The sequence below is a fragment of the Cebidichthys violaceus genome, unplaced genomic scaffold (assembly GCF_023349555.1).
Source record: "Cebidichthys violaceus isolate CVI_PGR_0920_01 unplaced genomic scaffold, fCebVio1.0.p SCAF_21, whole genome shotgun sequence".
Classification (NCBI taxonomy): Eukaryota; Metazoa; Chordata; class Actinopteri; order Perciformes; family Stichaeidae; genus Cebidichthys; species Cebidichthys violaceus.
In genome coordinates, this window is record NW_027176384.1 from 5,357,775 (window position 1) to 5,429,863 (window position 72,089).

The window sequence follows — 72,089 nt, forward strand, 5'->3', positions numbered from 1 at the left end:
TGCATGTAGAGTGAAAATTGAGGAGTCAGTCGCAAAAGACAAATATTTTTTTCACAGAAATCTCAGGCTCCTCTTCACTCTAGCGATGACATCACGCACTCTAGGCTGCGCAATACACACCCATTATAAAAGCAGAAAAGGACTGAAAAACACATGAAAGCAAAAATGCTACTATTCAAAAAGTGTAAAAGATATCAAAATGATTATAACATACAATCATTGATCAGGGTTTTCTCAACATTTCAAAGTTTAAATGGTGTCTGTAGCTGAAAGTATGAGGAAGTAGAAGGATCTGAAAGTTGAAGAAGTTTAAGAGGATTTAAAAATATTCTCCATAGACATCCCATTCAAAAAATAAGTTGCAAAAAGCTTAATAATTCAAAAAGTTGAAAGATTAGAAAAATGATGAGAAATAGCACCCCTCTCCTGAAAAAGCTGAACATTTATATAGTTGAATGGTTTCTGTAGCTTAAGAAATGTGGAAGTTTTTAAGTGCCAAAATACGTACGGAAGAAATAGTTGAATAAAGATTCGAAGAACAATACTTGGAATGCTGAATCAGCATTCCAACAATAACTAGAAAATTTCGCAAGAAATTTTGACAGTGTGGCTTCTACTGCCCGAAGACGTCGCAATATATACATAAACGCTGATGTTACCGGCAGTATCGTTGAGGTTCGATTGAGATAATTCTTCTCTCTTTTCTGCATTTTAGATTCATACTCTTGAAAAAGTTAAACCAAGTTAAAGCTGACGCTTTTATTTTGAAAACTTACCGGATGCTCTATCCCTTATCGGTGTCTGACTTCCTGCCTGGGTCGATCTGCTCTGTGTTAATTGACGCAATAAACCCGAGCCTTGGGCTCTCGCGCACCCTTCATTGAGGCAGAGTAGTGTTTGCCTCCCCTTAATGTCAGATCAGCAACACTAAATATGTTCGACACAGACGTGAAATACAGTACCTATTATATGGAAAGAAAGGACATATAATAAAAGTGTCTCCAAATATTACAGTGTGTGCAGGAATGAGACAGCAAAAGGCACGCGCTCAACCCAGTTAGTGAGGGATTCACAGTCTGAGGTGAGGATCAGCTGGTCACTGCCTCACCTCACTGTCTCCTCTCTGTTTGAACAGGACATGCACTAATTCAGAGATTTAGATTATAAAAATGTTTTGAATAATACAGAAATTACATTTATAGCACAGATCAGTAGAGAAATATTAATATTTATTTTATTTTAGCATTATTTGTTTTTTACATTTCATCATCACACCCTGACCGCACGTCCCTGCGTAGAGCTCTGGGTGAACACAGATGGCTACAGTTTGTACTTCCTGATTCTACAACAACAGGACGTCAGTGATGACAGGAGAAACATCGCCTCAAACGCGTCGCTCCAAACGCCTCAAACGCGTCGCCCCAAACGCGTCGCTCCAAACGCTTCAAACGCGTCGCCTCAAACGCGTCGCTTCAAACACCCCAAACGCGTCGCTCCAAACGCCCCAAACGCGTCGCCTCAAACGCGTCGTCCCAAACGCGCCGCCCCAAACGCGCCGCCCCAAACGCTTCGCGCAAAATTTGCATCACTGCAGTCTCATCGTGTCTGTGCAAAGACTTTGTATGTAATCTCATCACGCGAATAATTCGCCCTGCGTTCGGTGTGAACACAGCTGGCAGCATCGTGGGGAGGGGAGGGGGGAGCTGCGCTCATGTGATTGCTTGAAAATGAGGCTGACATCTGATTGGCTACAGATAGGTCCATGTTAAAAAAAACTTATTTGTGAATCCAGCCAGGCAGGGGAGTCTCAAAAAACCCACCAACAAATGTGAAGAGATCCACAAACAAATACACACAAATCCACAAACAAATAGAAAACATCCACACACAAATACATACAAATGCAGAAATATATTTGTTCTGCGTGCATTTGTGAGTCACATTTATTTGTTAATCCTTCTGTGTAGAGACAGACAGACAGACAGAGAGAGAGAGAGAGCGCGTGCGTGCGTGTCACTGGTTGCCATGGTGACGACGCAGGGCCTGGAGAGTCTGTGAGTCTGTTTGTTTATAAACATCAGTAATTAGCTGAATAAAGAACACCTGTGAGCTTGGCAGACTTTTCATGAGAAAACACTGGAAAACACCTGTCAAACAAATGCACTTTATACCAAAACCATGACTCCAATCAATAAAATAAGTGTACCGTGAGAGAGATAAGAGTCTGCCGAACGCCCTGGTATGTTTTTTATGTTCATAGTGTTATAAATGTGAGCGCCAGCGCAAGTTACAAAACTGGTACCGTCTGCTTTCTTTGACAAATTTCTTTTCTGATTTAACATGGGGTCTAATGGGGCAGTCGGTTGGAATTCATGTCGCTCCACGGCTGTTTGAGCCAAATGTGTAAGTCCGTTGGATTCCATAGACACTTTGTTGCGACCAGCACAACATTTCCAAGCTTTTTGGCCAAAAATGGTGTATAAAGAGTAAAAATTGTGGGAATGGGAGCAATTTGTTTGGAAAAATCACAGAACATTTTCCTTCTCTGCTTCACTCTGACCGTGATGTCATCACTCTAGCACTTAACGAGCTGCGCAATACACACCCATTATAAAATCTGAAACAGACCCAAAGTTTTGCTGAAACTAAATCGGTGACTTCATGAAAACTATGCTAGCTAGCAAAATGTCCATTTGGCTCAATAACGTCCATCAATTTGTCTACGTTTTAAACTTTGAATCATGTTTCTACGTTAAAGTATGGCTGGTCAACATGGGTCCAAATTTAAGTGTTTTTTTTGCTTTCTTCACGCCGAAATCCCATTCAAGTCAATGGGCCGATTTTTCATCGTAGATCGCGATTTTCGGGGAAACCGCTGGACGAATTTCTTATAAAAGTCATAGCTCACGATTCCCGATCAAGCCGCACGTGTTGAATTACTTTTTGAGCAGGTGTTGGCAACGCTGTGGGACTAGTTTCGCGGCAAACTCTGATGTGGAAGATGGAGAATAAGAATAATAATAATAACTAGAAAATGCATTTCCTGCTGAAAATGCGTTGGAATGCTGAAAGCTGAAATGAATTGCAAAAACATTGCTGAAAATACAGAAATGAGAGACTACCTGTCTGAAAAATGTTGAAGCCCGAAAGCATTTAAACTGCACTGCTGAAAACCCTTCTAGTTGAAACGTCTAACTATGGTGTCTGTAGCTGAAAGTATGAGAAAGAAGAAGGCTTTGAAAATTGAAGAAGTTTAACAGGATTTGAAGATTTTCTCCATAGATATCTTATTCAAAACAAATTGCAAAAAGCTTAATAATTCAAAAATGTAAAGATTATAAATATGAAAAGTCATATCACTCTCTCCTGAAAGAGCTGAACATTTTGATATTCGAATGGTTTCTGTGGCTTAAAAAATGTCAGCAGTAGTGATATTTGTAGAAGTTGTAGTAGAAGTATTGTTTGAAGTAGAAGTATTAGTAGCATTAGAGATATTTATAGTAGTAGTAGAAGTTGTAGTTGTAATAGAAGTATTATTAGTAGTAGAAGTATTAGTAATTCAAAGAAGTAGTAGAAGTAGTCGTAGTAATAGCTGTAGCAGTGGTTGTTGTATTTAATATAACAGTAGTAGTAGTAGAAGAAGTTCCAACAATTAAGAACATTCATTGAAACATTAAAAACAGTCATTAAAACACTAAAAAGCTAAAAACAGAATAATAGTTGCAGTGCAGTTTAAGAAATAAAATACAGTAGTAAAATGCAGAAATTGATTAATATCCTTGAATGTGGTTCAATCAAAGGCAGCAGCAAACAGAAAAGTCTTCAGTCTGGATTTAAAGAAGCTGAGGGTCTCTGCAGACCTGCAGCTTTCTGGAACTTTGTTCCAGATACAGTGCTGTGAAAAAGTATTTGCCCCCTTCCTGGTTTCTTATTGTTTTGCATATTTGTCACACTTAAATGTGTCAGATCATCAAACTAATTTTGATATTAGACAAAGATAACCTGAGTAAATACAAAATGCAGTTTTTAGATGATGATTTAATTTATTAAGGGAGAAAAGCTATCCAAACCTACTTGGCCCTGTGTGAAAAAGTAATTGCCCCCTAAACCTAATAACTGGTTTTGCCACCCCTGGCAGCAACAATTGCAATCAAGCGTTTGCGATAACTGACAATGAGTCTTTCACGTTGCTGTGGAAGAATTTTGGCCCACTGTTATTTGCAGAATTGTTTTAATTCAGCCACATTGGATGGTTTTTGAGCATAAATAGCTTGTTTAAGCTCACGCCACCGCATCTCAATCAGATTTAAGTCCAGACTTTGACTAGGCCACTCCAAAACATTAATTTTGCTTTTTTTGAGCCATTCAGAGGTGGACTTGCTGGTTGTTTTGGATCATTGTCCTGCTGCATAACCCAAGTGTGCTTGAGCTTGAGGTCACGAACTGATGGCCGGATATTCTCCTTCAGGATCTTCTGGTAGAGAGCAGAATTCAGGTTTCCATCAATTATAGCAAGTCGTCCAGGTCCTGAAGCTGCAAAGCAGCCCCAGACCATCACAATACCACCACCATGTTTAACTGTTGGTATGATGTTGTTTTTATGAAATGCTGTGTCAGCTTTACGCCAGATGTAACAGGACGCCAAAAGTTAAACTTTTGTCTCGTCAGTCCACAGAATATTTGCCCAAAAGTCTCGGGGATCATCAAGATGTTTTTTGGCAAATGTGACAAGCCACTGCTGACATTTGTTCAGCAGTGGCTTTCGCCTTGGAACTCTCCCATGATGCTATTTCTGCCCAATCTCTTTCTTATTGTTGAATCATGAACACTGACCTTAACTGAGGCGAGTGAGGCCTGCAGTTCTTTAGATGTTGTTCTGGGGTCTTTCCAGACTGATTCATGTCAGTTACTTTGTTTCTCATCTGTTCTTGAATTTCTTTACATCGCGGCATGATGTGTTGCTTTTTGAGATCTTTCAGCCTACTTCACTTTGTCAGACAGGTTCTATTTAAGTGATTTCTTGATTCAACAGGTCTGGCAGTAATCAGGCCTGTGTGTGGCTCGTGAAATTGAACTCAGTTTTCCAAAAAAAATCACAGTTGATTCATGATTTATCAAGGGGGGGCAATTACTTTTTCACACAGGGCCAAGTAGGTTTGGATAGCTTTTCTCCCATAATAAATGAAATCATCATTTAAAAACTGCATTTTGTATTTACTAGGGTTATCTTTGTCTAATATTAAAAAGCATTTGATGATCTCAAACATTTAAGTGTGACAAATATGCAAAACAATAAGAAACCAGGAAGGGGTCAAATACTTTTTCACAGCACTGTATGTGGAGCAGAAAAACTGAACGCTGCTTCTTCATGTTTAGTTCTGACTCTGGGAACAGAAAGTAGACCGGTCCCAGACCACCTAAGGGGTCGGGATGGTTCATAAGGTAGCAGCAGATCAGAGATGTATTTTGGCCCTAAACCATTCAGTGCTTTATAAACCAACAGCAGGATTTTAAAGTAAATTCTTTGTTGGACAGGAAGCCAGTGCAAAGACCTCAGAACTGGAGTGATGTGATCCACTTTCTTGGTCTTAGTGAGGACTCGCGCTGCAGCATTCTGAATCAGCTGCAGCTTTCTGGTTGACTTTTTACAGAGACCTGTGAACACACCGTTACAGTAGTCCAGTCTACTGAAGATAAATGCATGGACACGTTTTTCCAAATCCTGTTGAGACATAAGTCCTCTAATCCTTGATATGTTCTTCAGGTGATAGTAGGCTGATTTTGTGATTGTCTTGATGTGGCTGTTCAGGTTGAGATCTGAATCCATAACTACACCTAGGTTTCTGGTGTAGGCAATAAACACTAAAATGGAGCTGATGGTCTGTGTGAAGCCACGGTTATAATTTGCATTATTACAAGAAATGATTCACTCCTCAAATGTCAGTGCGAAAACGCAGAAAGGTGGTTAAATTTAAAATTTACCATGCAGTAAAACCGCGTCGGTTCGCCGAGGTTAAGTTATTTATAATAAATAAAAATTCCGTTGGGGTGAAACATATTCAACACATCAATTGTGATCTGTGGGTCAGATCAGGCTGATTGAGTCAAACTTAGAAACACACACACACCATCTGTGCGAGGACATAAACATCTAATCTAAGCTTTTCTATCAGCACTTAAAGTGAGCGGAGGGAGCTGCCAATAGATGTGTTTGGCCCCTGCCAGGCATTTATGACACTAAACCTCAGCAGATGGCACAATTAACTTTATATAGACGGATAGTTTAGCCAAGTATCTGCTGTGGCCAGAACCACTACAATAAAGACACACTGTTTATGTTCACTTTCAAATATACACTAGCAGCTAGTGGTAGTCTTAGTGGTAGTTACTACTGCATAATGCTAACTTACAACCTTTCACTCCTGCAGTCTGTTCTACTAGTGCTAAAACTACTACCACAACGAATGCTAGTTCAACAAATGTTACTGCTAGTACACCACTGACTATCGCTAGTTCTACTACTACCACTACTACACCACTAACGATAGCTAGTTCTACTACCATCACCACTCCGCCACCAACTACATCTAGTTCTACTACACCACTGACTATTGCTAGTTCTACCACTACCATTACTACGCCACTTACTACGGCTAGTTCTACCACTACTACACCAGTATCTACTGCTAGTTCTACTAATAAGCCACTAACTTATGCTAGTTCTACTACTACGCTACTAATTACTGCTAGTTCTACGAATATAGCAAACTACTAACTTGCTTGATCTACAATTACCACTACTAAGCCAACTATTGCTAGTTAAAATTATACTAATACACCATTAACTATTGCTAGTTATTCTACGGTTACTTCTACACCATTACTAGTTCTACTACTACTGCGGTTACCATTGAAACAACTGCAACTGGATACCACTGTTGTTTTAGTCAATTGACATTTGTAAATAAATATATTACTGTTGAGTTATTGCTCCTTGAAATTCTTTCTGACTTACAGTATTTGGCCCAAGGTGAGTTGCCATATTTGTAAAAAGGTTGTCTTTAAACAAAACTCAAAGTTCTTTTGGTTGAATTCCTTAATATTTCCAGCAGCAAACAACACGTAAAATTAACGACAACCTATATATTATAAGGGATTATATAATTGAGAATTGGCTAAAATTAAATGAAAACATATCCTCAAATTTAAAGCCTGACACTACCTTATTCTTAATTATTCAGAGAACGAATTTATTATAACCAATTACAGTCTGTGCAAGACCTAATCTAACTCATTTATTTTTAAATCATAAGAAAATTGATAAATAGCTTTTATTCTTAGGTTTACAAAAAAAAGTGAAATATTTGTACTTTTATCATGCACTTAAGTCAAAACTTTACTTTTAGCAATTTGTTAAATATGTGCCCAGGTCCTGTTTGCCTGGATATACCTGGATCCTGTTATTGTAAAAAAGTTTGTCAAGTTGATCCATTGACCACATTCCTAAAATCCTATGGGAACATTCAGGTCCTAAATCCCATTTTTGCCCTGTCTCTATCTTTATTGTGGAGTCATGAACACTGACCTTAGCTGAAGCTTGAGAGGCCTGTTCTTTTCTTTAAAGTTTCTTCTTGGCTCTGCTGAGACTTCCTCGAGTTGTCCCTGCATATCTGCTGGTTGGAGAACTCCTGGGAAGATATCTTTTTGTCCACAGATTACTCCTTTTGCTCATAACTTCTCTCACAGTGATTCTGTGCGTTCTCCGGCTTCGTGAACCCTTTCTATACCAATATACAACATATTCTTTTTTACATTGCAATTCCTTTGGATAGAGGCATACTTTGACTGTAGGAAGGGACTTTGTGGTGACTGCTTCATTGTGGGGGAAAGGTTCAACACTAGTGAGGTTCACATTCAGCAGGGCTGGCTGCTCAATCAGCTGCGTGTAATTAGCAATCACATTAGGTAAATGTGCTGACCGAGAAAACCGTTTTCACATGAGTGATGTGGGTCTTGCATAACTTTATTGCTTAAATAAATGAGATAGAAAAATTCCCTTTGTCAATATATCCAATTCTATTCATTGTGAAAATGCTTTTCACAGCCCTGCGGTGTCTAGTAGCTGCACATATGGCTTAATTTAATGGCCAACAATTACCATCTCATATGTATTTTCCAGCTATTGTCTATAGTCACAACAATTGTCCTCGTCATCATCCATTTTACATAGAATAATGGTGAAATGAACAGTCGTCAGTCTGAGGATGAACACAGAGCTGATTGAGTGTTCCTCCATCAAGCGCTCTATTGTTCTGGACCTTTCTAAACTAACAGCATCATGGCAAAATGATGAAGTCGAGGTTTGTTGGGCGACAGCGCAGGGTGCTGTCTGTTCTCCCTCTGCAAACCACTCAGTGCAGATGATATTCTTACTGCAGGAGACTTGGATCAGCTACACATGTTGGTTTAACTAAGGATCAGATTTACTGTGTCTCTGTTTACATTAAAGTCTTTAATTGAGCACAACCCATAGCCCTGCCCTCTTTAAAAGGAGTTCATTTTATGATTTAACCTTATAATTAAAGTGAATTCTGCTGGTCTGCTCCCATGTAGCTCCACTGTGATGGGACTTATAGATGAGACTCATGAGACTAAAGGTCATAACCGGGAGAGTTGATGCTTTCTCTCACATTGCATTGCCCCGTAACAGTGTTGACTTAAAGCTTTAAAAAGTAAAACATGGCTTCTTTTTTTCACCTGTAGTGAACATTTACTTTTTTGTTTTTAACTATCGAAGTGTTTTGTAATCTCTAATTGTACTCAGTCATCTGTGTCCAATTTGGCATAAAAAGCAGGAGAGAATCGCAAAAATGTGAATGCCCAAAGGAATGGTGTTGTGCATGATATAGTAGCAATGTCAAACCTAACCAATCTTTTTGGCTTTTCTTTGTGCTGCAAGCATTTCCCCTGCTTGCAAGGGAAACACATAAACACTCCATCATTTAAACTGTGTGTCCAGCAGGAAGCAGGATAACGGCAAGCTTGGACAGACTTATGCAGCATTTTAAGCATTTACAGTATTTCCTATATTCATAGATACACAATGCAGCCCAAGAAAAGCAAAGTCTACTGTCTTCACCTCACTTCCTGTAATCCGGACAAGTTCTTTTTTGGAGCTTTTGGGTTTTAAGGACATTTCCTTTTTGGTACAGGAGTAACACACCATATCTTCATCATAGTTTTTTTTATACTTCTTCAATCCCCCCACACAGTAGATGGGAGAATAATTCTACACTCCTCACATGTTCTGCCCATATGGATCCTTGGGGGGAATCATATCAAATTGGCTTGTCTGTGTTTAATGATCTGTCAAATAGAACTGTTTTTATAACCCCTTTGTGGCTGCCATTGTACAAAAATAAGTACTTTTTTTTGGCGGGGCATATTTAAATAGAACTTAGTGCATCGTATTCTCTGATTTGAAAGTCTCGCTATACAGAAAAATGCTTCCATGTAAGCTGGCCATGAGCCTATTACATACGCATCATTATTTGGTCCTCCGTTTACCATGAATCAAAATTTCTGACGGCACCTGAAGGTAGCAGTGTTGAGTTCACGCCCCTTGAAGCCCCTCCTTGTGCTGAAACAGTAAAAATGTGGAGTATGTGGCAACGCAGCGTCAGTGCGGTGGTGTCTGCTGCAGTCTGAGGATCCGGAAGATCGTCTTGATACACAAAGAGCGCATCCAGCTGGAACCTAACTTCACACCTACCTACACCATACCTGCTTTTTAAAAGTCCACATAAGGTAACTTTGATTTTGTTTTTGTTGTTGTAATTTTTCAATTAAAACGTTGAAACTCAATTCTGTGGATTTCTGACCGGTTTACTGACAAACTTGTACTTTTATTGAATGTTACTGAATATATTACATGTGTTGGTTGAAGAGCAAATACAGTTAGTGTACTTCTTATACGTTGTATAACAAACTTTTGGACAACTTTTGCGCAATTACCATGGCCGCAGGTTCCAAGTGAATCTCTTTAGTTATGCATTGCCCAATGTATCAATACTTTGGATACATTATTGCTTTTGCCATTTAAAGCCGACACAAATAAGGTGAAAGGGCAGAAGTTAGCTAGCAATACAATAAAAATACCGAAAGACAAATTATCAGGCCAAACAATACCCGCAAAACTATGTGGGTAACATTAGCATAAAAACATGCTAGACTAAATTAATATGTAGTGTTTTAAATGCTGTATAACGTTAATAATAACATGCTAACGCTGCCAAGTTATTTTTTTTTCATTTTACATATTACGTCGAAGAGAAATGTAATTTACTTTAGCTAATAACGTCACCTAATACACTTTTATGAGAACAACATCTCACTGTACCCACCGGAATGTTGTACAGCTAGCAGGATCAGATTGCTAAACCATTAAAGACATTGACGAAATTTGACACAGACACCTGGTCCAGGTGATAATATTGGTTCAGTATGTTTTCAAGGGTCAGAGGTCACACCTTATATTGCTGTTGGAGAAAAATAACTTTTAGAATGATCAGTTCTTATTGTTTAACATACAAGGCTCCGTGAAGTCTGTGACTACTGTGTGAAATCTCTTCACACTCGTTATCCTCAGATGTTCCTTGTTTAGCAGTCACTGTGACCTTCTGTAAGGGACGATTGTATATCTTACTAAACGTCAAGATGACGTTTGCTTGTGCGGAAGGGGCGAGTTCAAGACATGCTATGTAGCTTTATGCAAATGATTCTGTGCAAACGCACTTGTGTGTTATCCGAAGTATAAATATCAGAGACTCAGAGACAGACCTCTGAGCAGCCTTGATACATGACTTGTATGTGTTTCAACTCTGTCTCCTTCTTGCAAGAATAAATGTCCTGTGATAATTACTTTTACATCGGCTTCGAGTCAATTTCTCTAACAATTGACTATACTACTCTGAAAAGTGCCAGGAGTAAAACAAAAAATAAAGTTCAATTAAAAATCAGATGCAATTTCATGTAATGGCAGTAATGTCCCAGAGTTTCCAAAGGGTTCAGTGAATCACCCTTTTGTAAAGAGTTCAACAATAATAAAATGTAATTAATCTTGGTAGAGTGGAACATTTAAGTGACCAGCAATGATCTCAGAGCTGTTTAGGATTCTTTTTTGGGAACAAGCACTGAATACTGAATGAAATGTGCCGTGTTTGAAATCACTGAATATCAGCCCAGATGTTGGTCTTTGGCCTCTTAAGTCTAAAAATAGCATTAATGAATCAAAGGCACATGTGTGAATCCTTAATTGTAGACTAGATATTGCCACTGAACCCTGTGAGGCTTTCAATTGACTGCGGTTTCTGTGATGCGGTTTTTCTCATCACACCCAACCCCCTGAGGGTAATGTCAGTGTTCTTTTGATCCCCCCTGTCATGCCTGGGCCTGTTCTACACTCTCTAATCCAGCTAGGAGGAGGACCGACCACATTAATGGTTTCTGCTGCTTTGTGATTTCTCTTCAAATTAATCAAAAATAACAGAGCTTTTTCATTTCAGTCTTCCCGAATATGATATCGCAGCAGGCTTGCTTTTGCAGTGATGAAATGTTAAATCTGTCTTGCCCCATTTTGACACAATTTTTAAAGGGGAGTGAGTCTGTAATTACAGACAGATCCACTTGCACGTCATGTCATGGAGGCTCTGTGAGGTAACAACAGTGGTTACTTTACGCTGCTGTTTGTGTTTGTATCCTGCATTCATGGCATTCAACAAAACCTGAAGGCATGGTGCCCTGAAACATTCCTTTGGGTATTAGTCTGCCCTGTTGTTCAGGCCGACCTCTTTTTGCATTGTTATTATTATTTTTTCAGTATAGCAGCGGTGGCCTGGAGCAGCGGATTCAGTTCAACCATGTGCAACATTAGAAATCCCCCCCACACCCAATAGAGCTTATTGGTGGGACGGTCAAAGTAACCCTGCCCCAGACGCTTCAGCCTCTCATATCATCTCCATCTCTCCCTTCTCAGAAACACTAACGATGCCAAACTGGGGAGGAGGCAACAAGTGCGCAGCATGCTGCGGGACGGTTTACCACGCCGAGGAAGTGCAGTGTGACGGGAAGAGTTTCCACAAATGCTGTTTTCTCTGCAGTAAGTACGGCTGGAACACCTCAACGCGTGTACTAAGAGCATAGCAGTGTTTGTGCAGGTTTTAGCTCATGAAGTAGAGATCTGATTTGTCACTGGTAACCATTTTTCAAGCATACCACATAATCTCACATTAATGTCTTCCTTTTTATAAAGATAGTCTGTATCCGTTTACTCAACGTCGGGAGTATTACTCTGCGGCTGTGCAGGAGCTCTCTAACATTTTAACATGAAGCCTGTATTACTAACATGGGGACATGGACTTTGAAGACATGGGCATTTACCAGGGATGGTTGGTTCAAAAGAGGCTGTGGAGTGACATCATGGGAAGTGTAGGATAGTGCGCTTGCTCCATGCTACAGACTAAACGTCAGGACACCTGAGCCTCCGCTGCTGCTTTGATTTTGAATATTATTTTTCTGTTGTCTCTTGTGAGTTCCACGACTTAATATAGTTCCCCTTTTTAATAATATGTTCTTGCCACATATAAAGTATGAGTGAAAGACCATTTTGTAATGTTGAGAACTTATGACTCTAAAGCGTCTCATTCTCAAGGCCCCCCCCCAAAAAAAAAGAAAAACGTTGAGAAGCGTTGTGAAAAGGATCCTACGAACTTCTTCGATTTAAAAAGGTCACTGAAAGTTAATACACGAGAGGCAGCTCTTATGTCTCAGATGTCTGAGCTTCTCCATTAGAAGGCAGACAAACACATTCGTTCGGACAGCTCAGACGTTGTTTTTCAAGCTGTTGCCTGACCTTGCCAAAAGTCTTAAAAGTAATTGTTAACCTGCCAAGAGCAGATATTGCATCAACCTGCACAAATTATTTCATCATACCCTTTTCTGTTCTGTCCTTGGTCCAAGCTGCAGACAGCCATGGAAGATCAGGAGAAAGACTGGTAAACTCAGCTTCACCTCTCCACAGCTGGTCAAAGGAAGCTCATACTGACATTTGTCTCACTGTTTGCTGATTTCACGCTGTATTCTTATCCGATTGTTGGACGGGTGGGCCTCTTGTTTTAGAAAATAGAGACCAGAATTATACAAACTCTTTCATTCAGCTGCTATCAAGAGAGGACCAAAGCAATATGAGCCACAAAAAGATGAGTTTATTTTCTCCCACACAGTGGCAGCTTTGTCTGACATTCCTACTGAGGAGATTACGGGCAAGAGGACTTGGTGTCCTTGGCTCTGCTTTGCCCTTTTCTCCAGTTTCTCAGTTTTGACATTCTGTGACATTCACCACTTTTCATTTCTGTGTATGAAAGGCATCTATATACTGACAGAGCTCTCACACAGAGCCTCATGCGACCCTTTGTGCACTTACTGAAACTTTGTTTTCATTTTTATTTGCTTATACTCTCTGCTAGCGGTTATGCATAAAGATGGATGATCCAACTGTAGTGAAGGGATACTTGAAATGATCAGAGAAACCCTCACAGTATATGAAAATTTAGGAGCGATTGGATTGGACAAACCGAAATCTTCAAACAAGCCCGCAAAGCTTTCATTTTGAAAGTCTTTCGAGATCAGTGGAGACAATTTTTCCCAGCCAGTTGTGTGAAATATTAAACCGGTATCGGGCGGTCACACAGTGCAGGCCAGTGTGTGAAGAATTCCACTAATCCCAGCACCAGCCAGTGTGCAGTCTTAAACCACTGTAATGCTTTTGTTTTTCAAAACAATGCATTCTTTACCGTGTAGAAACCTGCTCAAAAAAACAAATCGCCCCAACTGCTGCTGTAGAGTTTAGATCTAATGAATCCTGCACTGACATCAGAAAAACTACCTATGATGAAAATCTAGATTAAAAAGGCATATATAAGAAATGCCTTTTCCTGCTTTGTATATGAATACTTTTACTTTATTGGTTGAGTTTGTGTTTTTCCGGTTTTGCTAACTTAACGTGTTTTTTCACATCACAAAGTTTTCCCAGTGAGCACACGTATATATCTAGCCTTTCCTAGTGTAAAAGTAATTTCTTTCTCCGAGAACATGTCAGCGACATCCTGATCACAGGAAGATGCTGTGTTCCACTTGCGTAACTCCTTCTCTCTGTGCGTCCTCAGTGGTCTGCAGGAAGGGCTTGGACAGCACCACGCTGGCTATTCATGACCAGGAGATCTACTGCAAGTCGTGCTACGGGAAGAAGTACGGCCCCAAAGGCTACGGCTACGGTCAGGGGGCGGGGACGCTCAACATGGACCGGGGGGAGCGGCTGGGAATCAAACACGAAGAGTGAGCTGGGCTGTCGATTGGGACGGTCGAGATGATTATTTCAGCCAACACGGAACCAGAGTTATCTGCTTTAGCGTGCTGTGTGGGCAATCGATTGTAGTGTTATCAACATTGTCATGCGATCCATCATCACTGTGTATGCTGCTACTCAGGGTTGTATTCCTGTTTGTTACTTGCTATACTTGGTCAGAGCTGTGTTGTTGTTGTTGTTGTTATTGTTTTTTTTTATTTGACTGTTTTGCAAATATTATAGATTGAATGCAACACAAAAGACATCTTGAAATGTCTGCATAGAGGCTCATTTATCACACTCGACTGCACAAGTGGTTGCTGTGCGGTTGACAAGGTCAGTAATGATGTTTACCTGTCGTGGCTGCTGACTCTGTGACTGTGTTATTGCCCACAAACAGCATGCATTCACTGTGCTGAACTTGTAATGGTTCTTAAATACATACTTCACATAGAATTCATGTAAGCTAATGTCAAATACAGACACTAGTATAGCAGCAGAAACCCCTTTGCTCTTCCCTGTAGCCTTTTCTGTTTCTTACCGCCTGAACCTGAACCTTAACTGAATGTATTTATTTGAAGAATTTGTAGATCCAGGAAGAGAAAAGTGAAATTCTCCTCATTATACACATGATGTGACGGCACCACAAACAAACACCCCCCCCCCCCCCCCTACCCTGAATGTTTACGCCTGCCTCAGGCGTCAGGTGACGGCCGTTATGAAAGAGTTTGATTATGTAACTCTCTGTCCTCCGCCACAAAGGGCTTTCATTCAGGGGCCGCTGGGGCTGGCAGTCACCCTTCGATAAGCACCGCTCCGGGGGCCCAGTGGGCCCTCTCACTCTCCCACCACTGGCTGAGGACAGAGAGAGAGACAGTAGTGAAGTAGGGTCTGCCAGGTTTATTTATGGTGTTTTTGTCTTTTAAAAAAGTTTTTTCAATCATTTATAAAGTTGTCTCAACATATGAAGAATCAATGTTTAACTCATACTTAACTATCAATGAGAATTACTGCATATGTCAATGTTTTGGGTCATACTTGGTTCACTATTAGTACATGAGTATATGTTTTCTCCAAAAAAGAAGAGGTTCTGGTACAGAATGAGTTTCATTTCAAAATCGGATATCCACTACTTAAAAAGATTTTCTATGACATAAATTACTTTTTAAAGGATCAACTTCTGCCTCTAACAATTTGTCATGTTCTTCATATGCCCCCCCCCCCCCCCCCAGGACACAGACTCACAGACCGACCACCAACCCCAACCCGTCCAAATTTGCACAGAAATTTGGAGGTTTGGACAAATGTGCCCGGTGTGGAGACTCGGTCTATGCAGCGGAGAAGATCATGGGGGCAGGCAAGGTGAGAGCTTTGTCTGTCGAATGGATTGCCATGATAGTTGGTACATATATTCATGCGCCCCTCAAGATGAATTGTAATCACTTTGATGATCCTCTGACTTCATCTAGAGCCACCACCGGGTCAAAATCTTTGTCCAGTGCTTTGGTTACGGTTAGCCCTCGACCTTGTACGGTTGTGATCACAATAGAGTCTTGCAGGAGTATTCACACTTTTTCAAAACTCCTGGGTAACCATCTAGGTGGGACCATGTTTACCATGCCTACAGACTGCTAGACAGAGCCAGAGAGTTGTGTTTGCAGAATAAGAAACGCACTCTGGACACAATATGTACTGTCAGACATCTGCCAAGTTATTAGCCAAGTTGATTATTAAGCTGTCACTAGTGACTAGTGAGGTTTCATTTATTGTCATGACAACACTGACCGAGAGCATACATGTAGGCAGCGCCTGGGAATATGATCTTTCACCCCAGAATTTAAGGATGTGCTCCTGCAACTCTACTCTGGTGTTTCTTGTTCACTCGAATGACATAAAAAACCCAGAATGAGTTTCACTTATTCAAGCTGCAGTGTGAACTTAACAGCGTAATGACTGCATTATTATCTCTGTGTGGTGTATAGTCCACTTCACCATGGTGCATCATAAAGTTTGATCATAAGCAGAAATCAATCCTCCCCAGCGGTGTTGGTTCCTTGAACTCCACAGGATGGAAATCCACATCTCAAACCGCTGGAGTACAACTCTGTTTTAACAGTGCTGAACCACTTGCAGGAGGTTTGGTGTGGTCTCCTCTAATGAGAGAACACAAAATCCTGTTTTTCTGATTGAAGCCGTTCCATGACGTTGGGATGGGAGCTTCCTAACAGCTGGCGTTAATCGAGCGCGGGCTGTCTGGACAGCGGGGCTCTGGCACAGTTGCAGCAGATGAAGTCACGAGGCTCGCACTCATGAAATGTTTCGACAGGATGTTTTGGTTCTGAGGAAGAAAAATCAATGAGTCTCGGACACGTCCACAGAAGAAAAAAGACTTGTGTTCTGAGAAGCTCTGTTTTTCCCTCCAAAAATGGGAGCGGAGTGTTTCCTGTCGCTGATCGCATGTGGATTCACACGAGCTGTTTCATGGCAGGTGATGTCATCGGGTTTATGTGTTTCATAATGGAAGGAAATCTACGAGGCTCCACTCATTGGTTCAAAGCACAACTAGTAATTTTCGCTGTTCTGATGGGACTTGATGAAGGAAAGACGTATGCCGCGAGAAACATCTGCTATTATCAGCTCTTGAATAACTTTTTTGTCTGTCAATTTAAAAGGTAGATTTAGCGTTAAAGCATGAAGACAGACTTGAACAGCAATACAATTCTCGATACAATTAAAACGTGTCCCTTTCTCCTCATAGCCGTGGCACAAGAACTGCTTCCGCTGCGCAAAATGTGGCAAGAGCCTGGAGTCGACCACTCAGACTGAGAAAGACGGAGAGATCTACTGCAAAGGTGAGACAAAAACATCTGAGGTGACACCAAGTATGTGTAACGTTTCACTCACAGCATTACAACAGCATCACACTCTGATCAGCAGCAACACATTTTTTCACTGAAACATCATGAATGAGTCGTGGGTTTAGTTTACCATGTGATCACTGGCACTATGGACCTACATTCACTCCAAATGTATCATTTGACATGAAAGATTTAGACCTGATAAACTTCAGCATGTTATCATCATGCTGGTGTTAGCATTAGCATTGAGGCATCTGTCGAGACACTAGCGAAGCGGTCTATTTGGCTTATACTAGTTCAGCCAAGTTGCAGAAACGATGACTCATGGCGTGGTTGAGAATTTGTGGATCGTCATGACAACACTGATCGACAGTGTGCAACTAGGCTGTGTGCATTGGACTGTGAAAAGCCTACACATTGTGCCTTTAAATTACTTTATGCTTGTTTTTGCCTCCAAAACTATTGACAATCTCATCAGCCTCAACTGTGCTTAGCGCTAATTAGCAAATGCTAACATGCTAAACCGAGACGCTCAACATGGCAGACACATCCAGTCCGGGTAGACACTACATCTGTCAACATGGTCGTTGTGAGCATGTTAGCACGCTAATGTTAGCATGTAGCTTACGTACAGCCTCACAGAGCCTCAGTAGCCGTATTATAGGTAAATACGAGCAATAACCAGACCAAGAGAACCTTTAACACCTGCTCATAAGATGAATTAAGGATTCACAAGTTTGTGCAGAGATCAGCTCTTGCAGACCTCCACCGTGAGTTCTCCCTCCTCATCAGCACAATGAGATGGGGCGGTTTGGTTAAACAGAAGACATAAAAAACAGATGGATGTTTTGCTGAGTATCATAATGAAACTTTGTACTGATGAGGAGGAATGTTGCATCTCTGCTCTAAACCCAAACAGGCCAGACTCTGCTGCTGCTATCAGTCTGTGGTTCAGAGACTTTCCATCTGTCTGAGCAGCAGCTGGATATTGTTACTCTAATCAGGAACATTTTAAAGTCGCATGTGGACAGCAGGACGGAGATGTTCCCCCTTTGTTAACATTTTGTTTAAAACAAACCAGAAGTGGTTTTCAGAGAGTATAAAAAAAAAAGTCAGAAATTCTGCACCTCATTGTTCTAACCACAACCTGAATGATGAGCTCGTTCTAAAAGTCGCATGTTGATGTGAGGTAAACAGCTCTGAGTGTTCGAGCTGGGAAACCGCACGCACGCACGCACGCACCATTTCCATTCTGTGAGATCAGATCTCCACTCAGGCTGAAGGTGGTAAAAACATTTGAGGGAAATGTCTTATTTAGATGCAGTAAAACTTAATGTTCTTCTTACCTGGAGAACTTTTTGTCCATCAAGGTTTGATTTATTAGAAGCTGTATAAAAACACCAGCTGTGGCTCATCTCAATACACTAGAACTCAGTGGTGATTGGTTGTCAGCAGCAATAATTAGTCTGAATCATGGAAAATGTGTAGCTCAGTGATAGTTCAGCTCCCTGATATGGGGGAAAAATCATTGATTTTGATAAAAAATCTGTTGCATTTTTTTAACAGCTATTTTTTAAACGTCATAAGTTAGTAACATTAATTAACTGTGTACATCTAGGATGCTAAAATAATGTGTCTGGAATTTATCTAAGGACCAAAGATATCTGGTATTTTACTAGATATGTTTAAACTAGAAAAATATGCACGTCTGGAAGAATAGAAGCAGGTTTTTTCAAAGTGTCTCAGTGATGCAGGAAATACGCTTTTATTTTCCTTTTGATTGAAATCCTACAATACTAATTAGTGGATTATTTGTAAAAAAAAAAAGTTGCGTGGATGATCTCCAAAAATTGTCTCTTCACGTATGAAACATGTACCGTACCTAGATACAAAGAAAAAAAGCCCTTTAACAAGATTAAAGGGAAAATTCACCTTTAAATGTGGATGTCCAATCAGTGTTGATGGTCCTCAGAGCGTGCTACACTGACCCAGAAAGCTGCGCAAAATGTTTTGTTCTTCCTGCATCCTGACTCGACAGTGAAGAAGTTGGAGGTGAGGAATAACTACAGGCTGCAGGCATATTTAATCGAGCCCGAGTATGCGGCTAAAGAAATGCAGTGGAGAGAGCTCTCGTGGATCTGGCCCAGCAGGGAGCCTCTGGACGCCAGAAGCTCGCGCGCAATGCATTCTGGTACATGGCGGCACTGCCGGCACGGGTCAGCTCAGTCAATATATAGCACTGAGGAATTTATTGCTTCGGTCATCTCAGTTTACCATCAACACTGATTGGACATCCAAATAAAAAAGTGGTGCATTTTCCCTTTAACTTTAGGCCAGAAGATGTTTTGTCACGTTTGATACATACTGTGTATATATAGCTTTGTTTTTTTTTTTAATCCCATGAGGGACGGGCCACAGGTTTGGCATGACATGGAAATGTAAAGTAACCATGATTCTCACACTGGTGAGGATTCTTCCCTCTTTGTGAAAGCTTGTCTGGGCAACATGAAATCACCTACAATTTTTAAATGCCTGTTTTTAGTCAGCCTTGTGAGGATGCAGTCACCTGCAGCTCGTTAATGTTTATTATTTCCGCTCTCTCCCTCCACAGCGTGTTACGCCAAGAACTTTGGGCCCAAAGGCTTCGGTTACGGCCAAGGAGCCGGCGCTCTGGTTCACGCTCAGTGATCACACGCCTGCTCTACATTCCTCTATCCAACATGATCATCCACCGCCCCACCCCCCCGTTGTTTCCTCCCTCGATGATACAAATAAAAAAACATTAAACCAAAACCCACTTGTTCACATTTGACTGTATTTTATTATTAAAGCCATTAAAACTGAACCATGCCCATATGTTTACATCTGAAGCGGAGTTACAGTGATGTCTGAAGGTGGGCAGAGAGGCACTGGAGATGATTATGTGCTTTCACTTTTTTTTTTTTTTGTATTTTATTATCCCACATGGCGAGAGGAGAGGGGAGACAGAACAGAGACTTTTCAGGCTGCTGGAAGAACTAGTGAGGACTGATACGACTTTGAATTCATGTCCTGGATGAGCTCTGCCCTAGAAAAACAAAACAAAAAATACACGAGCCCTCCTTTACCTCCGGTCACTTAAAAGGCAATATTAGAACACAAGTGGTTAGTTACTGGTTACTGATATATCAAGTCACGACCTTTGACCTTTTAAAGCACGCGAACGCTAGGGGCTGTGTGTTGTCTTTGCAGGGCAGAAATGACATCAGTGGTTGTTTAGCAAGATGAGGGGGGGAGGGGGGCGAAATATGGACCGATGACATAACCGTCCCCTTCTGATGATGAAGATGCAAACACGAGGCCCAAAAGTTCCCGTGGCCTTAATGTAATAGAACCTCCCCTCTACCCTTTAAACTATTGCATGATCACATTTCAGCTTTTAGAAAACAAAAAAAAAAGTTGGTGTCTGCCTTAGTTCTCTAGTGTTTTTGCTTTACAATTTGTACATCCAGTGGTATAACAAACCCAGCGATATATGACATAGAAATGATAAAACAAAACCAAAAATAAAAAAATCAACCTTTAGGATGACAACAGAGTTCACAAGTATGGAACATTCAAATATATTACACACTTGCACAGGAGGGCCCGACTGCAAATCTGGCAACCTGAAAAAGAACTTCCACTAAACACACTGGATTTGAGAGAAATAAAACTAATACAAAAACAAAAGTACAGACAAATGAAATGCAGAAAAGTACTTCCAAATACTTAACATTCACTATATACAGACACATGGCTTGCCGGGCTGTCAGCATGGTGATGACTACGGGTCGGGTCGATGGGGGGGACGGGGACGTGAGAGCCCAGCTGTCCCGAGCACGAGCATCGTACATGCAGTGGATAGTCCTCGGCAGGGTAGCGTCAGGGTATTTAGGGGTTAAAATGCCTACAGACAGCAGTGTCAGACATCACTAGAAGCTACGGTCATACACTTGGAGTATAGTCACTTGATCTTCTTCTTTCCGTTTGGTTGGAAGAAATCCCCTCGCCCCCCCGCCCCCCCCCCCCCCCAACTCAGAAAAAAAAAAAATTAAATCCAGGGGCACCTTCAACTGACAAAAAAGAAAATAGTTACAGAGAAAATATATTGTTTATGTACAGGTGCACATTCTTTACACTTCAGTTCATCCTGCTGCTGACTGCGGGGGGGTGTGGGGGGCAGACAGGAAGTGATGGGAGTTGGCCATGTCTGATGGGCCCCTCCTCTTCCTCTCTGTAAACAATGGAAGTGTCGCTGATGGGCCCATGTGTTTAGTAACAGCCAAAAACAAAACAAAACTACAACTAAATGATCAGTGCAATGTCGTAGGCAGACAAAAGACAAACAAAACAATAAGACTTTACAGCTTTTTTTGAGAGAAACACACATGGAATGAACCTTCCTTGTAAACTCGTCCGTCCTTCCGCCGCATTCCCCTTCCTCTTCTACTGCTGCTAATAAATACACTCGCTATATAGAGGTTTACTGTGACGCTCCATGTCGAACCGCTGCAGGTACTTGTTTAACCTTTTGTTGTCATAAAAACCTACTTCAGCTAAAATTATGTGAAATGTAAAAATGGTGGCGCTAGCACATAATTACTTTATCTATAAATAGTTTTAAAATAAATATACCTGTATCACATTGTCTGTAGGATATTTTCTGTTGCCTCTATGGTGATCGCCGCTGGAGGAGTCATGCACTTCGTCCTGTGTGGACGCCGCACAACGACTGCTGTCAGGGTGCAAAAAAATAACATAGAAACCGCTCAGGTATCTCCTAAAATTCCGTCTCACAGCTTTTGTCTCGACAGGTGAGAAGTTGGACTCCTGCAGCGGCTCCACCTCTTACCCAACTCTGATGAGTTCAACTGTGTTAGCAAATCCTCATCAGCTCGACTCATCACGGTGCAAAATCAAGACTTTTAGAAAAAGACATTCCCTTATCTCTATCATACTTAGAAACAAATTCATGATTTAAAAAACAAACAAGAACGTTTTTTTTCCTTCAGCCTCCCTGGCCAGCACAGTCTTCACAGGAACGACAGACTTCCTGAACCAATCAAAAACAAACAAAATACGTACAGGGCATATCAACAGGGACACCATAAATAGGGATATAAAGTGGGAGGGGCAAATAGAGATGCTGCCATGGTATGGGGCTGCAGAACAGAAATGCTTTTATTTTGGAACTCCTCTGGTCCGTCGGCCTCTCTCCTCTCCGTTTGTGCCTGGCAGCAACTCACCGTCCAAAAGAGCTGAGGAGAGGAGACGAGGTGGAGGGGTGGGACGGCTGATGCTGTAGAATAGTAGTAGTAGTAGTAGTAGTAGTAATAGTAGTAAAGGTGGTGGTGAGGGCGGGGGGCGGGGGGTGGGTGTGGTGTTGCCCCATAACAGCATGCTAGTCCTGGCTGATTATTTTTTTCCAAGTCTTTTGATCGGTGTGGGAGAGATGGTCCAAAAAAAGCAAGCGCTCTTGAGAACAGCATCGCTCCGATATGAACGCCAGCGTGTGTGGGTGGGGGGAGACGGGGAGGGTAATCCTTCTAAGCGACACTGCCCCCCCCACCACCTTCCCCTTTTCTTTCTCCTCTACACCAGCTGGTAGCCCGAGCCTGACGTCTGGTCGTACTCTATTGTGTACTGCGTGGTCCAGTCCACCGCCACGGGCCGGATCAGACCGCAGCAGCGGATCTCGAAGAAATCTATGAGGTTTCTGATGCAGCCGTGGCTGCAGAGAGAGAGAGAGAGATTACCATGTTATTATCATTTACCATGGTAATAACTAAAAAGTACTAATCACATAATTTCTAAGAACTGCTGGTGTTTTATTTAAAGAATAATTTTAATTTTAATTAATTAATTTAATTAATAATTTTAATTTTAATAATTTTTTTTCATTTAAAGACTACTCCACCAGTTTAGCATTACACTCTTGTCAAAACCGGGCACCTACATTAACCTCAGTGTAACTGGACCGCCGACAGTTCAGTCATAGGTTCCTCTGACTCAAGTGACATCACTTGAGGATATTAATCAGACATCACACAGCTCCCACTAGAGAGAACATATCTTTTTTTCCCCCTGATTTGGGCGAACCAAGCCCCGACGGACCCAAATTTGGGTCCGCTGTAGCATTTACCATCCAAAAAGGTCCATTTATGCATAAAGAATTTCAATTTGTGCAGTGTTCCATCTTAATGTTCTCTTAACCAGTAACATATATACTGATATTTACAAATCTGAACAAATTTCACAAGGGTCAGCTTTCTACAATATAAAAACTACTAAAATACACCTTATATTTAGACGAAAATCACTCTCTTTACTATGGGTTGAAAAAATCGAGGAAAGGCCTATAAATAGGCTTAGGGCTTAACGGGTTGATGCTTTTTACCGAAACTGCCTGAAAGGATGGGATTCAGCTCTCTGTAGTAAACAAATAAGAGTAGATCACTCACTTGAAGGGGCTTTCTATGGACGTGGCTGTGACTTTAAAGTGCTTGTATCTCCGAGCGTTCATCCTCTCGTTGGTGGTGATTCCCAGAGCTGCGATCTAAGAGAGGTAGAGAGTAAAGAGGTCAGCCAACATTTCACAGAGTAACACAGACTCGACAATTTAAGCGTGCGTATTACAGGCTCAATTGTAAATCCTAGTTGTCCCAGACCTGGTAGAGCTGACACATGATGAGCACCGCCACCCACATGAAGTGGAAGATGCTGTTGAGGAACATCCAGAACATCCAGGGAGAGCAGGAGGCGATCTGGGTCAGGTAGAGCCAGAAACCATCCTTGGCATAGCTGGTGGCACAGTGGATCCTCCAGTCTGAGGGAGGAGAGACCGAGGGGAGAGAGTCAGCAGAGAAACAGAGCGAAAACGAGGGAAAAGGGAGTAGGGGCTTCCTACTCACAGCAAATGCAGCCGTATATCATCCAGCAGATCATGCAGAGCAGGAAGAACAGGTAACCCATGAAGTAGCGGTGATTGCCGCTTCCTGTTGAGGAGAAACAAACATGTCAAGTCCCATTCTCATCACCTCAGCTCGTTGCTTTTGTCGTCTCTGGCGACTGAAGGGAGGTCAAGTAAACGGAAAGTCCAGAAGTGACACAAGTTTGCACACACATGCACAGAGAGACATTCAACCTCCACAGAGACTGTGTCTGTGTCTTCTGTTGTGTTAAGCCTAATTAAGGTATTTCGGGTGACCGTGGCTAAGTGGAGAGCAGGGCCCTAACCCTTTCAATCAGAGGGTCGGCGGTTCAATCACCGGCTCCTGCTTTGCTAGTCTCATGTCAATGTGTCCTCGAGCAAGACACTTAACCCCAAAACTTGCTCCCGTAGCTGTGTCTACGGTGTGTAGATAGATACTGAATTGTAAGTCGCTTTGGATAAAAGCGTCAGCTAAATGACTGTAATGTATTGTAATGTAATGGAAGCTACGGGCCGCAATGAAGGGAATATTTCTATTAGAATTGATATTTAATGTGCAATAAAGGCTGCACTTACAGGCAGTGGTGCTTTGAGCTAAATACTAACGTTTTCATCCATCTCAGTTTAGCAATGTTAGTTTTGCATGTATTGTATTTGAGAAATGAAAACTTAAATTAAAAGGGAACATGATTATCTGTACCACGTGGTATGGCACGTGTGTGCAGACAGAGTTTTTAGGGAATGTGTAAGTGTTGGAATTCTATTATAATAATAATGAATACAAAATTCAAAAAAATCAAATTATTCACAGTAATTAGTTTTTTTCGCATTCTGTGAAGACTCGCCCTACTCTGCCTTTGATTGGCTAGTACTCGCTTCCTACTTTGATGTTTTTGTCAAGTTTACTGCTGATGAAGCAGATTGATGGAAGGCTGGGAGGGTTAATAATTTTAACTCCAAGTGGATGTTGTCAAAGATGGCAGCCTTATATTAAAGGGCTCTAATACATAATTACGAGAGAAAATATATATATTTTTAAATAATGTTGCTATATAGATGGAATAATACAACAGAACCTCGATGTTGGTATGGCACAAAGCAACGACATCGCCAACCCTGCTCTAAAAGATGACAGACAATACAAAAAGAACCCATAACTGAAGGAGCTTTTTCAATCTTTCTTCCAGGCCCCTAATCTCAACAGTCAGTTCAGCGAGGCTTATTGTTCCCAGCGTCTTCCTGACCACCTGGTTTGACAGCGAAAGAGCAAAGCCCCGTCCACTCCTTCCTTCCCCAACTGTCTCCAGTCAGACGCCACCTCACATAATCCTGGACACACACTCTGGCTTCCCTTTACAACTTCATTCTGCCCTCTTCATTTCCTGTATCTTGTCATTATAGCCTTCTCCACTGTGTTGTGTAGACTGATGAACAAGTAAATGAAAAATAACCTAAACAAGTCTATATTTCATGATGTACTCTGTAAAAGGAGTTGAAATGCAATAAGTAAATCTTTTTCTCAAACTAAATCTGGTGTAATTTGGAACAGTGCTCATTAAAGGGATCCCAGCTTACTTCCAAGAACAAATTGAGAGCAGGAGTCCGGACACATGTTGCTTGTTAGAGTGGAATATGGAGCCGATAAAACACCACAATAAAAACCCACAACGGGAAGGAAAATGGCGAGTGTTTGAGAGTGAAAGTGACGTCGTAATGAATCTGCAGCGGCATTGACGTACCAACACAGTTCCCCACCCAGGGACAGTGGTGGTCGAACTTGGCGATGCAGCGGTTGCACACAGCGCAGTGTTTGGACCTGATGGGCTTCCGTATCTGTAAGGACGCAGAAATAAAGGAGCAAAAAGGTTGCATTGCTATTTCTGTTTTGCTCTGCATGTATTGTCTTGTAAAAGAGAGGAGTCAGATGTTACCAAGCAGGTGCTGCAGAATATGCTCAGATCCAGGCTGCCTGTCTCTGCCAGCTCCACAATTGTCTAGAGGAAGGAAAAGAGAAACAAAAGCAGGATTTTTTTATTTAATTTTTTTTGACAAAGGCATGGCAGAAAAATGAACTACCAACTGAGAAATTAATTCGAATCTGCACCGCAACAGAAGACCTACTGACAGCCTACAAGCTGAGGGTGAGGCTTCCAGCTGAACGATCCCACTAAACTAAAGCTACAATGGGACTGACAGTTTCATAGTCATTAGTTTGGTTTCTGTTTTGAAGGCAAAAATATTTAACATAAGGGGTTTGGATTTAATCTAACCTGCAAAAATAGAATTTTTTTCAGTTTGCTTTTACAGCATTACAGACATTACATCACTGTGCAAATAAACGAAAGCTGCAGAAATCAGAGGAAAACAAGAGGTGGAAGGGCTCCTCTGCAGTGAATGGAAAGCTTTGAAGCCTTTGATGCCGAGGCGAGTCCTGCGCTGTGTTGAACAATGCAGGATAAATATAGCGCTTCATCAATCACGGGGGCCTGGTGGGATGAAGAGGCCTCTGTTGTCCCCCATTAGAGTGCGATAATGAGGGACGGAGACACCGAGAGGCCAGAGGAATCAGCCACAATGTCTCGTTCACGTTAAAACAAATGATCGAACACCTGTATTCACTGCACATAAAGGGACAGTGTGTAGATCAGCCCTCTGCTCACACCCCCCTTTCCAAGACTGCTGAAACGTTAGCCGTAGTGCTATGCACTGGCCCTTTAACACTTTGTGTAGTAAGATACGACAAAAATAACAAAATCAAAAACATTCACAGGAGAAACAAATGGCGGAAACAAGAAAGCATCATCACTAAGTAGGGTTTTAAACATTGTTCTGAAGCGGTGTTCCTGCTGCCGGTGTCTTTACCTTTTTCTTCTGCTCCTCTGACGCTTTGATGATTCCTGGGTCGGACTTCCAGGACTTGCCAAAGTTGTAGAACAGAGCGATGGTGTTTAACAGGAAGGGCACGTGGACGGTGGCAAAGGGGAGATGTGGAGCGAAGGTTAAGGAAGACGAACGAACAACTTCTTCTGCACCTCTTTTTGCCACGATCAAATCCTATTTATTCTTGCCTGAGAATCCTCCTGTTTATAAGCCAATATGTCAACAAAACTGTGTCCTGTATTGTGTTGCAACCATGAACTATTCCTGCTCTCACAGAGGAAAGCGACCAGCACTAGCAGACTGTTTATGTGACACTGTTATGCAGTGAGTGTATACATGTACATGGGCTGACACCTGTTCCCATAGAGCACTGGTGTGCAGGTTCTACGGTCCTCTGTGTAACCAAGTGAAGCCTGTAACTGATTACGAGCAGAGTCACTCATGCAGGTGTGCATGACTCAGCTAAAATCCCACAGGAAAACCAGCCAAGTGACACAGAGAGGCCCAGACAGCTAATGTGTGGCTGAAAATGGGAAACTGGGAATAGTATGACACAATTTTTAAAAAATAAATAAAAAATTATAGAATCATCACTGTTGAGAAACAGTTTCACATGTGTCTTTTGCATCTTGCAAATTTCCTTTTCCCCCCACACTCTTATAACAAAAGATTCAAGAATGAAAGCTGGCAGACCACTACGCTTCCACTGGATGTTTTCCATAAATGCGTTGGAATCATAATGTAGGCTTAAAATGAAACACCTGCACTGTTGCTATTACAAGTGCCAAAAGTATATATGGGGGCTCGTTAAACCTCACAAGTTTCTAGTGTGAGAAACCGTTTGTCTACCAAATGCATAAGTCAGAGGGATTCATCCATGAATGTATAAAGAGAACTGGATACAGTGTTGGAGGCAGCACCCCTGTTCATCCCTATGAAAGTTTGACTTCTGAGTATAAAATGACCTGATCGTCAGCATCATTTGGCCCATAGAGCAAGCACACTAGTGTTTCCTTTAACCCGGCCTCCCAACCCTCCGTCTGCTGAGTAACGGACATCTCTATCCCGATGCAAGTCAATGGGAAAAAGTCTTCTTGGACCCAAAAGCATCACATGACAAACCCGGAAATTGTAATTCCACCGTTTGGCCACCAGAAGTATCTCCACAAAGAACTGGGTGTTGGCTTAATGAGTCAAACCCTCTCAGAGCTCGCCACTGGTCTGCTCAGTCAGGGACCGGTGGAGATGCAGAGCGATCAATGCAACTCCTCAGACAAATGGGTTTGAAGGCTTTCTCAGGGAGAGACGGGGGTCACCTCCCGTTAGCACCCAGTTATCTTTTGAAAGGCCGAGTGGTGAGGTGTTTTTGACAAGGTCTCCCTACCCAACAGCAAGAGGGTCACAGACAGATCCATCAGTTTGCTGCTGAGACTTACAATGACGTTCAGACATACTATAGTGACATTAATGCTACATCAGTACAATACAAAACTCCAGGGTCACCTGCTGGAAATGCATTCAAGACTCTATTGAGGAAAATATGATCAGAGTCTGGGAAAGACTCTGATCATACACTGCATTTTGCTCATCGGGAGAAAAGGTCACCTAAAACAGTAAAAAGTGAAACGTCTCCACCCACATCTGACCAGATAATCGTCAGGCCAGGACGCTTCAAACCAGATGTTGAAGTCCTTCAGCCTACAGCTCAAATACAAGGTTTATATTCTCATCCTTAAATCCAAGATCAATAAACCAAGAGCTCGTTGGAACGGCTTCGGAAAACCACCGCTTTCAGGTCAGAATTTAAGTGCAAATTCTAAAATTAATTTCCAGAAAATGCAAATTAACATGCATTTCCATCCGCTACTTATGCTTTGTTAAATATGAGAAGTCGGGTGCATCGAGATTAACAGCTGGTGGTCAGGTGCCATAAAAACCATTGCAGAGGAGGAGGAGATCGCGTAATTAAAAAAGCCCCAGTCAAACCTCAAACAAGTGAAAAACGATGTAAAAAACTTGATGGTGCATTATTTAAGAGGAGTTAGTCTCCTCACCTCTCCACACAGATCTGATGTTTTCGTCTGCTGCGTCTTTCTGCTTCAGTGGACGATCAAATCACAAGCACATGTACGTTGCGATTCATTCGCTACATCTGTTTTCATTGCACTTTTGTCGCATTTTGTTTTTAATCAATGCACAAAGCTTTTCCACTAGTCTAAAAGAAGACATGTTATGGAAGCGAAATAGCCAGAAATCTCAAACTTCACCAGTGCATGAAAAACGATGTTTCGCCTTAAAACAAGCACCATCCAGTCCCACAGTGTTCCTGATTTGCATATCACTCAATTTGCATGGATACATGTGATTATAAAAATATAACTCATCTGTATGCACGGAGGCATCAAGAACCAACTGTCCAACTGAGAGAGAGAGTGCCAACAGTTGACAACGCTGCAGGAGAAAAACGAGCCTCCCTGAGCTGTCAGGAACATGACTTTCAACTAAAAAGGCACCATTACTCTGAAAAAGATAAATGGTAGATACGGCACACAGGCTTAAAGACTACCTTGATAGATGGAGAGCAAACAAGAAGTACTCTTTTTTCACGAGGAAATGTCTTTAAACAAGAAAGAACCTGCCTGCCGTCAAAGGGGCAACTTTTGACCCATGTACGAACAAACAGACTGCAGGTTGAAACGTAACCTAACCGCTGCTCTTTGAGGCGGAGCACACGTATGTGAAAACCTGGCTTAAGGAGCAGGTCTGTCATTGTAGTAGATTCCCTCCATCAATTTTATGTGGAATAGACACGCCATATACCCACCAAAAACATGCTCAGTACAAATCTCCAGCAGCATTTCACAAGAACCGAAAGGAGAACGGTTTTCTTTTCCAATAAGCTCAGGTCAAAGTCATCTTACCCACTTCCCATTAGCAGAGCAGTGAGGCATACAATTTAATGCCTTCCACAAACGAGAACTCCCCTCTCACCTCCGGCAATTAGTAGCTTCCGAACAGAAAGGCAAATTCTTCCATTACATTAAAAAAAAATGTAGAGTAGCCACGCTGAGGTCAACTGCAACTCTTTGGAGTTGCTTCGTTGGGTTTCACCCAGCAGCTACTTCACACTGAACTCCCTGTTCACAACTCTAACACAGAAACAGGCACATTTGTTCTACATTTTCACTTAAAGCTCCATCACAATGAGACCGTTTGAGCCTGCAGTTGTTTCACAGAGTTTCCACTCTTTCAACTCTTTCTGCAGTAGTCCACAGGCCTGTAACTTAATCTCACTGATGTTCCGCCAGGCCAACACAAGCACTTTTCTCATCTGCAACCAAAATGCATCACAGGAAAAAAAAATCTTTTTTACAAGTCCATATTTTATTGAAATCCTCCCTGCTTGGAGATCAAATGTTTGCCAATTTTACAAACTGCCCAAACAGATTCATAAAAGCGCTTGGCTTTTGCTGAATGAATTGTGCAATTGCTAATAATTGGCTTTGAATTGATGTCTGTTTTCCACACGGTGTGCGCCGGGCCGGAAAGCATTGGCATGCCTTTCTCATCAAAGTGGGACTAATCTGACTGAGCAACTACCACATTCTGCATGACCATAAAAACGTCTCATATTGCACAGAACAAAGCTCCATGGGAAGTCACCCCAATTGTATTCTAAGCTAATCGGCTGCTGACTGTAGCGTTTTTTTGTGTGTCACTTACAGATTATTCTTCTTATCTAACTCACAGCAAGATAAAGGAATTTCCCCAAAATGTCAAACTGTTGCTGTAAGAAAAACAAAGACTGATGCCGCCTAAAGACGGAAAAGGATATCGTTCCAGAACCAGTAGAACCAGGTGGCGTACATCCAGAACTTGGTGGCCAGATAGATTCCCAGAGGGAGAGCGCTGTGCATGGAGTGGTCGAAGAAAGCCCTGCACAGAGAGAGGCGAGAGAGAGGAGAGAGGTGATCAGCAGTGTTTTTTAAAATGGTCATCTGTTCAGTTCAATATTTTTGTCTCATTAGAACTTATTTCTGTAGTTTAAGTCAAATCATAAGAAGCCAGAATTGTCCTTTAATGTGCATCATTCCCACTGCAGGCCCTGCTCAGCTCATAACTTATGTATTCAATATATCAAGGCACTCTTCCTGCAGATGTGAAGCTGCTCACTGTAGCACATGTGGAATGCAAACCTGGCTCTTAAACATTAATCCTGCGGACAGCAGCAAAAATAATCCAACCCATAACCTGCAGTTTATTTATTTGTTTATTTATTTTGCAGTGACAATGCCCACCAATCAACAGTAAAACTGTAAGTGAGCCAGAGTTAGTCAGAGAGGCTAGTTTTCATCTGCTGTCCCCAGCCAGATGTTTGAAGGCAGCCTAAACTTAAAAAAATTTGGACAGTTGGACTCAGTCATCATTGTTTTTTTCACCAAGTAGGTATTCCAAGAATGTCAGTAAAAAGAAGCTAACACACTGTGTAATGTCTGTTATTTTAGTCACAGAGCAAACAGTAGTGAGGGGCACAACAAACTATACCAGCAGGACCAGGTGGCAGTGGTAATGGGGCTTAAGTAGGGGGAACAATGGGTGTGTGTGTGTGTGTGTGTGTGTGTGTGTGTGTGTGTGTGTGTGTGTGTGTGTGTGTGTGTGTGTGTGTGTGTGTGTGTGTGTGTGTGTGTGTTTAAAGGAGTATTTGTTAATGAATGGTGTGGAATGTTGGAAATGACATGTTTGTTTGCGCGCAAGAATATGTGTGTGTGCAGTGTATGTGCTGATGCAATAAAGGCTGTGTATTCAGCGGTGTGTCAAGTACATCTATTGTAGTATAATGTATGTGTGTGGTGTCAGGACATTAGGATGGAAATTGGGACATTGGAACTAGTATCACCCGGAGACCTCTAGTCAGTCCAGTGCGGATTTTTGTGTGATTTGGGCCGTTTTTTTTTTGGGGGGGGGGGGGGGCACGTTATTTTACTGAGATAGTTTCAGAGACGAGGACATAGTACGAGAGAGAGGGGAAGTAAAGGTGGAAGCCTGTGGATTCTTAACACACAATTTCTGTAAGTTATTAATAAGCAAAAATAAGCAAATGTTAAGCAGAGCCTTGACGTCAGTAAATTCAAGTTAAATACAGACTTGGCGAAAACACAGACAGTAGGGGGTGATTTGAAGAATTACATGAAATCCCCTGGGAATAGTATTCCTGTGTATATGCTAGTGTATGGGTGTGTTATCTTTGTCTTTCATGGAATTGAGGCGTACTTGGAGAGGCACTGCACGGTGACCCAGACGCTGGCGTACATAAGGCCCTTGATCAGCCAAGAGTCGATGTCCAGGTCAGCGATGAAACCAACCAGCCAGATGACCAGAAAGGGTGTTGCCAGCATCACCTTCTGCCTAAACTCCTGCAGGAGGAGGAGAGGAAGGAGACAGAAAGGGGACGATAGAAGAACAAACAGCAGGGTAGGAGGTATAGGAGGAGAGGAGAGATGTAGTAGAGGTGGTGAAAATGAAGGCATAGAAAGAAGGTGGAATGGTGGGAAAAACAAGGTGAAAGACAAAGCATTTGGGGGAGACAGAGAAAATGAAGATTGATAAGAAACAGGGAAGTTGGCAAGAGATGAGACGAGACAAAAATGGAAAACACAGATGAGATTTTTACAAGCAGGAAGGAGTCCCATTGAGCTTCGTAAAAGTAAAAATATATCCTATAATTCACATCAGCCAGGGTAATGAATCATGACCATAAACATCTCTCAACTGGCTGATCAGAAACATTGTACACATTTACAATAGTTTCTATTTGAGGCGAGAGTGCAAACAGCAGTTTGCTTTGAATATTAGAAGAGTTATCGGAGAAATCACTGCGAAATAGTCATGACTCAAAGGTTCATGGTTAAAAAATAAGCAAATAAAATGTTTATACAAATCAAGCATTACATCCTTTTATAGCTATTTGTACTGAATCACATTTGTCTCTCTCAGCTGTGGAGATATAAAGAAAGGTAAACAGCAAATCAGACAAGTTAGATGTATTCTACAAATCTAGACACAGCCTGTAAAGCTCTACTCACTACAGCACTGGGCCTGACACTAGGGATCTGGACTAAAGGTGAGGCAAACCTCAGATGGGCATCAATTCTAGTCATGTTTACATGCTAACTTACAGTCTCATGCTAAAAGTTACCTTTATTAACTAATAACATCCCAGCAGACAAGTGAAAAGACGACAAGAGTTAAAAACAGTTTTAAGTAGCAACAACAACAAGTTTATGCATGCACGATCTTTAATATTTCTGAAAACAAAATCAGCATAGAAACATTCTGAGACAATCACAAACCAACCACAGATGTTGGTATGTTTTATGCTGGCAGGTAAGCAAGTAATTATCTTCAAAGTTCAAAGCTTGAGTAGAAGAGGTTATTTATCAAGATGCATGTCAAGTGTCACTGTGGTGACTAGACGCCATAAAAGTTGCCCCTGTATTTTCCGGTGGTTGTAATATCAGACATAACCCGTCATTTAAGTCATCTCCTCCCTGTCAGACTGTCTGATCGGGGGCCGGCTTTGGACTAAAAGCTAATCACAACCCCAGACAAGCTGTGATGCTGCAGCAGTGCAATGGTTCAGTGTGGACAGGCTGGTCTGAGCATGTCTGTCTGAACTGAGACAGAGGCAGGCCATCAAACGGGGAGACACAAAAGGTGTGCCTGTCCTTACGGATTCCGTCTATTGGTTCAAATTCTTCTACTCCATGCCTGCCTGCCCAATCTCTTTCGATGTATAATGTAATGTATTTGAGCATGTGTGTTTGTGTTTCTGTGTGTCTGAATGTGTACCTTGTCCATCTTCAGTCTTTTCAGGTATGATGGGCTGTCGTAGCCTTTGGCTTGCCGCGCTTCCTGTAAGTGATTGATCATCCAAACGTTCTTCCTTTGCTTGGCGAGATCTAGCGGTGTTTCGCCCTAAAAACAAACAGCACAACGGTCTATAAAAATCTACCATTCCAAAAAGCTCTGGGTAAATCCAAGTAATATAGCAGTACAGGCACACAAAGACGGTGGATCAAGGCGTTACCTTGATGTTCTGTGCATCGACGTTAGCGTTGGCATCCAGCAGCAGGCTGATGACGGTGGTGTTGCCGGCCAGTACGGCCCAGTGGAGCGCCGTGTTCTTGTGATATTTGTCGCCCAGGTTGACAGAGACGTTGAAGGTCAGTAGCAGCCGGGTGGGATCCACGCTGTTGCACAAGGGAGGAAAATCCAGTCAAACATGCCGGCTCGTCACACGGACAAAGATAACGGGAAGGTGATCACAAAAAAAAGGACAATTGGAAAAGTTAAGGATTTGAATCTGGCTCATATCTAACACTTTATAACCAAACTTCATTGGTTTAAAGCAGGGGTATTTAATTAACATTCCAAAAGGTCCAGATAGAGAAAATCTCCTCGGGCAAAGGTCCGGAACATTACAATAATATCTAACTTGCGCTATTTAGTGCCATATATATATATTCAAGAAGCCTAGTAGTAGTAACAACGTCTCTGTGGAGCCAACAACTGTCAAATCAAATAAAGAAAGTACACATCAATTATATTTTAACAATTATTATTCTCAGTTTTCAAATTTAAGTGGATGGATTATAAATAATACATAAAAATACATAAATAAATGTTCTTCTCATTTCAAGTAAAATAAGGGCTGGATTAAAGAATAACTGACATAACAGAAAGCTTTTGAAAAATGTGCATCTTAATAGCAGACCATCTCAAGGTGTCACTCAGAGAGAACCAGGACATTCTGATGTAGCATTTCAAAATTAAAACCCTTCCAAATCGCATGCATGAGCTAACTTCAAATCACATTCATGAGACAATTTGTCTAATTTCAGATTAGATTTTAGAGGAAATGGTGCATAGTTACAAAATCATTTCACCTCAGGTTAAAATGAAGTAATTCATTTTAGAAAAATTTATTTCACTGAATTGCCCTGCAGCTTTAAATTCAGTTAATTCAGGTGTGAAGTGATGTCAATCAAAAAAGCCACATTATTATATTTTTTTCATCTTCTAACAAGAAAAATGTGTGAGCATGGACTTTATCTGTGGTTATTAAACTACTTGTTTCAGCTCTATTATCTCTGTTAACATCATAGTTGGTCAGTGAATTAACCTGTTAGGATTCTGATCATATTGGGCTCTTAGGTTGTTTATTATCTGTGACTTCATTTCAGATGTGAGTGGGTACGTTTGCTCAAAAGAGTTGTGCTTTGTCTCGTAGTGACGCTTCACATTACCGCTTTCAATAATCGCCACGGTCTCTGAACATATGAGACACACTGGTTTTAAACTGTCCGTGGGAAGAATTAACCTATAAGAGTCTGTTCATTGTTGGTTAAAGACTCTGGTCACTTCTCTCTCTTTGGAGAACGTCATGTGAAATAAGTTCTCTGACTCACGTAATAATTCTTCTACTCCTCGTTCTCTTTCCGGGTCCGCCTATTAGTGACCCCTGGTTTAAAGTGACAGTGTGCAGGATTTGGTGACATGCAGCAGTGTGGTTGCAGATTGCAACCATGCAGCAGTGTGGTTGCAGATTGCAACCAACTGAGCACTACTACTACTACTACTGCCGCTGTTTCACAAGCGTGTCGGATAATTACGGTGGCCTTAGGGAGGACGTAAAAACCCAAAGATATTCAGTTTACTATCAAGTATGACAAAAAAACATAACATTTAAGCACATTTAAGAAGCTGGAATCAGATTTTTTGCTGCTAATGGGTCATTAAGTACATTTTTAAATGAAGGCCCAGACAAAAAAAGGCTGATCAGGGAATATTCAGAAGAAGCTGACTTGTTTCTGTGTTTGGAGTCTGTCTGATGAATGTCGACTCATTTATGCATGAGCAAGTTGTGCGTGTGGCTGCAGTCAGCAGAAACAAGCTTGAGCTTGCGCGTGGTACAGTGGTAACTGTTGGTGTTTAAGAGGTTTGAGCTTGAAATGAATCACAGAGCTGTAGCTGCAAAACTCACAAATTACACACGTACTCACCTGTGTGTCCTGTAAGCCGCCCACATTAGAGGAGTCATGCCGTTCTGATCCATCATGTCCACATCCTGATATAGAGGAAAGATGCAATCAAAAAACTTAAGGAGTGAGGTGGAAAAGAGAAGCAATGGGGCTCCCCCTACTGGAGAGGACTGGTGCCAATTTATTTCAAAACACAGACTAGTCCTCAGGTGGCTGACAAAACCCAAATGACACAGACACAAACAGGAAAAACAGATATGTTGCTATCACAGCAACATCTATCTCTGTCTTTAAAAACAGCCTGGCGACCTGCATTAAACTTCCTAAAGGCCCCCCCGTCACACAAGCACCTTTGCTGTTGTGAAAAGCACCATTTTGTGTATTTGAAGATCATACTCTCTTCCTGACGAATGAGCCGCAGTGTCGGCGTTTCCTACCTGTCCTTTGGCGATGAGGTAGGCCACGATGGAGGTGTGGCCGAACTGCGCGGCCAGATGAACGCAGCTGCAGCCTTCGCCGTCGATCAAAGATGGGTCGGCGCCATACTTCATGAGCTGCACCACCATGGATAGATGGCCTTGTCTGGGAGGAGATGAGCGCAAAACAAAAGGACACTTCTTATTCCGACAACTCGCTACTCAAAGAATAACATCTTTTAAAATGAACAGTGGTGTGCTCTGATTTCCTTTGAGCTTTAGTGAACATGTTTTTATGTCTTTATGCTGCAGGATGCTTTGTAGTTTGGTGAGAATAGCCGGTGACAAGCAGGAACAAATAACTCCTGTCTTTCTCCTGAAAAGGCCAAAGCCATTTTCACTTGATCGCACATTTAGATGCTGAGTGAGTTACTAGGCTTAAACTCAACAGTCCAAAGATCAGGGTCTCATTTAATCCGGCTGCTGTTAAACTGCCATATTTGCACGTGAAATGATGTAGCCTCATATGCTGCCGCGACATCGAGAGACTGACTCCCTGCTTTTATCGCTTGATGTTTGTCTCTGCGGTGTAGCGGGTGATTTGTTACATGCTTTTATTGCATATAGCATATTGAGTTTTCAAAATGTATTATTATTACTAACCTTATCGGCAAGGTAAACCTCCACCTGCAGGACTATAATGACTGGTAAAAATTTAGAATAAATGCAATGTCAGATTTATTTCAAGTGAGAACTGTGTTCTAGGATTTTCACTTATTTGCTGCGTGTAAACGTGAGCAGACAAAACACCCGGCGTTTCCAGCATGTGTCTAAACGGCTGTGGTCACACAGACTAGATGAGGCTGGGGGGCTTTTAAAGGTCACCGGCGGGTGAAGGCTGGGTGGTGTGGAGGTGGAGGGAGATACATGACTCCTGAGTGTGTGTGTGTGTGTGTGTGTGTGTGTGTGTGTGTGTGTGTGTGTGTGTGTGTGTGTATGGCGTTGATGGTGTGGATCCCCGTGTGTCAAAAGTATCAATAATTCAGGACGAGGAGCGCTTCATGCCCCCCCACTGTCTGCTTGGGAGAGATGTTGGCGAGCCCTGTCCCTTCTCAACCCTTACATTATGACTGAGTGAGCATTACAAAAAGGAATTAAAGCTGCAAGCAGCATTGATCGGGCCCTCGCAACTTCACGCACGTCGAGGGTACTGGCAGGACTCTGGTTGACGCGGCCATGCATTTCTGTGACCATCATACATTGCGTGCACGAGTTAAACAGTATTTCCTGCCTCAACCAGCAGCGTAGCAAGATCATGTTGCCAGGTCTTAAGCCTCAAATGTTTTGAGTGTACCTCCGATACAATCATAAATGTAAGCCTGTTAAGATCATTAAGAAAATAAATGTGTGAATGTGTTTCAGTGTTTATAAAATAACAGACTGTCAGTTTACTGGGATGGGGTTCAACTCCCTGCAGTGTCCTGCTGATTGTATTTGAACTTACATGAAAGTTAACAGAGCAGTATTGTCATTTACTTTTACTTGAACACTTTAATGTAACACTGTTTTCATTTTAAGCTCTTCTATAACTTTAGATTGTAGTGTGAAGCATTCATTGTAACATTTAACGTGACTTTCATGTAGAAGTTCTGGACAGATCATTTATACTAATGCCCACTGACATGGTTTGAGAACCACTGTTGTCTAACTTTTGCTCTCCATGCATCTTAGTTTGCACATATTTAGATCAGAGAAGTCTTTTTCTCATGGTGTGCACACGAACCCTTTAAATAAATTCAGTGTTTGGGCTGCTGTAATTAAAGAATCCTGCTTACTTCTGTGGTTGCCAGTAGGTGGTGCTATGACTATAAGTTAATATTGGCATGCAAAAGTCCTAAAATCATGACGGTAATCAAGCATGTCAAGTTTGGGACAGTTTTGTCAAAGTACAGTTGAGTTACAACAGCTTGGTGGATGATGGCGAACCATGTAAAATGGCTGCTACACCAAGTCCATGTTGTTTGATGAAACCTCAAGCTTTTAGTAACTTTTAATCGCTAAGGTCTTCAGATTGTTCTGACCAAATTCTAAGTTGATCGGATTAATTCCCTAGGAGGAGTTCGTAGTACAGCACATGGAAATGGAAAAAAACAGGAGAAATTCATACAAAATTCAAAATGGCTGACTTCCGGTTGGGTTTAGAGCATGAACCCCGAAGACTTTTTGTTAAGTCTACATGTGATACATCTGCTAACCAAATTTTATACAGCTAGGTGAAACGTACTGCAAGGGCTGCATCGTCAAAAAATTGAAGGGGGCGCTATCGAGCCAACTTGCCGCTCTGAAGCATTAAAATCACATCAGATAACTACATTCAGGATTTTAAATGTGTTTGACAAGTTTGGTTACGTTTTGAGCATTTTTAGCCCCTCAAAAACACTTTTGTTTTTCGTGGCGAAGAATGCGTCGCCACGGCAACGGCCTTTCACGAAACAACAACCTTTGAGTAACTTTTCATCACAAAGATCTTTAGATTGTACTGACCAAATTTGAAGTCGATCTGATTAATTCCCTAGGAGGAGTTCGTTAAAGTAGAGCGCCTGGAAATGTCTAAAACGACACTAGAAATTCATACAAATTTCAAAATGGCTGACTTCCGGTTGGGTTTAGGGCATGGCCCCAAGAGACTTTTATTTAAGTCCACATGTGATACATGTGCCTACCAAATTTTGTTAATCTATGTGAAACGTACTGCGAGGGCTGCTTCGTCGAAATTTTGTAGGGGGCGCTATTGAGCCGATTTAACACTCTGATTGAATAAAATCATATTATAGAACTACATTTTGGCCTTGTGATCTGTGTGTCAAGTTTGCTTGTGTTTTGAGCTTTTTTAACCTCTCCAAATGACCATCGTTTTTCACAGCGAAGACTGCGTTACCACGGCAACGGCGTTCGACGAAACATCAAAAGCTTAGAGAACTGGCATTATGAACTTCTTACATTTGTGTGGAACAAATTTGATGTTGATCTGATTTTCCAACTAAGAGAAACAAGCCAAAGTATAAAGACTTTAACTTACTGTTGCCAGTAGGTGGCGCTATGACTATGATTCAAAATTGGCTTGCAGATGTCTTCAGGCCTGGAGTTTAATCAAACATGGGAAATCTGGTAAAGATCTGATGATGCGGAGTCGAGTTACATCAGTTTATTCGTTCATGGCGAAGGATCGAAATTCGCAGAGCCGCCACGTCGCCACGCTTCGACAACTTCCTACAATTTTCACAATGAAGCATTATCAAGGTCTTAAGGCTTTTGTGACAAAATTTGAGAGGGATCCGATTAATCTGTGAGCAGTAGGGTGTCAAAGTACACAACCTATGACTTCCTGTTGCCACTAGGTGGCGCTATTACTATGATTCTAAATTGTCATATACATGTGTTCAGGGTCAGGATGTTATGACATCTGAGAAATTTGGAGCAGATTAGGCAATGTACAGCCGAGTTACAACAACTTCCTGTTTCATGGCGAATGGTGTTTTTTTGCCGCCACGCCACGGACACATAGTTCGATAACTTTTTGATCTTTGAGTATCGTTTCACTGCCAAGGTCTCAAGAGCATACTGACCAAATCTGAAGGCAATCGGGTTTAATCTCTAGGAGGAGTTCGTTAAAGTACGGCGCCTTGAAACGGTCCAAAAACGTCATCAAATTCAAAATGGCCGACTTCCTGTTTGGTTTAGGATATACCTCCTTTTGACTTTTTTGTACGTCCCATCACGTTCCACATACCTACCAAATTTCATACAGCTAGGTGAAACCCAAAGTTGGGGCTACTCTGTAGGGGGCGCTATCGAGCCAAAATGTCATGCCGCAGCTGGACACCCCAATAATACTGGAATTTTCACCACGATTGAATTTTGTGCCAAATTTCAAAAGATTCCCAGTATCCCAAGCACCTCCTTTTTGCGATGAAACTGGTACGATAATAATAATAATAATAATAATAATAATAATAAAAAACATTAGAATAACAATAGGTCCTCCGCTCCGACTACGTCGGTGCTCGGGCCCTAATAATAAACATTAGAATAACAATAGGTCCTCCGCTCCGACTACGTCGGTGCTCGGGCCCTAATAATAAAAAACATTAGAATAACAATAGGTCCTCCGCTCCGACTACGTCGGTGCTCGGGCCCTAATAAGACCCTCAGTCAAGCCGAGTCATAAATGTGTGCTTGTAGGAGGGATTTAGAACGAGACTCTGAAATGCAAAATAAATAATCATGTTAAAATGTTCTGGCGACCACAATGGGGAAGCTAACAAAGGTGTTTCTTAGATTCAGTTGCTTTCCGTTATCACGATTAGTGACATAAATTTTAAGGAACGAAAGGAAACATTTTATTAAGACATGAATTACATTTAAAATGATAATAAATAAGGGCTTTGTGGATTCCATATGTCCACCAAATGGCAGATGTGTTATCTGCAGTGAGTGTGTGTCACCTGGTGGCCCAGTGCAGAGGTGTGGAGTTGAGGTCTCCTCCCAGCTGGTCCACCACGGCTCCCTTTGATATGTAGTACCTGCACACACAAACACAATCGTCAGGGGGAACTTCATACCTTATCTATTTACCCAAGAATCTCATTTAGATCATCTAATACAGGTGTGGGCTGCAGAACTGGTTTAAAAACCACAATGGATAAGATTGTTGGCTGTTCTTCTGACAAAATACTAGGACCAGGAGCCCATAACAACTATACACAGTTGGTAACACCAAGCCAAAAACAGTTTCTGCACTGCAGCAGTCATGAAAAGCGGAGCTGAAACTAATCTGCAACTAATTTGGCGATCGATTAATCATTTCACTAATTTTTCAAGGAAAAAATGCCAAACATACTCTGGTTCTAGCTCCTCAGATGTGAGGATGTATCCGTTTTATGTAATTGTGACGTAATTTTGAGGTCTAAGAAAGAGTGATGAGTATTCCTACGCTTTTTTCTTCCAGTTTTACAATTTTGGAGACTAAACAATTAGCTGATTATTTGAGAAAATAATGACAGTACGGCTCTGATTGGTTGTTTATCTCTGTGCTCGATGGAGTCTTGCAAAAATAATGTTAGTAGCACTAAAAGGAGGCAGAGGAGCCAGATTTCTTCACAGATTATCTGTCTCATGTAGGATATGGTGACAGTTTGAGCAAATGTGAGAAAAACTGAAGTTGCCTATTGAAGCTTTACTTTATTTAAATATAGAGTACATGTTGGGAGTTCCACACTATCCTGCTGTCTTGATAAAAGGCAGGACTGCATTGACTGAGCTAAATACTAATTATGATCCTTGAAATCCTGTAACATTACCTATTTTAAGCAGTAATTAGTATTTACAGAGGAGGAGAACATTTCTGTTGTCTTCCACACCTTAAAACATTTGCAACATCAGCCAGTTCATTGCTGAATTTGCGCTATCCTTGTCTTCACTGAGCGACCTGAATCAAGCTAGGTCAAATCTCAGTGTGTGTTTAGAAACAGGGCCTCTGTTTTCCTCTGATGGGGGTAAAGGGCTCAGTGGAAAAGGGTTGTTAAACAACAACAAAGTACACAGGAAAAGCTGTCCAAGCAAAGAAAATTGTGTCCAAAACAAAAAGAAAAGCAGCTCCCACGTGTAACTTTTATTTAGGGTATGCTGGCTGAGTACACTTCTTTTTCCTGTCATCTTTGGCTTCATATTTCAAACTCACACTTAACTTGCATATCTCCAGCAATTCCTGGGATTTGGACTCAACAACCATCCAAGTCTCTAACCTCTCTGGTACTGTGCCACCACCAACTCCGTACAAAACATGACTGGACTCACTTGACCAAATCTATCCTGTTGTTGATGGCGGCCCAGTGAAGGAGTGTTACGTTTTCTTTGTCTGGCTGCCTAACATCGAAGCCCGCCTCCACCAGCTCCCTGCAGCGCTCGAAGATGCCGTACCTGAGGAAGAGGGGCGCAGAGGGATTAAAGTCTCCAGAAAAAACCTAGCCACAATGACAAAACACACACACACACACACACACACACACACACACAAAAGAACAGATACTCACACATGACACCCACACTGTGGCATGACTTGACACTGGCTGTCTTTAAGCAGATATTCCTGACCTCAAATCAACAACATAAATCTGTTGTTGACTAATGTTGTCTCCCACATCACGCTTCTGCTGTCTTATCAGGAAACATTTCCACATTTGTCCTCCTCTCATTATTCTCTGAGCTTGTGAATGACTTCTTTAATATATGCTGAATCAGACAACCACAGTCGAAAACATGGCGCCGTTAGATCCGGATTCAAAATATGTAGTGTTGTGATAACACAGAAGCTTATAAATTAACAAGTAAACATGCTGCCCTCCAGTAATGAAGTCACTTTTTTTCAGAAAGTCAAGAGCTTGAAAAGCAGGTTTGCCCACAGAAAAACAGAAAACGCCTGAATTACACCATTTATGCTAAGCTAACAGTTGTAAAAAAATAACTAGATATTATTATATTACATTACAGTCATTTAGCAGACGCTTTTTTTTATTATCCAAAGCGACTTACAATTCAGAATCTATCTATACACCGTAGGCACAGCTACTTTATTCTACATGTCTCATTTAAAATTTCGGCTCAAAATAAACTGTTTGAACTGAACAGATCCTGTAAAAAACATTAAATTCTGTGATTCTCAGCACAACTGGAAAGCCATGATCAACTTGGCTGACAGCAACAGGTCACGTGATAAAAACTCTGGACTGAACTGCAGGATTTTTACATAAAGCAGAGAGGAGAGGACAAGGGAGACAGTAAGTAGAGGTTGTACAATTGTAAATAGTTCAGTATGTATAGCATGTGGACCCACATTTTTTTTTAATCAAATATTGGTAACACTTGTGGGCACACAAATGTTGGATATATAGCTTCCATTGTTTTCCAATTTTTGTAAAATAAATTAGCAAAGAAATTCATTAGGGAAATAACATTGTTAATTTGAAGAGGTCATCACAGTTCCAAGCTACAGTGTGGATTTGGAATAAAAAGTTACAACCTTAATGACAACCTTCCTGAGACTAACCAGTGTAAGTTATGACACTGGCGAAACCAAACAAATCTATTCATCATTTTCTGAGGTTGCATCAAAATCTGACCACATAACCGAACGAGCCCAAAGCTTATATAACGTATATGTGGACATAAGCTCCACTCACTGTGTGGCTTTGACAATGTCCCAGGTGCTGTAGTCGTCCACATGGCTTTTACGGCTGACGTTCTCACTGTAGCCGTGGTTGAAATGACTCTGGGGTTTGATTTCCTGAAAAGGAGAACAAGAGACAGAAACACAGAGATAAAGATAAGTTGTTACGGTTGTGCTGCTTTATTAGATAATTCTTGGAACACACAAGAATGCTCTGGCATGTGGGATGCGGTTGCAGGTGTGTGTTATATACTTAATTTATGGGTCATTCTGTGTCATATCAGATAAAGGTTTTTGTTTGAACCCTATGTGCTATTTGAGAACAAAATTGAATTTTAAACATTTTAAAAGTTTTTTTTGGGGAATGTTGTCATGTCGTTCAGCATTTGTAGCCTACATCGTGATTGTACAGCTGAGTGAAAAATGACAGTGACAAGCGCAGCGTTTTTCCCAACGTTTTTTTCAACTCTCAGCAACCAGAAGAAAACAAACACCTAAGGTGCAGCGCTCAGTGCAGAATAGACGCACAGCGCCTCGCTCCCATTGCAAAGTTTTTAAAAAATAAAAAAAGTAAACAGCGATTGCTTGCCATCCCCTGTGGTTGGCTCGTCAATAGCGCAGGTTTTTTCAACATTGCAGTTATTGCGACAACCCTGATAACGTTCAATTGTGACAAGGGTTTCATAGGATATGAAGTTCAATGCAATCTCTTTAATCCCAAAAACATTAAATACTAACTAGAAAATGCATTTCCTGCTGAAAATGCGTTGGAATGCTGAAAGCTGAAATGAATTGCAAAAACACTGCTGAAAATACAGAAATGAGAGACTACCTGTCTGAAAAATGTTGAAGCCCGAAAGCATTTAAACTGCACTGCTGAAAACCCTTCTAGTTGAAATGTCTACCTATGGTGTCTGTAGCTGAAAGTATGAGAAAGAAGACTTTGAAAGTTGAAGAAGGTTAACAGGATTTGAAGATTTTCTCCATAGATACCACTTTGAAAACAAATTTCAAAAAGCTTAATAATTCAAAAAGTTTAAAGATTACAATTACGAAAAGTCATATCATCCCTCTCCTGAAAGAGCTGAACATTTTGATATTGAAACGGTTTCTGTGGCTTAAAAAATGTCAGCAGTAGTGATATTTGTAGTCGTAGTAAAAGTTGTAGTTGTAGTAAAAGTATTAGTAGCATTAGAGATATGTATAGTAGTAGTAGTAGTAGTAGTATTATTAGTAGAAGTTGTAGTCAAAGTAACATTAGTAATATTAGTAATTAAAGCTGCAAGCAGCATTGATCGGGCCCTCGCAACTTCACGCACGTCGAAGGTACTGGCAGGACTCTGGTTGACGCGGCCATGCATTTCTGTGACCATCATACATTGCGTGCACGAGTTAAACAGTATTTCCTGCCTCAACCAGCAGTGTGGCAAGATCATGTTGCCAGGTCTTAAGCCTCAAATGTTTTGAGTGTACCTCCGATACAATCATAAATGTAAGCCTGTTAAAATCATTAAGAGAATGAATATGTGTGAATGTGTTTCAGTGTTTATAAAATAACAGACTGTCAGTTTACTGGGATGGGGTTCAACTCCCTGCAGTGTCCTGCTGATTGTATTTGAACTTACATGAAAGTTAACAGAACAGTATTGTCATTTGCTTTTACTTTAACACTTAAATTTAACACTGTTTTCATTTTAAGCTCTTCTATAACTTTAGATTGTAGTGTGAAGCATTCATTGTAACATTTAACGTGATTTTCATGTAGAAGTTCTGGACAGATCATTTATACTAATGCCCACTGACATGGTTTGAGAACCACTGTTGTCTAACTTTTGCTCTCCATGCATCGTAGTTTGCACATATTTAGATCAGAGAAGTCTTTTTCTCATGGTGTGCACACGAACCCTTTAAATAAATTCAGTGTTTGGGCTGCTGTAATTAAAGAATCCTGCTTACTTCTGTGGTTGCCAGTAGGTGCTGCTATGACTATGAGTTAATATTGGCATGCAAAAGTCCTAAAATCATGACGGTAATCAAGCATGTCAAGTTTGGGACAGTTTTGTCAAAGCACAGTTGAGTTACAACAGCTTGGTGGATGATGGCGAACCATGTAAAATGGCCGCTACACCAAGTCCATGTTGTTTGATGAAACCTTTTAATCGCTACGGTCTTTAGATTGTTCTGACCAAATTCTAAGTTGATCGGATTAATTCCCTAGGAGGAATTCGTAGTACAGCACATGGAAATGGAAAAAAACAGGAGAAATTCATACAAAACTCAAAATGGCTGACTTCCGGTTGGGTTTAGAGCATGAACCCCGAAGACTTTTTGTTAAGTCTACATGTGATACATCTGCTAACCAAATTTTATACAGCTAGGTGAAACGTACTGCAAGGGCTGCATCGTCAAAAAATTGAAGGGGGCGCTATCGAGCCAACTTGCCGCTCTGAAGCATTAAAATCACATCAGATAACTACATTCAGGATTTTAAATGTGTTTGACAAGTTTGGTTACGTTTTGAGCATTTTTAGCCCCTCAAAAACACCTTTGTTTTTCATGGCGAGGAATGCATCGCCACGGCAACGGCATTTCACGAAACAACAAGCTTTGAGTAACTTTTAATCACAAAGGTCTTTAGATTGTTCTGACCAAATTCTAAGTTGATCTGATTAGTTCCCTGGGAGGAGTTCGTAGTGCAGCACCTGGAAAAGGAAATAAAACCACAAGAAATTCATACAAAATTCAAATTGGCTGACTTCCGGTTGGGTTTAGAGCATGGACCCCTAAGACTTTTTTTTAAGTCTACATGTGATACACCTGCTTACTCAATACTCAATAATAATAATAATAATAATAAGAAGAATAATAATAATAATAATAAAAAACATTAGAATAACAATAGGTCCTCCGCTCCGACTACGTCGGTGCTCGGGCCCTAATAATAATAAAAAACATTAGAATAACAATAGGTCCTCCGCTCCGACTACGTCGGTGCTCGGGCCCTAATCAGTAGGACACTGCAGGGAGTTGAACTCCATCCCAGTAACCTGACAGTCTGTTATGTTACAAATACTGAAGCACATTCACACGTTCATTTTCTTAATGATCTTAACAGGCTTACATTTATGATTGTATCGGAGGCACACTCAAAACATTTGAGGCTTAAGACCTGGCAACATGGTCTTGCTACGCTGCTGGTCGACGCAGGAAAAATCATCTAACTCGTGCACACAGTGTATGACGGTCACAGAAATGCATGGCCGCGTCAACCAGAGTCCTGCCAGTACCCTCGACGTGTGTGAAGTTGCGAGGGCCCGATCAATGCTGCTTGCAGCTTTAATTATTAGGGCCCGAGCACCGACGTAGTCGGAGTGGAGGACCTATTGTTATTCTAATGTTTTTTATTATTACTATTATTATTATTATCGTACCAGTTTCATCGCAAAAAGGAGGTGCTTGGGATACTGGGAATCTTTTGAAATTTGGCACAAAATTCAATCGTGGTGAAAATTCCAGTATTATTGGGGTGTCCAGCTGCGGCATGACATTTTGGCTCGATAGCGCCCCCTACAGAGTAGCCCCAACTTTGGGTTTCACCTAGCTGTATGAAATTTGGTAGGTTTGTGGAACGTGATGGGATGTACAAAAAAGTCAAAAGGAGGTATATCCTAAACCAAACAGGAAGTCGGCCATTTTGAATTTGATGACGTTTTTGGACCGTTTCAAGGCGCCGTACTTTAACGAACTCCTCCTAGAGATTAAACCCGATTGCCTTCAGATTTGGTCAGTATGCTCTTGAGACCTTGGCAGTGAAACGATACTCAAAGATCAAAAAGTTATCGAACTATGTGTCCGTGGCGTGGCGGCAAAAAAACACCATTCGCCATGAAACAGGAAGTTGTTGTAACTCGGCTGTACATTGCCTAATCTGCTCCAAATTTCTCATATGTCATAACATCCTGACCCTGAACACATGTATATGACAATTTAGAATCATAGTAATAGCGCCACCTAGTGGCAACAGGAAGTCATAGGTTGTGTACTTTGACACCCTACTGCTCACAGATTAATCGGATCCCTCTCAAATTTTGTCACAAAAGCCTTAAGACCTTGATAATGCTTCATTGTGAAAATTGTAGGAAGTTGTCGAAGCGTGGCGACGTGGCGGCTCTGCGAATTTCGATCCTTCGCCATGAACAAATAAACTGATGTAACTCGACTCCGCATCATCAGATCTTTACCAGATTTCACATGTTTGATTAAACTCCAGGCCTGAAGACATCTGCAAGCCAATTTTGAATCATAGTCATAGCGCCACCTACTGGCAACAGTAAGTTAAAGTCTTTATACTTTGGCTTGTTTCTCTTAGTTGGAAAATCAGATCAACATCAAATTTGTTCCACACAAATGTAAGAAGTTCATAATGCCAGTTCTCTAAGCTTTTGATGTTTCGTCGAACGCCGTTGCCGTGGTAACGCAGTCTTCGCCGTGAAAAACGATGGTCATTTGGAGAGGTTAAAGAAGCTCGAAACACAAGCAAACTTGACACACAGATCACAAGGCCAAAATGTAGTTCTATAATATGATTTTATTCAATCGGAGTGTTAAATCGGCTCAATAGCGCCCCCTACAAAATTTCGACGAAGCAGCCCTCGCAGTACGTTTCACATAGATTAACAAAATTTGGTAGGCACATGTATCACATGTGGACTTAAATAAAAGTCTCTTGGGGCCATGCCCTAAACCCAACCGGAAGTCAGCCATTTTGAATTTAGTCTGAATTTCTAGTGTTGTTTTTTCAATTTCCAGGCGCTCTACTTTAACAAACTCCTCCAAGAGATTAAACCCGATTGCCTTCAGATTTGGTCAGTATGCTCTTGAGACCTTGGCAGTGAAACGATACTCAAAGATCAAAAAGTTATCGAACTATGTGTCCGTGGCGTGGCGGTAAAAAAACACCATTCGCCATGAAACAGGAAGTTGTTGTAACTCGGCTGTACATTGCCTAATCTGCTCCAAATTTCTCAGATGTCATAACATCCTGACCCTGAACACATGTATATGACAATTTTGAATCATAGTCATAGCGCCACCTACTGACAACAGTAAGTTAAAGTCTTTATACTTTGGCTTGTTTCTCTTAGTTGGAAAATCAGATCAACATCAAATTTGTTCCACACAAATGTAAGAAGTTCATAATGCCAGTTCTCCAAGCTTTTGATGTTTTGTCGAACGCCGTTGCCGTGGTAACGCAGTCTTCGCCGTGAAAAACGATGGTCATTTGGAGAGGTTAAAAAAGCTCGAAACACAAGCAAACTTGACACACAGATCACAAGGCCAAAATGTAGTTATATAATATGATTTTATTCAATCAGAGTGTTAAATCGGCTCAATAGCGCCCCCTACAAAATGTCGACGAAGCAGCCCTCGCAGTACGTTTCACATAGAATAACAAAATTTGGTAGGCACATGTATCACATGTGGACTTAAATAAAAGTCTCTTGGGGCCATGCCCTAAACCCAACCGGAAGTCAGCCATTTTGAATTTAGTCTGAATTTCTAGTGTCGTTTTTGCAATTTCCAGGCGCTCTACTTTAACAAACTCCTCCCAGGGAATTAATCAGATCAACTTAGAATTTGGTCAGAACAATCTAAAGACCTTTGTGATTAAAAGTTACTCAAAGCTTGTTGTTTCGTGAAATGCCGTTGCCGTGGCGATGCATTCCTCGCCATGAAAAACAAAGGTGTTTTTGAGGGGCTAAAAATACTCAAAACAAAATCAAACTTGTCACACACATTTAAAATCCTGAATGTAGTTATCTGATGTGATTTTAAGTTGGCTCGATAGCGCCCCCTACAATATTTCGACGATGCAGCCTTCGCTGTACGTTTCACCGAGATGTATGAAATTAAGTAAGCAGGTGTATCACATGTAGACTTAAAAAAAAGTCTTAGGGGTCCATGCTCTAAACCCAACCGGAAGTCAGCCAATTTTAATTTTGTATGAATTTCTTGTGGTTTTATTTCCTTTTCCAGGTGCTGCACTACGAACTTCTCCTAGGGAAATAATCCGATCATCTTAGAATTTGGTCAGAACAACCAAAAGACCTTAACGATTAAAAGTTACTAAAAGCTTGATGTTTCATCGGATAACATGGACTTGGTGTAGCGTCAATTTTACATGATTCGCCATCATCCATCAAGTTTTTGTAACTCAACCTTACTTTGTCAAAACTGCCCCAAACTTGACATGCTTGATTGCTGTCGTGATTTTTGGACTTCTGCATGCCAATATTAACTCATAGTCATAGCGCCACCTACTGGCAACCACGGACGTAAACAGAATTCTATAATAACAGCGGCCCAAACAGGGTTTGTGGGCACACCATGAGAAAAAGACTTCTCTGATCTAAATATGTGCAAACTAAGATTCTTGGAGAACAAAAGTTAATCAACAGTGGTTCTCAAACCATGTCAGTGGGCATTAGTATAAATGATCTGTCCAGAGCTTCTACATGAAAATCACGTTAAATGTTACAATGAATGCTTCACACTACAATCTAAAGTTATAGAAGAGCTTAAAATGAAAACAGTGTTAAATTAAAGTGTTAAAGTAAAGCAAATGACAATACTGCTCTGTTAACTTTCATGTAAGTTCAAATACAATCAGCAGGACACTGCAGGGAGTTGAACCCCATCCCAGTAAACTGACGGTCTGTTATTTTATAAACACTGAAACACATTCACACATATTCATTTTCTTAATGATCTTAACAGGCTTACATTTATGATTGTATCGGAGGTACACTCAAAACATTTGAGGCTTAAGACCTGGCAACATGATCTTGCTACGCTGCTGGTTGAGGCAGGAAATATAGTTTAACTCGTGCACGCAGTTTATGATTGTCACAGAAATGCATGGCCGCGTCAACCAGAGTCCTGCCAGTACCCTCGACGTGCGTGAAGTTGCGAGGGCCCGATCAATGCTGCTTGCAGCTTTAATTATCCCTGTTTTTCTTTTAAGACGTCAAAGCTGCCAGCAGGCGTTCCTACTTCTCACAGCCAAGTTTTGGTCATTTGCAAATCCATACGATCTGTTTCAACTACCCCATGTGCTATTCAGACTAGATTGGCTGCCAGAGAAAAGTGAGAGTAACTCAAGTATGAGCGTGACTGTGCAGAGTCTTTTTCCTATGGCGGACTGACAAACAGGAAAAATGTGTTCTTCATCTGGATATGCAATTGAGGGGAAACGGTTTCCCATGTCTTTCCAGGGACAGGACGAAGACATCCTGGCTCTAAACCCACAGACAGCAGTGGTTCAATCATTCTTTCTCCATCTCAACCTTCCACGGAGATAACCTTTGACCCCTTACCAGTCACAGCAGCCCCACTCTCTCTGTTTATTTCCCTACTGCAATCTAAAAAGCTGATGATGACATTTGTAACTGTACTGATGTGTATTTCTCCAGACTAGGGATGCACCAATCTGTCTTTTTTTAGTCCTGATACCATTAGCGATACCTGCGCTTTGGGTATCAGCCGATGCCGGGTACAGATCCGATATCAGTGTGGTCATCAGTTATCAGGAACTGGTTAATCCAGCACGTGATCTGGAGCACACAGCAGGAAGCAGGAGCTTCTTAGCAGCCTGGAGATGATGTTCATCACTACATGTAGGCTGTTGAAGCGATATGGACGTACGTACATATATATACACACACATTCATACAGAATATACACGCTAGTTTAAGCTACCTTGTCGTGCCATGACTCCACGTTATCACTTAACTGTCCATATATTCATATCTGACAAAATTGTAACAACACTTTGTAGATCCCAGTTCTCATCCGTGAATGAATGACCAATTATATTTACTGCACACATTATGGAAATATTCAAGTGTATAATTACGTTTTAAGAAGGTAAAGGGCTAAAAGCTGACAGAAGAGCAGCTATTGATCTAACGAATCCCTTGAAAAGCAAGCTCATGGCCTCCACAATTAAAACTCCAGAAACAAATAGCCTTACAAGGAAAATGTAGGTCTGCATAAGAAGAACAAACAGATATTGTGCTGGAGCAGAAGGTTCAGGACCTCCTGCAGAAAATCGCCAGGCAAGAACCACCTGGAAGAGAAACGTGGGAAAAAGGCTGGAGGAGAACAATGCCTTGACCCAACAATACCTTTCTATGGAACGATTAGGAAAAAAGGATGGGGGCCCGAATATGCAACATTAAAAGCCGGAACATCAGCCCAGATGGACCACAATTACAACCTCCAATGCAGAAGCCAAGATTTGAAAGAATACGAAAATGTGAAACCTTGGTTCAACAAAAATTCTAACATCAAAGCTCAGATGGTTGCCCTCATGCGGCAATGTCAGTATGTTTACAGTAAGATCGCACAACAAAACTCTAATCAACTCAAATCTGCAGACGGCACCATTAGCCATGAGAACTCTTTTCTCTGCTAAAATATTGAGGTGCTTAACAAAGAGCTCCAGTATTTTGAAACTGTGAGGGGCAAACACAAAGCTGTACAGTTTTTGAGAAAATTAAAGGTAAAGTTAGCTAGAAATATGTGACAGCATTCATATTTTCCTCCTATTTGAACTGTCACAAAAAATACTGCTTATTAAAAATGGTGTTTGCAGTCAGATTAATACAGTGGCAATGAGCGCTTTTCGCTTCTTAATTATACACCTGCCTCCCGGTGATGCATAAAACAAATGGGAAAGGCAGCAGTGATCATATCCTCAATGCATGTTCGGTGAGGCAGCAGGCTTGGCTTTTGTCAATGGAGCTGGTCAGTGGGACATATGGCCACTCCTTGGAGGGGGGGGGGGGGAGATAACAATAATTATAATTATAATTTCAATAGTTCATCACTGCATGTGCAATGACTACTTTGCTGAGACTAGATGGCACTGTTATTGTGTTCTTCTTGCTGGCTGTGGCCGTAGCTCAACATCAGATTTGATCTGAAATGAGAGCCTTTACGAGGGACTAACTCAATACTCAAGGCACAGTTTACGTCCACGGAGGAAGCAGAGGGAGAAACTATTTTTTACGAGGGCATTAATGTGAACGCTCTAAGGAAACAGAATGCATGTTTTCCAGTTTATATCAAATCAAGTGCCTGAGCATGTGCCCTCCTTTATGTGCCTTCTATGAAAGAACACTCATTTGCATTTTCAAATGAGATTGGGAGCCGAGGTCATTTGTCCGTTACGTTCCTCGAGAGAGGAAGTGTTGGCATTCGACATGCTGAACTGGTTCAAAGGAAAAAAAACTTCTGATGCTCTAAATTCAGGTGCCAATACACAATACTTGCTGATTTGATTATCTACACATGTCATATTTAAATCTTCTGGCAATGTTCGCACTGTAAAATCATATTCTGTTAATCAAAAGAGCAGATTCAGAAAACTGAACAACACTTTATCAATGCTTATTAGAACAACCAGTTCTGGACTGGCATTCTGACAGAATGACGGGCAGATGATTCGCTCTCATCTGCGATATGATGTACTTTTGCAGGACGTGAACACTGTATGGATAAATTACAGCAGCCTCGTTCTCACCCACCTCCCGCGTGCTGTCCTGTGTGTGGGCTGAGGCTCGCCCCGATGCTCTTCACATTGTTTTTTTACAGCGCAAAAAACACGCTGCAATGGCAGGGAAATCCCCGATTTTAGAAAGGCTAAATTGAACACCAACATATACACAACACGGAGCTGATGCATGACAACTGGGAGGAGAGGAAGAGGGAGTGAGGCAGCGTATGGATGACCCATAACCAGAGTAACTATAGTTTCTAATAACGCAGGACAGTGAGGATGCAGACAATTCATACAGGAGACAAGCAAGGATCTACTGATGCGCATTCACCCCGGAGGTTCATATGATACAGTTTAAAACATATTCAAATTATATATACATTTATAATTTAAACTGCAGTTGAACAAAAGGCCTACAGCAACACCCTCTGTTCCAACAGTTTCCACCCTGATGCTTTAGACAACGTGTAAGCACAGTTATGGTCTTGTATATACACAGTTTGAACTAAATCCCATTTACTGTTTCTCTTGATTTACAATTTGAGTTGATTGAAAATTTTGTATTTAATGCCCCTCTTGCACAACAGGGGTCAATTACATAAAAATGTGTGTATTAAACATCAGTTAAGAATAACCAGCTACCTTTCTCTGCCTGTGTTTTTGCATCTGTATGCATAACAAGCACCGGCTCAGCCTCTAACACTGAATCCAGACAGACGAGACAACTCCACTGAGTTGGTCTGAGGTCTTGCGGACTTCCCGGCCAGGTCGAACTGGAATAAAGGAATCCCTAACAATTTATTGCATCAGGGAAACAAAGAACAGATGCTAATTACATTTCCATTAATTAGGAGATCCCTCTCTCTAGAGAAACTCAACTGAAGATGTCATGGAGGAAAGTGCCTCAACAGTTAGCGACGGGGTTGTGTCTGTTTACATCTGAATGGTATAGTGCCACAGAGAGGAAGAATGTTATCAATAATACTGATGAGTAGGACAGGGTGTGCAGACATGCAAGACCAATTACCTTTTGTAAACGGATCAATTAAGGTATTTCAGATTTGCATTTTATCCATTTAGGAAAGGCTATAATCTAGAATGATTTATAAGTGTGTTTAGAGTCTGTTTGGCCGGTCTGGAATAAATCCTTCAGACCATACAGTTACAGGGTGTACTAAAGCATGCTAATGCATGTATCAACACCTTCACTCTCACGTGCACACTTGCTGGTCTCTCTTTGTCAGGTTATAGGTTAAATTATTTATATTTTTAAATCAATAACAACATTAAATCAAATCATCTGTCAAAGATGTTGGTTCACCAGAGCAAAGTAAAGTCCAACCTGCATTCAACCTCAGTTGGGAGGGGTGTTAAATGACATATGTTGTCCGACTCAGTAAAACCTTTGTGGGTATAACTCAACTATTTCTGTTGTAAAGTGGTGTTAAGTTTCACTGCAGCATCTAAGGTAGAAACGGTGCTCATAATCTCAAAAAGAAACAAGGCTTTATCACATGTTATAATCAACAAACTTATTGTAAGATAAAGAATTGTAGAGTAACCTTACAAACTACTGTCTTCCACAGTCTAATTCTCCTTCCTTTGTGCAAACCAAACTTGACATAAACACCAGATTAACATACAGTACGTGCCTTCACAAAAGCAGCCCTCATGGACCACATTTTCCCATTATGGGGTCACGTATGAACTGAGAACCAATACCGCAGTAGAGGCAAATCTATATGTGACAATTTGACTGCTTAGGATGTAGCACTATTACAACTTAAGTTCCATAATTACATAATGTGTGAGCGGGACTTTTACTTTTTCAGTTATTTCATTAAACTGTTTGGATCACCAGCCAAAATAGCTACATGAACTCATCCGTCAGCACTTTCAGGACAGATGGGACATTAAAGATATGAATCAATTGAACTGCGCACTGCCAGGATTAACAGATACTGACCAAGCCTGAAGATAAAGTAACCCACTTAACCTGCTGGCTGCAAACCAACAAGCAAAACAGGACCACTGAGAGAAAAGCACACCAACCATCATTGAGGCAAACTGATGTATGCAACACAAGCTTTTCCTGATTATTAGTTCACCTGCAAAGCGCAGATAATAACAAATGATAACCAGGGTGCGTTCTATATGCAAAACCTAGCTCTATCCAGAACCACATAATGTATTGACTCTACTCTAATCCCACTCTGTAGCAAAGTACAGCACTATAAGCACGTGATGTAGAATAAATAAGAGGAAGTCATTGGAAGCCATTATATGGCTCTAGCATCATTTAAGTCACATGGAACTTAAATTATGTGCTGTAAAAACTAATTAAGATAGCTAACTTAGGCTCAATTAGGTTTACAACTTCATGCTAGCTAGGTGTCATTAGCTAACAATGTTGAAATGAATCGTTTTCAGCTGCAATGTGATTTCTTTCTTGAGTCATTGTTAAATAAAGAAAATGACTTCGACATTGTCCTTTATTGTTCATTGAAACTAATTTGTTTATCATGATTCGTATTCCTAGCATAACGATGCACAACAGTAATATGATAGAAACGACGAATGCTAGCTAACGTTAAATGACAACTTGGCAGATAACGTTAGGTTACTGTAAATCCCTTCCGAGAGGAACCTGTAACGTTGGGTTAGCTAACGTTAGCTGACAGTGACTTAAATATCCCATACGAAGACACGACTATCGTTTACAAGAAAACGTGTGATTTATTTTTTCATTCGTGTTTATTTCAACTTATTGTGATTGCCGACTGGACACCACCGCTTAATGATTCTATGTACACTTGACCCCAATGTACATCACCGCAGCTCTACCAGAGCTACCACTACCAGCTTCGCTAACGTACAAAGCTAACGTCGTACGACTGCAAGGATTAAGCATTAACGTTACCTTTTTTCCATTACAGACTTAAGCACACAGTTTATAATCTCGTTTACTGTCTGCATGGCGTCGCTGCCACATAAAGCACCACCTAGCATAACGTTTAAATTAACAGGAACATCTGCCCAGCGTTTCCTTGCTATGCAGCAGGAAGAGGGGGCTAGCGTTAGCACCTTTAGCATCGTTAGCTTCCTGCCACCCCCCCACCGTTGGTCCTGCAGGGGGCATCGGAGTTTGCGAAAAAAGCACGGTAAAAACCCACAGCCACCCACACACCGCCCGGCCTAATGCGTTTTATGTATGTTTATGTGTCCGTACTAAGGAGTGAAGTCCATTGACTATACCTCGGGATGGAGAATAGGGACGCAGCCAGCTTCTTTCTCATATTCCTCCATAGCGTCGGCCATCTTGGTGGTGATGTTCGCAGAGCATTGTGGGAAACAAGAGGCTGTGGGTAGGGGGAAACAAACAGAGGAGGATAGGGGAGCATTCAAAAACACACAGATGAAGGACAGGCCATACCACACAGAAGGTCACATAATCATAGCATAGCCAGTGACCCAGGGCTACTAATATAAAGCATTGATTAATATTTGTGCTATTAAATTCAGTTGCATGCATTGTTATTGCATACTACCTCTAAGGTTTTATGTAAGAATGGCCTGCTGTAGTCTATGTCGCTTGTCACTGTAAACTCATAGTGGACAGGCGAGAGAATATGAAAAAGATGTAGTCTGGGTACATGATGGACACTGGGTATGTGGATGTGTGTAAAGAAGGCAAGACGAGTGGTTGAAATGGACCCATGGTGCAGTTTTCCCTCTAAATTAGCTGGTTAATCTGCAGAAAGCAGAGTCCACCAGTCTGGCTCTACAGAAAACAGTGAAAGTGTTATCTTAAGTCATGTGATTAAGATGTATTACGTGTATGGTATATCATCAATCTTAATTTAATTTTGCCTTATGATCATTGCATGCCCATGCTGATGTCATTTGTGAGCAAAAATCACAAGTCCAAATAGTATATATTTTGATTCATTTTTGTTTAACTACAAATAAAAAATAATGTAATGACCAGTAAATATATGTAAGTGTTTTTCTCGTTTTCTGATAAGAATACAGAATCGAATAAATAAAATAAAAATGGTTCTCCAGTGTTTATGGTCACGAGAGAACCTCCATAATGACAGACATGGGTGACATCTGACATTTCATTAGAAGGCCAGAAGCAGCCAATGTAGAGCATGGACCACATTGCAGTTACTGATGTTCTCCATGACCCATCACACTCTACTAAACCTATACCTCCATCAGCCACTGGAGGTCCCTCGTTAGCCAAGCAGTAGTAATCCTGTCTACAGTTTATAAACCTACAGGTTCTTTTAATTGTTTAATTTCAATATTACCATAGGAACTTTAAAATATGTCAAATACGTCTAGGATAGGATAACCGTTATAGCAAGTTCACCACAATGAATCTCAGAAGCATATGTACACGTATATATTTATATATACGTATATACAGTTGTGGTCAAAAGTTTACATACACTTGTAAAGAACATAATGTCATGGCTCTCTTGAGTTTCCAGTTATTTCTACAACTCTGATTTTTCTCTGATAGAGTGATTGAAACAGATACTTCTTTGTCACAAAAAACATTCATGAAGTTTGGTTCTTTCATGACTTTATTATGGGTTAACAGAAAAAGTGACAAAATCTGCTGGGTCAAAAATATACATACAGCAACATGAATTGGCAATTTTGGTGATTTAGAAAGTTGTGTCAATGAAATGAGCTTCATAGCATGGCCTCTTAACTTCTTGTGAGTGATTATGAGTGACTACAGCTGGTGACTTCTCTGAGGCCATTTAAATAGGGCTCATTGGATACAAATGCTACAATGGGAAAGTCAAAGGAGCTCAGCATGGATCTGAAAAAGCAAATCATTGACTTGAACAAGTCAGGAAAGTCACTTGGCGCCATTTCAAAGCAGCTGCAGGTCCCAAGAGCAACAGTGCAAACAATTGTTTGTAAGTATAAAGTGCATGGCACTGTTTTGTCACTGCCACGATCTGGAAGAAAATGCAAGCTATCACCTGCTGCTGAGAGAAAATTGGTCAGGAGGGTGAAGAGTCAACCGAGAACCACCAAAAAGCAGATCTGCCAAGAATTAGAAGCTGCTGGAACACAGGTGTCAGTGTCCACAGTCAAGCGTGTTTTGCATCTCCATGGACTGAGAGGCTGCCGTGCAAGAAGGAAGCCCTTGCTCCAAAAGCGGCACCTTAAGGCTCGACTGAAGTTTGCTGCTGATCACATGGACAAAGATAAGACCTTCTGGAGGAAAGTTCTGTGGTCAGACGAAACAAAAATCAAGCTGTTTGACCACAATGCCCAGCAATATGTTTGGAGGAGAAAAGGTGAGGCCTTTAACCCCAAGAACACCATGCCTACCGTCAAGCACGGTGGTGGTAGTATTATGCTGTGGGGCTGTTTTGCTGCCAATGGAACTGGTGCTTTACAGAGAATAAATGGGATAATGAAGGAGGATTACCTTCAAATTCTTCAAGATAACCTAAAATCATCAGCCCGAAGGTTGGGTCTTCCAACAGGACAATGACCCCAAACACACATCAAAAGTGGTAATGGAATGGCTAAATTAGGGTTTTAGAATGGCCTTCCCGAAGTCCTGACTTAAATCCCATTGAGAACAGGTGGACAATGCTGAAGAAACAAGTCCATGTCAGAAAGCCATCAAATTTAACTGAACTGCACCAATTCTGTCAAGAGGAGTGGTCAAAGATTCAACGAGAAGCTTGCCAGAAGCTTGTGGATGGCTACCAAAAGAGCCTAATTGAAGTGAAAATGGCCAAGGGACATGTAACCAAATATTAGCACTGCTGTATGTATATTTTTGACCCAGCAGATTTGATCACTTTTTCTGTTAACCCATAAAGTTATGAAAGAACCAAACTTCATGAATGTTTTTTGTGACAAAGAAGTATCTGTTCCAATCACTCTATCAGAGTTGTAGAAATAACTGGAAACTCAAGGTGTGTGTGTGTGTGTGTGTGTGTGTGTGTGTGTGTGTGTGTGTGTGTGTGTGTGTGTGTGTGTGTGTGTGTGTGTGTGTGTGTGTGTGTGTGTGTGTGTGTGTGTGTGTGTGTGTGTGTGTGTGTGTGTGTGTGTGTGTGTGTGTGTGTGTGTGTGTGTGTGTCCCACATACACAAATATAATTTCAGCAAAAATGTATTTCATTAAACTTAATACTTAAATTGCTGCATATATGAATTGCATACATGAAATAACCCAGAGAAGAGGGCCATAATCCCTTGACGTGACATCCTCATTGCATACATAACTAAATGGTTTCTATCAAGAATCCGAAGTGTTCAGTTGGACTACGTTTGGAGCGAAAGTGGACTGGACTGATCACATGTTTGCGATGCCTTGTCCAGCCAGGCAAATCAGACGATCACCGAGCAGAAACAAGGGAGGAAGTCTGCCGTGGTTACATCAAGTTACCTTGTTATAGATCAGAGACAGGATATTGAGTGTTTTGCCTTCAAAATAAAAGCAGGACTAGTTCTCGTACTACCGCTTTTAATTATACTATCAATTATATATATATACAGGAATAATAACCACATATATAAAAAAACAAAAACACTGAAGTCAATACAAGCTGATGAAATAGCTATACAAAGTAAAGAGAAATCACTAATAATGAAATAAAACATAATACAAATAAACATGTTTAGACAAATCAAAATTATGAAAAATATATTGACATACACTTTACAATAAAAGAACGAAGAAGAACTCCACATTCATTTTTTCAATAGGCATAGAAAGGGAATGCCATGCCACATTTCATGTAGGAGTTTTAAGATTTGGTTTTGTATGTGTGCAAATTTAATGTCTCGTTGTGCGTGGCTTTTAGTTTGACATTTGAAACCGGAAATATTGTGCGTTCCGCTTGCCTTAACCGGTGACCAGTCAAACCAAGACAGAACCGTGCTGGCGGGCTAGTGGTTATCAAGTTGGCTGAGTATCAGTAGGCGATATACAGTAGAAAGCATACCAATAACAATGAAGATAGATTCTAACTGCTCAAGCTTTAATATTGGACCCACGTGACCCCGCTGGGCTGAGGAGGACGCGAGCCATCACAAGCAGAGGCAGTGAACACCTGGTAATAAACATTAACACGTCGTTAGCTAACAGCTAGCAGTCAGACATACGTCCCCGAGGAGTGCCTTCACATTTACAGCAAGCATTTTTCTTCCGTGAGCCAGTCAGACAACCTACCGGGAGACCCCCAGCGAAGCAAAGGTAACGTTGAGTACCACGCAAACACAATGACACAAATGCTGCCTTCCACCGCCTGCTAATGCTGGCTAAAGGCAGCACACGTTAGCTCCATTTCCAATTCGCCCTCAGTCTGTTGCGAGTCCACAGACGTGACTCTGCTGTCGAGCAGTGCGTACTGTTATGTAATAAACCGGGCTAGCGACAGATAATCAGGAAGTCGAGCAGCTTCTCCATCTCCTTCCCGTACGCCTTTTGCATAACCCGGCGGGAACATTTTTTGGGACTAATCATCTAGTTACAAGTGTGTAACGTTAGTCTGTTTGCAACTGTGCAGTTATTACGCGATGTGCTACTGTATGCAGCAAAGTGGTAAATGGCAAGGAATGCTTGATTAGATTTTCCTGCAACCACACTGTATCTGGGAGATTCATGGCGAAATGCAGTGACTTAGAAATCTGGCTGTGGTGTGTTTGTAGAACAGCCTTGCGGTGCTGAAGATGTTGCTGGCTGCTTCTCCTACCTGACCTCCCCTGCTGTGTACATATTATCCCCCCCTGCATCACCCTGAAACATATGATCCTGCTGCAGTGTTGCATGTCTGCAGCCTCCTCAGCCCTGGTGCTCTGTTACCACTTTCCCCTGACAGAAGCCAGCAGCAGAAACAGGAGACTGGCCTGCAGTAAGACCTGTTCCTAATTGAGTCAGACAACGGATGCGTCCGGCAGATCCTGGTCTGTTTTCAGACATCTGATATCAGATAACATGTTATGTTAGTTATCCACTCCTGCTTGTATTTTTTTTTGTAAAGGGCTCAACACAAACCTTTAAAAGTGGTTGCCAGCATCAGCTTTTGGTTGCCGTAACTGAAAATATTGTCGCCTTTTTTAATCACCTTATACTTTGAGTAATTAAGAAATTAATCCAGCAAGTCACCGGTTGCTTGCTCATCCATTCTTTCCCTTTCAAATTTTTGTTTTCTGGGCCTTTGCATTGATTCCCATCGTCAGCAATGAAGTGTTGAATTATGGGTCCCTCAACTGACACCAACAATTTGAGTCAATGAGGAAAGCACCAGTCAGTTGATCCTGTGAACCTGTGCCAACTTAGGTTCTACCACTCACATACTGTATTTCCATGTTTTCCATCCGCTGCTTATTTGCATGTAAATTAAGGGTTATCCCAGACTTTCCATGCCAAACTTTTGCTGAGGGGAGGATCGCGGTCACAACAGTGACCGGCTCATTTGCCATCCAAATGGAGTTTTCCTTTCTGCCCTTCAACTACAGCCTTTTGCCTGCTCACTGCTCTGGCAGACACAAGCAGATCCACATTGAATGCAGAATCTAATTTTGGGAGTACAAGTATAAATACTTGCATGCAAAGGAAAACAGAAATAGATAATTTTTGTGTTTGGGTTGTTTGCTCATGATGTAGGGAAAACACCGAACTGGAAAAGCAAACGGTATGCTACAGCAAATATGTTATTCTGGACTCAAGACCAGTATATAATGCAGCAGTGGCAATTTTTTGCAATTTCTATTCATTGTTACCTATTATGGAGAACTATGGCCAAGGAAAATAGGGCTTCAGTGGGACATTTACTGTGAGATGCACAGTTACGTTAATGATGCTGATTAATTATGCCAAGTGCTGGGCCAGAGGACTAACTTGTCGCGAGGAGAGGTACTGTTTCTTTGGATTCCAGCCATTTAACGAGGTCTGGTATATTCCTGCTTTACATAAATAATTATTTCCTATGACACATTAGGTAAATGAGGTGCATGCATACAATTGGACACATCAGTGTTTAGTTGTGGGACATTATACTGTACATCCACATGTACCTCTACAGCTATTTTTCCAAACTGAAGGGTGGAGCAGCCTTGTGTCCACAGTAGCTTTCATTTGCGTGTTATTGTTTTATGTGTTTGCACATGAGAAATCTGATAATGTGGGTAATATCGGTAGGACAAAATGTGGTGAGTGCTGATCTCAGCTGTAACCAGTGTAGGGTATAATCTATAAGTGTTGTGAAGTCTGCGTTTATTGTCCTTAATCACAGTATCAGTCCTCAAATGGATTCATCCTCGTTGTTATGAAACAATAAAACCACCCCCTCAATTTCAGTCCCTCACTGAGTGAATATTCACCCGTCGGCAAGGCGACAGCCTTGTCCCTTCCTACCTCCGGACAGTCGCACTATTAGGAGCCATAACAAACTCTTGAAGTTATTGAAATGCCAAGGCCAGTGCATCAGCGAGGCGTAATCTTCCCAGCTGGGACACTCGGACCACTGGCTGTGGTTTGGCTGATTGGATGCATTTGCTCTGACAAATGCCAGATGGGGTCGAAGTGAGATAAGATGCCTCGCACTTCCCGTCAGTGGGGATATGCCCAACAAGCGGCACTTGAGTCAGGTTAGGCCTCGGCCCATTTACTTAAGCGAGTGGTTCATCAGATTTTATTACCATCCAAAACAGCTGGTTTTATTCCAATGGAACCAGTTCATTGTCTCCGTTTTAATTATTCCGAGAAGCTCAACTACCCTCGGCTCCGGTACATCAAACAACACTGAACAAACATGGCTTTAATATGCACCTGTCTCCGGTGATGAAAGGTTTCCGGCGTCGGCCTTGCACCAGGTCCGCTGCTCAGCAGAGTTTGTTATTTGATGAAGGAGCGTGGGAGTGTCGAGCCTTTTTTTGAGTGTCAAACTCCATTAACTACTTCAGTGTCCACCCTCGCCCCCCCCCCAGAGCATAGCTTCGGAGGAAGAGGAACCTTATTATTGCCCACCTGAACTGCAGTTTCCTTCTGTATCACAGAGAGATCTGCTGGTTTCAAGGCTGTGCACCTAATGTGTGAAACTCAAGCAGAAGCCGCTTTAGATGCAGTGTTGGCCTGTACTATAGATTTAAAGTATCACCTGTCGAGTTGTGTATGTCTCGCTGCCTCAAACCCTCAACAAACTGAGAATGACATGTCAAACAAAACCTTTGATCTACTGAAGCCATTTCCTCCATAGCTGACTTGTGATCGTGGATCAGTTGTCGTTTCGACACGTGGTTCCAGTGGAAAACATGAACATGACTTCCTTAAAATAGCCTTACTCATCTTTCGCTCACAGGATCTAAACCTTCAGATCAGCAGAAAAAACAATGGACGTTTTGAGATGTTCTGATCACGTTTATTTGCCGCTGATATGGATTGGTTTTGTAGTATCAGCTGGTGTACAAGGCTCCAGACTATTTATTTTTTTCACCCCCGTCCCAAAAAGTTGTCACTGAGGTCAGTGTAAACCATCAGAAAGTCAGTTCTTTTACTTTGTTTTAGTCATCAATAGTGATTATTTGTGTAAAAACACTTCAAATGATTTGGAAATAAAAGATTGTAATTTCATTGTAAAAAAAAGTCTTGACATTAGCCATTTTAATGATATTATTATAAACGGCTTAGAGCTAGTGTTAGGAATTTAAGCAGGTCAAAGTTGCCTCTAATCTTTTTTTTTTTTTTTGCTGTGAAAACATCTCTTTCAAACGACTGTATTTCCTCTTGCCGATGTCAACACGGATTTGTTGTTCACAATGTAGCATTATCAGGAATCGGCGTCTATAAAGCATTAATCCCAATCTCCTATAGCATATATTTTACTGAATATCGGCGATATTGATCGGCAGCAAAACTGTATTTCACGCTATGATGGTTAATCACAATTTACCCTCATGTGTGCCAAACTGTGTGTGTTCGGTGTGCAAGTCAGGTTAGGGTGAGATTTGCCTGACCGAGGACATAAGTATCAAAACGTAGTACATTGAGAATGTTGTAGATAACACGACAACACCGGCACAACTCTCTCTCCGACTCTCACTCACGTTTCCACCGCTGTCTCCCAGCAACAACTCAAACAAAATAAACAAAGTGAAAGAAAAAGAAAAAGCTTTTGTTTCTCTGTAGGGTTATTTCTATAATGTTGTCACACACACACACACACACACACACACACACACACACACACACACACACACACACACTAATAACAATTGTTGTCCCCATCAGTCCCTTGGACACAAAAACATTTGAAAATACAGGTTGAAAAAGCCCAAAGTCACTCTTTAGATGTGAAAGATCTTGACAAGTTGAATAAAGCATCACTCCCAAACAATGTGTTCCGTCGCTCTTTGGTTTAATCATTATGAGTCTTCTTTGTTTCCCACAAATGGTATTATGATCAAGTCACTGAGGAACCTTGCTTTGCTGCATAACTGTCATTATAGCCACTTCTACAGTCCACCCCCAAAAAAACAACGTTGTGTCTGAGCTCACGAGTTGACACATGAAATCTTGGCTTGGACCGTAGGTGTTGCCTCTGACCACACCTAGCTTTGTACTGAGGGCTGCACCACGGAATATCTTCAATAGGAGACAGTAAAAAAAATAAATAAATAACTCCCTGTATAAAATATTTGACTGATGTTGAATGAATTCAACCCACTGTTCCAGCGACAATATATTCATGTCTTCCTTGAACACAATGGAAACAAAGGCCCGAGAGTATGCCTTTTCTTTTGCTGTATTACTCTACTTGTGTACCTTGGGAAACGCTTTTTGAAGGTTTTTTATTTTTAGTTGTAGTGGCTTTAAATATTTTCCTGCAGGAAAATACGTGTAGTAAAGAAAAGGAAAGATATCTCTGAGGGATGTTTGATCAGAAGGTATTTCAGTGACTGAGCAGTTGCTGCTTCCCAGTGCTGTAATGTTTTAGTTCCACTCCCACTGTTCCCAGTGTGTCTTCTTTGTCTCTCTATTTTAAAACAGGGTGCAGCAATTATGCATGCTCGACAAGCCTGAGAGCCCAGCATGTTTTTCACAGGTTAACGATTGGCAACAGCAAAAGTTATGATCATTAAGCCTTTTTCCTCAACTACTTTGTTATCAGCTTTCTTTCTTTTAACTCTTTGAGGAATTTAAGGAAGAAGGTGGTGGAGGCTGCTTTTTTAGCTGCATTTTCTATCCCCATGTAAAAGCAACTTCATGATATTTTGACATCAAATACAGAGACAAACACTCACACCTCAAAAAATATACATTGTCGTAGCCCTGAGCCTTGGCTCTTTTTTAAGGGTGTCAAATTGTGCGTCAGGCGTCTTTGTCCACCTCAGTAGCCACTGATCTTAAAAGAAGTGCACACTTTTGTTGCAGCAGAGTGATGTCTTTATGATGAAGTGAATGTGAAATGTGTCAATCATCATAACTTTGATATTGACACTAATAGTCATAAATACTATTTCATGTTTAATCATTCACTCCAAGATCGTATAGAGTTTTATGTAATTAGTCTATAAATGACTGAATTGGGTGTGCAATATGGCTTAAATCTACTATCACGGTAAATGCCATTTCATATCACGATGATGGTATGTATCGCAACACAATTTGTTTTGTAAATTTAATTTAAGAAATTGGTTTTAAAATAATTTTACCCTACTTCAATACATTTGATTAATTACCTTTATTTGGAACTTCCACACAACAACAAAAAAATACAAGTTTCCTGCAGGATTTGCTCATCTTTTCATTCAAAAAGCGATTAAACCCTGTCAAAAGCTGTGTTCAGTTATCAGGGCATGTCACTAGAGTTCGTCCTCATTTTGTGTTGATCTGTTCTGTATTTACAACTTCTCTCTCCTCCTTATTTGCCCAAATCTGGTTACCCTGTCAGGCAGCTGGACATCACAAGATCACGCAATATCCACCGTGGTGTGAACGATATTGCCGCATCTCTACCAACGGACACATTTCTACAGCCGCACGGTGTACACCATCATATCCACAACCCTCGTTTGCAGTACGACTTTTCATCATGATCGTATCTGGTCACTGATACAGTTACAGCCTCTCCTCGGCTCAGGCTTTGTTGTTGAGCTGAAGGAGTTCCGAGTGTTGTACATGCTCTGTTTCTTCGTGTCCTAATTCACTCACTCAGACTCCAGAGTCCTGTGGCTAGCTGCAGCTTTGAGGGATGCAAAGTGCATTGCTTTTCAATGATACAGATGTTTTTGTCTTGCGCCCATTTCGACTTATGGTCAAGAAAAACCTCACCAGCTTTTCAGCTTTCGTTGGCGATGTATTCCAGCCGCATGTCTCCAAAAATCCCCAAAGGTCCGGCTGTATTAATCCCCTTGGGCTAAGCCGAGGTCAGAGGGGAAAGGGACAGCGGTGGTGACGCAAACTCACACGTAGTCAAGTCGCATTATTCACACAGAATCTGCATATGGGGGGAGTCACATCTCTGACATAACGTCTTAGGGCCCAGATGATTTGGGCTGATCATGACACCAGAGAGAAGGGAGGATAGAGTGACTGGATGGCATTTAGCTCTTTTATAGAACATGTCTCTCCTATATATTCCCAGAGTTACAAGCAGTTATAATGCAAGGGTCAGTGTGATAATATTACTGATTCACATGAAGCGCTGGGATAGAAAATCTAAGAGACCTTAAAGACAGAGTTTCATAAGTTTGACTCTTATCTCTCTTATTTAATTGTTGTGCTGTTCTTATCAATATTTAAGCATTGTCTGAAAATTCCTTTTAGCGTTGCCTGTATTACTCCAATCACAACTAGATAAAGTATCTTTGTTGGCCCATCTCTCCTCCTTGTATTCAGGTTGCGTAGGCTTTACTGAGTCTCTGGGCAAGAATTTGGCTGATAATTGTGCTTTTTTGGGGGGGGGGGGGGATTTTTAACTTTGAGGTATTGTTGGAGAATTGAGCCTCTGGCTGTCCCCTGTCATTCATCTCACTAATAAATCCAGCAGGACTTAGTGTGTGTCACACTCACTGTAGAACATTGCTCACTGCAGAACATTGTAGTCCCATTGTAGCAATCCACAGACAGAAGAGAGAGACACAGTAGCTGTTATATGCTCTGCAAACAGCTGTTTTTGCGTGCCTCCCCCAGCTGATTTAAGAGAATGGTTCATAAATTTAAAATATATTGTGTGCTGTGATAGAGCCCTGATTAAGGTCTAGGTCTGCTTTTTAAATTTTAAAATAGCCATGTTATTTATGAATGATGAACACATTTTCCCGTCACTGCGACAATTTGACTGTGAGATTGGCAGTCGACTAGGGGTCAACCCTAGTTGTCATGTAAAATGTTTCTGTTAAAATCCAATGTAAGCAGTCTACATTTATATTAGGAGAGATTAGCTTCGTTGAGCTTCAAGCTCCACACCACTGTGTAATTCACTTTAATACGATGCATCTCTCTCCTGAACGATAATAGGAGAGGGCGAGAGAAAATGTGTTTGTTTTTTTCTCTGTTGAGATTATATTTAGGAAATGTGTCTCTGTACATTTCAGAAAGGGCATTTGACAGATTTCCTCAACGAGATGTGTAATGTCATGTTAAAGGAATGTTACCGTGCACAGAAATAATAGTAGATTGGATTTTTTAATAAATGGAAACCAGACTCCTTCACAGGAACAGCACACAAAGCAGTAAAGGTTTTTAGGTCATGGAGGTGCTCTGACTTAATTATGAAGGGTGAAGGGCTGTATTTGCTGAAAATAAAACAAAAAACATGCTGTGACGTTCTTCGTATGAAATCGTCAAATCAGATTTTTGTTCTGATTTGTTGTTTAATCAGCCCACCTGGTGAGCTCACTGACTCATTTGTCTTTATCTGAACGCCCTTGACTATGCAGTGCCATGGTATTATAATTATTATTATTATTATTGTGGGTGCTTATTTTGTGCAAGTGGGTAGTGTAGTCTTTTCCCAGGATTACTAACGCACCAACCGAAGCTCAGCCTCTTCTCCCCTCAGGAACACGCTCACAGCTGGGTGCTTTTGTCTGCAGCATGTTTCCCCTGCAGCTGGACCGAAACACACACCACACATGTAATAACACTCACTCACTCACTCACTCACTCACTCACTCACTCACTCACTCACTCACTCACACATAACGGACTCCAATCACACAGACAAGTAGACAGGCTGAGGAAAAGACTGCTCATGGTCTTGATATTAAAATATGACAGAAATTCTCGGCTGTGCTTCCTCATGTTCCTCAATTGTTCCACAGAATTCTTCTGGATACACATCTGTAAAGTTTGACAGATGTGACAAAATCTGTGCACTGTGTCTTTATGGCACATTTTGCCATAATGACACACACACACACACACACACACACACACACACACACACACACACACACTGAAAACAATACCAGGCTAGCAAATATTATCCAATTATATATATTTTCTTTTAATTGTCCAAGCGACAGATCATAAACCTCTGTGTAGCCCTGCAATAAAACGATCAACTTCTCCTGGTGTCCACAGTCACTGGTCACATGACGTGTGTTGCTGCACAGCCGTCGCGCCCTGTAAAATAGGCATTTGGGAACGCTAGTGCCGCCACACCGTCACTATATTTTGTACGACAGTTGTTTGCTTGGTTGCAGGTCACAGGCTTGACTCCCTATGTCATGTGTTCTGGGTTTCCCTCAGGAACTCGGTGAGCAAAGCAGTTATTCAATTCATTTTTTTCACATATGGAGTCAGAAAAGCCCTACAAACTGATGTCTTGTGCCACACAAACAACTTTAACAGGTGATATACTGGGTCACATTTAAGATAGTCCCCATAGAGGAGTTAACACATGGTATTTTTCTTCAGAGGAATGATATCAATCTGTTACTTATTTCAGTTATAGAACAGGGAGGGAAGCCACTATCGTGTGTGTGTGTGTGTGTGTGTGTGTGTGTGTGTGTGTGTGTGTGTGTGTGTGTGTGTGTTTGAGGACTCTGTTGGGGTTGCACGACTACAGTACATTGAGGTCCCATCCAGCTGGGAATGCCTATATGAAAAGCTGTCATTGCACACACACACCGAGGGAGCTCTGACTGCTGCCGACACCGGTAGCCCTGCAGCGGTAGCCTACATTTCAGGGGAGGAGGAAGAAAAAAATATGGTGATGTCATATCTCTCTCTCCCTCCGTCTCTCTCTCTCTCTCTCTCTCTCTCTCTCTCTCTCTCTCTCTCTCTCTCTCTCTCTCTCTCTCTCTCTCGTGTCCTCTCTCAGAGGCTGTGTTGTGAATGTAATGGTGCTTTCTGCTCCCCGAGCTGCATGAGGTAGGTCCTTTTATTCACCTCCCCTGCGCTCTCTTGCACACGTGCATGCCGCGTCGGTCCGGGTGCCGCCGCACTCCCGTGTTTGTGTGCTAGAATGTACCTGCACTTGATCTGGATGAACGTAGTCTGCTTATGTTCCGTGTGTGGAAATAGTTTCACCCTGGAGGCTCCTTCTGGCTGTTTTCAAGCTGTGTGCTTGTGTGTAGGAAGGCTGCGTTAGGGCGACAGATGCTAATACATTGAGGTCACATCGCACCACAGCCCGATGGTGTGTCCTGATACAGAGGAAGCAGCCACTGAGAATTTGTCCAGTGGTGTCAGACTGCAGATAGCTGTCGAAAAATCTCAGGCTAAGACGAGGAGGTGAATCATAGTCATCCAGCTGCTGACCGCACCAATCATGTCGAGATGATGATTATGATGCTCGTCTTCCAGCTCGCCATGTACTTTTTTCTTAAAAGGTCATTTTCAGGTCACAGGAATATCCGCCGTGACCTTTTGCACATTTTACTTTCTTGTGATGTCCACAAATCCTTTAAATCAATAAGAATCTTTCAGCTGAATGTGCTGACTTCTCAGCCTCACATCTTCTCTCTCTTTTTCTGTTATGCAAGAGACATCGCACACACACACACACACACACACGTATAATTCCACTCGGGCTGTGTGCGTCACACACATCTCTCACTGTGCAGCTCTCTAGCTCCGTTCTCTCACGATTTTTTTCCTCTCCATCTCCGTGGCAGGGATTGTTTCGTTATGAGCCAATAGCGAGTCAAAAAGCCGAGCAGCCGCGACGTTTCTCCCATAAGGGGGTTGCAGCGCTCTGAGGTCACCGCCGTCTCCTTGACTCCGCAGGAGTTCACACCTTTTCCTGGCGCTCATCAGCATTCCCATCCATACGCCGTTCTGATGGATCAGATAAATGTGTGTTAGTGAGCGCTGAGTCACCTTGTTGCATTCCAAAAGCCTTTTCATTTTGCAAGGTGACACACTTGATGCTGGTGGTCCACGATGGCGTTTTCCAACATTACAGGATAATATAGAGGGGGTATAATAGAAGGAAAAGAGATGCTCATGTGGGAGGTTTTGCTGTCAGAGATGATATTGAAGCACCACGAGAGCACTGTTTTAATAATAACACTCATTATATAACTCTAAATCAGGTTTATTTACATGGTATCGGTCTCTAGTTGAGCAGGGCTCCATTTGGCTGTGCTGGTGTGCCGCATGTCTTACAATGGCAGGGACATGGAAACCAGCTTTGATGAGCTGCATGTGGCACATGATATTCTAAATGTCTCCTACTCAACAAATCCCATGAAGAGACCGAATCAACGAATGGATCCTTCTAACAAGCATTGTTTGTGCACCCTGAGCCTGACAGATCTTATTTCTCTGTGCCATATAGAGCTCTACTGTTGTCCAACAGATGTTAAAAGCACGTCAATGAGCCACTCACATGTTCCTTTATCACTGTAGAGAAGACACTCACTGTTTATTTAGACTCAATCACGAGCACACCGTCCTGCTGCTGGAAATACTCACCAGAATGTGTATTGGGGGGGCTGAATGATAGTCACCAAGAAATACACTTCCAAACTCAGCTGTTTATTGAAATGATTTAGTTTTTTTGTGACAAAAAGACAACTACAGAATACCAGTAGCCGTATCCTTTAACTGCTGCCTGTTTTAGATGTTTGCAGCTGTCATTTAGTTTGGCCTTTGGACAGTTGTGTGGTGAAAGCAGTACTTTTCCTCACAGCTAGACCGATACGTTGGCCTATATTAGCCTAGCCTAGAGAGTAGGAAAATTACCCAAAGACGAGCCAACGCAAGGCGTCTGAGTGATTCAACCTGCTTTATTCAACACTGTTTTAATATAATTTCTGCTTTATTGGATCGGTACACCGTGTGCACTCTCTCCTGCCAAATCTTCAGGACGCTTCAGGATGCTTTAATGGGGAGGGGACAGAAATTATGTAAAGTTATTTTGTATTCATGAAAAAGGGATCTTTTCAAGGATGACATTTAATCCTTGCTATAGGAATGGCTGCCAGATGATTTTTTTTACTTGTGCAGTGCTGTAAGTCTCATGACTGAATCATCTGTAAGTGTCCTGACTCTGCTCTTTACATTGAAAGTAATCCTACTCTGCGTTTGAGTCTCTGTACAGTATCAGATTTCTGTAGATTTCCTTGCCATGGGGGGGGAGGGAAAGTGATTGTTATTCTGGTGAACCGGTGTTGGGTTCTCTGTGGTCCAATCCTCTGCCTCTACTTACATGGTTGATTAACAGTCCTCGCTCCCTGACCTACATGGTTTAATTCTGTTAAAAGATGTCTGCCCCTGAGCACGGCAACAAACTGGGACAGGCAGAAGATTA

General features: G+C 41.5%; 2 protein-coding genes across 2 annotated transcripts; one reads left to right on the plus strand and one right to left on the minus strand.

The window, feature by feature from the left end:
• Positions 1-9,673: 9,673 nt before the first annotated feature.
• On the plus strand, positions 9,674-20,064 carry csrp2 (cysteine and glycine-rich protein 2). Its single transcript, XM_068717039.1, has 6 exons — positions 9,674-9,807; positions 12,035-12,157; positions 14,223-14,391; positions 15,634-15,763; positions 17,160-17,253; positions 19,871-20,064. The coding sequence occupies exons 2-6, from the start codon at positions 12,046-12,048 to the stop codon at positions 19,945-19,947; spliced, it is 582 nt and encodes a 193-aa protein (XP_068573140.1). The 5' UTR covers positions 9,674-9,807; positions 12,035-12,045; the 3' UTR covers positions 19,948-20,064.
• An 8-nt stretch (positions 20,065-20,072) lies between these two features.
• zdhhc17 (zinc finger DHHC-type palmitoyltransferase 17) lies at positions 20,073-56,665 on the minus strand. The gene is made up of 17 exons (XM_068717038.1): positions 56,591-56,665; positions 43,787-43,890; positions 42,405-42,527; positions 41,054-41,131; positions 36,570-36,714; positions 36,154-36,218; positions 34,179-34,341; positions 33,941-34,066; positions 32,363-32,505; positions 30,925-31,027; positions 27,074-27,196; positions 26,143-26,205; positions 25,951-26,044; positions 24,192-24,275; positions 23,949-24,106; positions 23,742-23,836; positions 20,073-23,011 (listed from the first exon to the last, which is right to left on the minus strand). Exons 1-17 carry the CDS (start codon positions 56,651-56,653, stop codon positions 22,873-22,875), a joined length of 1,869 nt encoding a protein of 622 aa, XP_068573139.1. The 5' UTR covers positions 56,654-56,665; the 3' UTR covers positions 20,073-22,872.
• Between the last annotated feature and the right edge of the window lie 15,424 nt (positions 56,666-72,089).

Bases quoted from the DNA above. Each gene is read 5' to 3' on its own strand.
- csrp2 (XM_068717039.1), top strand. From the start codon at position 12,046: ATGCCAAACTGGGGAGGAGGCAACAAGTGCGCAGCATGCTGCGGGACG. The intron at 14,392-15,633 runs GTGAGCTGGGCT...CCCCCCCCCCAG, and splicing joins CTGGGAATCAAACACGAAGA to GACACAGACTCACAGACCGA. The intron at 17,254-19,870 runs GTGAGACAAAAA...CTCCCTCCACAG, and splicing joins CGGAGAGATCTACTGCAAAG to CGTGTTACGCCAAGAACTTT.
- zdhhc17 (XM_068717038.1), bottom strand. From the start codon at position 56,653: ATGGCCGACGCTATGGAGGAATATGAGAAAGAAGCTGGCTGCGTCCCT. The intron at 43,891-56,590 runs GTATAGTCAATG...TCTCCTTTTCAG, and splicing joins TCCCTATTCTCCATCCCGAG to GAAATCAAACCCCAGAGTCA. The intron at 36,219-36,569 runs GTAGGAAACGCC...CCTCTATATCAG, and splicing joins ACCTCATCGCCAAAGGACAG to GATGTGGACATGATGGATCA.